General features: G+C 34.8%; 4 protein-coding genes across 4 annotated transcripts; 1 reads left to right on the top strand and 3 right to left on the bottom strand.

The window, feature by feature from the left end:
• Window positions 1–6,188: 6,188 nt before the first annotated feature.
• LOC132067258 (uncharacterized protein At3g61260) lies at window positions 6,189–9,253 on the bottom strand. Its single transcript, XM_059460418.1, has 4 exons — window positions 9,121–9,253; window positions 7,182–8,548; window positions 6,894–6,975; window positions 6,189–6,533 (listed from the first exon to the last, which is right to left on the bottom strand). The coding sequence occupies exons 2-4, from the start codon at window positions 7,961–7,963 to the stop codon at window positions 6,321–6,323; spliced, it is 1,077 nt and encodes a 358-aa protein (XP_059316401.1). The 5' UTR covers window positions 7,964–8,548; window positions 9,121–9,253; the 3' UTR covers window positions 6,189–6,320.
• Window positions 9,254–29,850: 20,597 nt separating this feature from the next.
• LOC132066034 (uncharacterized) lies at window positions 29,851–31,259 on the bottom strand. The gene is made up of 3 exons (XM_059459437.1): window positions 31,094–31,259; window positions 30,443–30,934; window positions 29,851–30,392 (listed from the first exon to the last, which is right to left on the bottom strand). The coding sequence occupies exons 1-3, from the start codon at window positions 31,257–31,259 to the stop codon at window positions 29,851–29,853; spliced, it is 1,200 nt and encodes a 399-aa protein (XP_059315420.1).
• A 13,779-nt stretch (window positions 31,260–45,038) lies between these two features.
• On the top strand, window positions 45,039–46,939 carry LOC132066033 (uncharacterized). The gene is made up of 4 exons (XM_059459436.1): window positions 45,039–45,332; window positions 45,395–45,577; window positions 45,737–45,908; window positions 46,023–46,939. The coding sequence occupies exons 1-4, from the start codon at window positions 45,039–45,041 to the stop codon at window positions 46,937–46,939; spliced, it is 1,566 nt and encodes a 521-aa protein (XP_059315419.1).
• A 6,140-nt stretch (window positions 46,940–53,079) lies between these two features.
• LOC132066031 (uncharacterized) lies at window positions 53,080–54,468 on the bottom strand. Its single transcript, XM_059459435.1, has 3 exons — window positions 54,265–54,468; window positions 53,948–54,188; window positions 53,080–53,666 (listed from the first exon to the last, which is right to left on the bottom strand). The coding sequence occupies exons 1-3, from the start codon at window positions 54,466–54,468 to the stop codon at window positions 53,080–53,082; spliced, it is 1,032 nt and encodes a 343-aa protein (XP_059315418.1).
• Window positions 54,469–72,089: the final 17,621 nt, after the last annotated feature.

Raw genomic sequence — 72,089 nt, 5'->3', positions numbered from 1 at the left:
AGTTATCAGCCACATCTCTTCTGTTGAACTTCTTATCAGGGACCTGGTACCTCTTCACTCCCTTGTCAGCATTCTTGTAGTAATCTTGCTTGTGAAGAGGGCATTCCTTAATGTAGTGACCAGGCTTCCCACATTTGTGACATAAGTCATTCTGTTTGAAGTTCTTCTTTGAAGTTTCCTATCTTGGAGAACCCACCATTTTTGCGAATCATCTTATGAAACCTTTTTGTAATGTAGGCCATATCAGATTCATCACCACTTGAGTCACTTTTACCACTTGAGTCACTTTTAGACACTTTAAGGACCAGGTTCTTCTCTTTCTTTGGCTCCCGTCTTTCAAGCTCCTTCTTTTTCTTCACCTCATAGGTTTTGAGATTTCCAATCAAATCATCAATGGTCATTTTCTCCAGATCTTTGGCTTAAGTTATGGCATTAACTTTACTTTCCCAAGACCCAGGAAGAACACCAACTATTTTTCGAACTCGCTTGTTGATTGGAATGACTTCACCAAAGAAGATAGCTCATTGATAATGGAGGTGAAATGAATGTGTATATCCGAATTGACTCATCTTCCTTCATTCTAAATAGTTCATACTCCACGGCGTGAGCATGTCTTTGTAATCGGGTTGACTTGAGAGGTTCCTTCCATGAGCCGTCAAGAGGGGCTTCCCATATTTCTTTGGCAGTTCCACAAGATGAAACACGTTTGTATTCATCTGGTCCAACACCACACATTAAAATCTTCTTTGCCTTGAACCCCTTTTTAGTGGCTTTTCTATCGCCCTTCGGTATATTCTTTTCTAGGTTTTACCTCTAGCTTTCCAGACTCAGTATCAGTCTTTGTAGTGACAAAAGGACCATCAAGAATGATGTCCCAGAGCTCAGAATCTTCAGCCATCAAATAGTCATGCATTCTTGTTTTCCACTATCCATAATACTTTCCATTAAATCTTGGAGGCCTCATGGTTGACTGTCCTTCCTTAAAGTTTGGTGGAGCAGCCATAATGAGAGATCCTTTCTAGGTGTTACCTTTTTAGAAAGAACTCGCTCTGATACCAATTGATAGAAACTAAGCGTCCACCAAAACAGATAAGGGACCAGGTACCTTATTTGTTCCTTACAAAAAAACGGAAAGTAAACAAGACACGATGTTTACGTGGAAAACTCCTTGCTTAAGGGATTAAAAACCACGACCTACATTGGTAGGATTTCCAACTTCAATAACTGAGCAACGTCTTTCAGATTACAAGCCTTTTGCAACCAAGGAATTAGACCACTAATTCCTTTCCTTACAATAACTTTATTGCAAGCACTCACTTGACTAACTCTAGCCAAGAACCAAACTAATTCAACTACCTCTAGCTGAACTTCAACTCACCATAACTAACTATAGTTAGGCGTCTACACAAAAAGCTTAATAAACCAAACACCTACAAAAGCCCTTCTTAAAAGAAGTGTAGGTTTACAATATTTAGACCAAAAGATAAAGACTAAAATAACCTAGGACTTAAGACATCTTCAGTATTGGGATCTGGTCCTTGGAGTTATTTAGTTTTAATCTTGAAAGCTCTGAGAAAACAGTGGCGGCTACTCTTTTCAACAATGAGAATAATATATTTTGAGTGCTAGGTCAAACAAATGCCAACATGTTGTTTATATGGGGGCCAATGAGAGCATGTGATATAGATAGAGACGTTGCAATGAACCATCTGTCTCGCTATGGCTCTGTAAGTCGGAATAGTGCCACAGCTTTACAATTGTCACGTTCGTACAGTGCCCAGGAGAACTGATAAAGGACCTGGTCCCTGATTCATGTGTCGATCATCAAAAATCATAACTCATCACTTACGATAAAAGATGAATCGAATCTTAAAGTCATCTAATTTGTTTCTATAATTGCAACTCACAAAAGGACACCTAATCGTCCTTTATTTTAAATTGGAGAAAGTAACATTGGATTATTAATAAATCCATGCCATCAACTCCTTGTACACATTTTTCTCCCTCAACCCTTGGCAATTAAGATAATTCCTATTATACATCCATATATGATGTTCCATCTATGCAACACAAAAAAAAAGATCGAAATATTTCTATAAGTATTACTTTTTCTGTCCCAATTTATTTGAAGGTGTTTGACTGAGTAAGAAGTTTAAGAATGAAAATAAGACGTTTAGGGGTCATTTGTTCACGGACTAAGTTATCCCGAGATTATAGTCATGAGATATAATTCTTTGACTGATTTATTCCACCTCTCAGGTGGGATAAAATAACAACAAGTTTGATGGGATAGGCGGGATATCCCAAGATTAAGGTTTGGTTGAAGGTATAAATTTATCCTGGGATTAGTTATATCTTCAACGAAAAAGTACAAATTTAATGTCATACTTAATCATGGGATATCCCACCTTATCCCATGAACCAACCATCCCCTTAAAACTTGTAGTCTAAAATAAGTATATAAGAATATTTGCGTGGTTATAAATCATCTCATTAAGGGCAAAATGAGAAGTTTAAATTAAATTGTTACTAAATATAGAAAAATGTCATTCTTTTTTGGATTGACTAAAAAGGAAAAAATGTCACATAAATTGGGGCATAGGCAATAGCATGTTACTTTATTTTGTGTAATTTATGAGTTAACTTGTTAAGTATGTTACATATAAACTAAATTAATTTAATCGAGGAGTTGAAAATAAATTACAATTGAATTTGATTACAATTAATGTCCAAGTTCATCCCAAAAGAACAAAAATTTTGTGGTATAAATTGCCAATTTATTTTGCATATTATACTAAGTATTAGTATATGTAATAATTCATTTGTGTAATTTATCGTTAATTGATAAGTGGTGATTTTACCACTTAATCAGTTTCAATTACTTATATTCTTGTAGTCTTTTAATAAATATTTGTGCTCAATTTTATGTTATTTGACGTGTTTCAGGTTAGATGAGCAACGGAAGGGCTCAACACTTTGCTCAGGTGGCCAACACAATGTCAGAGAATGCGAAATTGTTGAACAAAAGTGCGCTCAACACTACAAACTGCGAAGTGGCACTTTAGGCCTTCAGGGACAAATTTGTCAAAAATCCGAATTTTGTGATATGAGAATAAATGTTAACACTTGGTCATTTTTTATTTTGAATAATCTTTTGTATGGAAAAAACGCTAGAGCAACACGAAGAGAATATTGTGAGAATAGCAACGCAAGTCTGGAGAAATCCAATCTTATGTTCGCCTTCCAAACTCTTGCTTCTATTTTCGTATCAATATGATGAATATTTTTTGTGATTGCATCATGAGCAACTAAACACCTCCCTAGGATTTACACCAATCTGAAGTCATTTATTTAATTTCTTAATTCCTTCGTGGGATAAAGTGTTCTTGTTTTATATATTCTAAGTGAATCGTACTTTATTTTTATAATTGAGAGAGTGCACGCTCTTGGTTATGCCCTATCAATCCACCTTGAGAAAGAGGATTGTATATGAGATTTGATTCAATCAGCGGGTTGGCTAGACTGCCTAAAGAATTCGAACGTCGAACTAATATAGATCATTAGGAATAGTTTATCTTGTTCAGAAAATTTGCCAGAATAATTACCACTTCATGGTTAACGAATAGGAACATGAGTCAAGTAAAATACGTCTATGTCGGAAGATGTACCGTATGATAAACAGTAGCTTGATAAATAAATAAATGTTAATAACTAGTCCACTCGTATCAACGAAGTTGAATGAATGCATGGAGACGGTGAACCTTAGGTTTCTCTTCTATTGATTACAATCTATCTTTATTACGCATTTCTTATTTGTTAATTTATGATCCTTAGTCTTTAACAAGTAAAATCACCTTTAAAATATAATTGGCACCAATGAACAAAGTCTTAACTACCCACAATTGCTCTACGTGAAAATCTATTCGGAATATTCTGATGATTACTGTGACAATCGCTTTACTCTTTTATAAAAGTACGATTGAGCGTTATCGTTAATTGGTGTAATTATGTTGATATGCCCATCGGGCTAATTAACTTGATCTGTAATGAATGTCAATGCATTTCAACCTTCACCCCTAAATTTAAAAATTCAACTATAGCCCTACATTTCAAGATTCAACACTTAACTATAGCTTTAAATTTTGAATTCAACAAATATGCTTAAAATTAAAGATTCAATTATAACACTAACGAGCAATATAATCAAAATATAGTTAACAGCATAATCAAAACTAAGTCACAATTTCTTGGGCAATATGATCAATTCTAGTTAAATATAACATAAGCCCTGACAAATTCAAGAGGCCTAAACAAAATCGATGAGATTAAACTTAAACCCAACAAACTCAGGAAGTATAAGAAAATAAGTCAAGAGAAGAGAGAATTCAGATCCTGATCTGCATTAAACAAAAGTTGATGGACACTAATGGTAAGTCTGTCGGTTATGTTTTTATTAATTATTAATTGACAAACCTTTGATCAGAATAGCTGACAGATATCATCGGTTTAAAAGTTCTTTTATTTTTCCAAAATACCGAGAGACTTTGTCGATTTGTTTAAGATAATTTTAGGCTTAAGACTTTGCCTACCCGAAAAAAAATATATTGCATGCTGTTTTGCCGAAATAACTGACATTAATTGGTCCGATTTGTTTAAGATAATTTTAGGCTTAATTGGTCCGACTTATATACCGACGCGTCTACCCGAAAATATATATTGCACGCTGTTTTGCCGAAATAACTGACATTAGTCCATCGGGTTTTTAACGAAAAAAATTGAAAAATTAAGGAGAGCTTCTTTGTTATTTTATTCTAGTGTTATTCAAGATTTTAGCTATTTATCCCGGTCAACATGGATTTTCCTCCATGAAGTTTCAACCTTTCCCTAGATCATTATTTTGAGAAGGTTAGAAAAGGCAAAAACAAAACAAAAATGAAACTGAAAGTGTAAAAACTAAGAAGTCACATGGCAAGGATTAATTGCCTTTTAAACTTTTAATTACCTTTAACATTAATCTATCGAAAATTCTTCGTGAAAAAGCCCAAAATAGTCCCTTATCTTTGGATTGAGACTCGAAGTCATCGTTGCTTTTTTACATGGAACACTACAGTCCCCCATATTTGTAGTATTAGTGCACTTTTGGTCCTCCCCCAAACTTTCACAGTTCTGTTTCGATGTTGATTTAATCCACAATTTGGTGCATGGAATGTTCAGTTACATTGTCTTCCTCTGGTTTAGTAGAAACAATTTACTCATGTGAGAGAAAGTGAGAAGAAGAGTGTTCTTTGTCAGTCCAAACATCATTGTAGCTAAATCAACACTAAGAACCGACCTTTCCTTTTTGGACTATTCTCTACATTTCCCGGACATTAAACTGCTTCAAAAAGTAATAGCATGAAGTTCTCACAAGTATGATAGAAAGTTCCAAATCTCAATACGTGAAAAATGAATAAATTTAAAGGTGATGTAACAAGATAAGATCAAGCCTAATACTTCTTTTCATGTTTGATTCTTATCGGATTAAAAAAGAAAATAAAAATATAACGTTGTCAGACTTATTCAAGTTGATTACATGTATTCCTTAATTTTGTTTTTCTTGTGAAGAAAAGAAATATATGATATGTATCTTACCTTTAATTTCTCGATCTACGACAGACAAATGATATTGCAAGGAAAGAAAAGTTTGTACTGTTGCACTTGAAATTTGATATGATGAACCTCTCAACGTCAAGAAAAGAGAGGATCAAAATATGGAGGACTATTAGTACTCCACGTAAAAGAACAAGAATGACTTTGAATCTAAACCCAAATGATATTTGACAGGTTTTTTCTGTCGAAAAATGTTTTTGACGGATTGAATTCCCACAGATTCTTCGTTGGTGAAATGACATCAGAATTTTATGATTTCAAACAGTATTGCGGTGATTTCTTCCATGGAAATTATCGAACATTTTAATAGGGGACTGCGAATATCTGTAGCTTTTCAAAATGTACTACTCCATGTGTTTTACTTTGTTTGATACTATTTTCTTGTTAATTTGTTAAGAAAAGTACAACACATTTTTAAATTTCCTTAATGAAAAGCGTTTATCACCACACAAATGTTACGATATGTTTAAAATCAAAAATCTTCTTTTCTTTATTAAACTCTATGTCAAGTCAAACTATAAAGACGGTAGCACAAAAGATTTTTCAACATTAGCACATGATTGAACCCTGAAGAAATGAAAGGAACAAAGTTGTTACTGCTACTACTACTACTTCGTAAATATAAATATAGTAGTGATAGGTACACAAGGGAGCAGATCTAGGGGCTAGTACTACCAGCAGAAAGAAGAAGGTAACTTGAAAGAGAAAGAAGAGGGAAGATGACCAGTCCTCCTTATGTAATCTGCCTTTTCAGATGTCTTTACAGCTTTTTCATTCAGCTTTGATTCAGCATTGGCTCTTTTTTCTTCTGCTATTCTCCTTGCTGCTGCCAATTTGTTTGTGTACTTCTCTTGTGCCCTTGCTTTTATTCTTTCTGCCTTCACCTGCAAATCCATTTCACAATAATCTAATGTATTCCCTTTTCACAAACCTATAATAGTAAAGTTACAAAATGTACCCATTGGGAATTTAATGTGAAATAACAATCATTTTGTAACTTTACTGTTATAGTTGGTAAAGCTCAGTGACCAAGTATAGGACAGCGGTAAGTTAATTATTCTAAAAGGTATACTGATATTAACTTCGCACTTGGTGTAACAAAGGACAGTGATAATCTGCACCTATAAATTTAAAATCTTAAATTCGCCTCTAACAAGAACTCAAATACTTACCATCACAAGCAAGAAGATATAGAGAATGTAACGGAAGAAAGTGCAATATTTGAAAGGATTAAGATTGATTACCTCCATTCTTTTCGTTTCCATTTCAGCTTTCCTCTTTTCATGGTTTTCCCAAGCTTGTATTTTCACCTCTTCGCGCTTATACCTGCAGACACAATATATTTGTTATTATTCATATGATCAATGCTAAGAAAGAGTGGTACAACAGTCCCATGTAGATTAGCTGATTAAAAGTTGATAATGAGCATCAAGTGTTGAACAACACTTTTAAGTGCTGCAACTAGGCATTTACGTATTTTGACAGAAGTGTAGAAACTGATAATCAGCAAAACAGCCTATCTATCACATTACCTTGCCATGTACTTAGCACGTTCAGCCTCATCCCAAGCCATTGCGCGAGTCTCCAGTGGATTAAGCTTGTTGGCATGGTCTGTTTCCTTCTTAGCTGCTAATTCATTGTCAGTAGTTTCCTCTACATCGCGAACGATTTGTGTGGTCCCTACATTTCCCCTGTTCTCACCAATGGTGGCAACAATTTGACCATTTTCTAGCCCATTTCGGCCCCTAATAGGAGTAGAAGATCCTGAAGATATTGGACTTCTTGCTGCTGGAGTTGTGGCTCTAATTGGTGTGGCTGTTCTTGATGGTTCTTGACTTGCAATTGGGGTCATTTCTGTTCCCATATCCCTAACACATATCGATCGAACAACGGATGATGCAGAGTTGTTGTTATTAGAAGCCTTATTGATTCTCCATATTGATTCATCACAATCAACTTTCTTCGTTTCCACTTCAAATTGAATCATACTAGTGTCTCCCTCATCGCCACTCGAATAGTCCTCTTTCTTTGGCACTGGTGCAATCAACCTTAAGTCATCAGCATTTGAGTTTCGAGGGGCGGTTTTAGATTGATGGTGTTTTTCTCCTCCTCCACCTCTTGAAAGATTCACTAACCATTTTTGTGCATCATCCCATTTTGATGGGGTTGGTTTACCTGAGGCTGCTGTTCTATGATGAGTCGATGCACGATTCATTCCGGTCCCTTTAGGAAACTCAAAATTCATACTGCTTCCTCCTACACCCTCTTGTTTTTGTCCATAATTCAAGCATCCTTTATCCTCTATGGATCTCATTTTTTCACTCTTCTATATCAGTGACAGTTTACTATAACTTCTTGTGGTTGCTTGTATTAGAGTCCCAAACTCAATAAAATCCACCCTTTCTTGATTTCTTTTGCCTAGTGGATTTAAAAGGCAGATCTGGCTAAGATTTGTGCTAAAGTTCAGCTTTTAGATATACCAGGACAAGAGAATAAAGGAGAAACATCAGCTTGAGACTCAATTAAAACAACAAAATAAAGTTCTAGGAACAATGAGAAATCTGATGTTTAGTCTGAAAATGGCTCTATTCACTCTTTTCTTGAGAAGAAAACACAAGAAGCAGCACTTAAATCTTATTCTAAGTTAAACAGTGTACTAAATGCATAACTTAAAGTTTAGACAAACAAGTGACTTCATTCAAGATTTGGCAAAATGAGTTTTAAGTACTAAAAGAGAAGAAGGGAAACAAGAGTAGTGCACGATAACTAACTTGAAGAGAAGCTGGCCATTTACAGGCTGAAGAGCAAAGCAGAGAATGCAGGGAATATTAAAGCCTTGGAACCATGAATTTTTGAGACTGGCAGAGCTAAACGAGGTGAAGTTCAGATCCACTGTATTCTGCTGAAAACTTTTCTAGTAAAATAGTCTTCATTTGCATGGTATAAAGCAAAAACTACTCTGACTATTATTAGTAATATTTTAACATGTAGTAACAAGTAATCGCCTTGCTTTCTAGATTACTAACTTCACTTTCTATAATTATCTTTCAAATGACTTGATAAAATAAAAATTCTTTTACTCCGCGTGTATATATAATATACATAAAAGTTACTCCCTCCTTCCCGTTTTAATTTGCTTAAAAAAGTTGTCCCAAAATATTAGTCACTTAAGAACTCAAGATTAAAGTTGACAATTGTTTTCAATTATAGCTTTAGCATTAAAGAAGTAGTTCTTTTAAATTAATGCTCAATTCTCAAAAAACATCTAACATATATGAATAATTTAGTAAATTAAATCTTTTATTATTATTTTTCCTAATGATCAAGTTAAAACAATGGTTGAAATAGAAAGGGCGGAGTAAACTAATAAACTAATGCAATACAAAGGTAAAGGAAACAACAAGTACTAGCTCTTTTACCTATAAAGTTGTGCATTTTATTCCTAAATACACAGTGGTTTTTGTAACTTACCTCCCACTACTCACTCTCCATGGAATCTTGGGAATAGTTTTCGTGACACCCTCTCCCAAAAAACCATAGATAAATAATGATTCTTGGGATTTTTTTGAGGCACTGCTCCACCATATATAGAAAAAGTTCATTCAGTAGTTGATTAATAGAAAATTCTAAATTGTAACGGTTAGTAGCTAGGCAACAAAGGCAGCTGTAGACATCATATGGAGAGTGACACTTGGAGGGGTACAATATTAAATGCAGATGTCAGTATGTGAGTTTTGGCAGTGTTGGATTAAGATAGATTGCTAATAAACAAAAACAAATTCTGAAATATTTCACATGGCCAAGATGGGCATGGCATTTTTGTGTTACAATCTATGGGACAACATTAAATTGTGATGGTTGATGAGTCTGGTAATGCCCCAATCTTTTGACAAATATATAGAGGTACTCTATTGAGGACCACACTAGTTTCAGAGAGCGGATTTAGGACGGGTTAATTGGGTCAACAGTACAGTAGCTTTAGTCTGAAAGGTGATTGAATATCATTCAACAAAAAATTATACTCTTTTTGTCCGAATTAATGTGGCACTCTTTCATTTTTAATTTGCCCCCAAAAACATGTCACATTTTTATAATTAGAAACAACTTCACTTTAAAACTACTCGTTTACCCTTAATGAAATAATTTCTAGTTACACAAATATCTAAGATTTATTTTAGATCACAAATTTCAAAAATCTTCCTTTCTTGTTAAAATTTTGTGTCAAGTCAAATGGTTCACATAAATTGGGAAGGAGGAAGTACACGCCTAAATCAGTTATAAGTCATAAGTTCGTCACCAAAACCAAAGGCGGATCCAGAATTTAAACTCTAAGGGATCGTTTGGTACGCGAGATGAGGTGAGATATCTCAGGATTAAGTTTGGGATTAAATTTATATTGTGTTTGGTTGACCTTATAAATTTACTCTGATATAAATTTATACAGTCAACTAATATAAATTTAATCTTAGACATAATTCTAGATATCCCATCTTATCCCATCAAACTTGATATTACTTTATCCCGCCTTCCGTAAAAGGATAAATTTGACCAAAAATTGTAATCCCAGAATTATAATCCCCAGATAATTTAGTCCACGAACCTGCCGATCCCTAAGCGTTATGCCTTTAATGATTTTTCATAAATCCATCATATTTTAAAGTTGTGGGTTCATATTTACTATATTTGTTATTATTCTAGTAAATTGTTACACATAAATTTACATTACGAGTCGAAAGAACCAGGTTCAAATGAAACCGGTACCGTAATGGTGTATTCTTGTAATCTTCGAAATACTCTTGCGAAAGCATAACTTCAATTATTCCTATTTCTTTATATTATTTTCGTCATCTGTCCCTTTTGTATAAAAAATACTTTCAAATTATATATCCTGAAAATAGGTTTGAGGACAATTATGGTATTTTAATAGAAAAAAAAAGTGTTTACTGGTACTTTTTTTTACCAAACACACTAATTGCTTATTACAGTATAAGTTTCAGCACTTTTATTGAAACATATAACTCTTACTTCTAAAAATCCATTTTTGAATGAGAAGGCTAAATCGTCACCTTATTTGAGGAAGTAGCCATGGAAGATTGGGTCTGTATGGCTTCCTGGGGTTGAAAGATCTTCCTTCAGCCTTGAACACCAGCACCTAAAAATGTTCAACACCAACACCTAAAAATGTTTTCAGCTCTGAATACTTATCAACTATTTTAATCAACTAATTCAAACGGGTTCTTCGACACTGAATTGCAGTTATACAAATTAAAATATGCAAATAAAATAAAATATTTATAATGAGATCACGCTTATTTTGAATTGCTAACTCTGAATTCTAAATTTGCCTCTGCTCCAAAAATTCATTAGCATTAAAAAGGAAACTATCTTGAGATGGCCCTCATCCTTATCTGCCATGTTATTAATCCATTTTTGGATGGAGAAGTCGTGGTTTGCTATTTTCTGTGATTTGTGAGTGGAACCATGTGCGCTTCTATAATGCAGGCAGGGAGTTTCTTGGGAATGGAAACTTTGACCTCAACATGTAAAACGAAATGAGATAAACAAATAAAGTAAAAGTAAAAAATCACATTTACCTACATGTATGACTCATGCTATCAGATCTTCTTTCATAGATGAAAGTTCTATTCATTGAAAATTTATATATAGAATCAGATCTATATGAATTACTAACTTAAAAAAATATAGTATTCCCTTCTTCCTAATTTATGTGGTACTATCATTTAACTAGGAACAAAGATTAAGAAGAAAAAAAAAACTTTTGAAATTTATGATCCAAAATAAACTTTAGATATTTATGTATTTATAAATTATCTCATAAACGCTAAATTATTTCTAAGTATAAAAATATGATATTATTTTTGGGACGGACTAAAAAGGACAACGTGCTACATAAATTGTGACAAAGAGAGTAGTAACTAACCTATTTAACCGACATAAATAAAGCTACAAGTCTAATCAAGAAACTAGGTAAGATTAACCAAAACATAAGAGAAAGTAGACTAATCAAGGGGATCTCATCTCAATGATCATGTATAAAGTTTGTGATCTCAAACTCAATACTGTAATTTTCACATAAATAATCAGAGACAATGTGTAATAAAAAAGAAGAGGGACACTAGGTAAGATTACTTTTTACTAGAGTTACTCTCGAAGTCTAAACCATGTAAAGGGGAAGGGGGCAAAAGGAATTATGACCTTGCACAATTTCCCATAGCAGTTGTTGTAGACTATCTAATCTAGAGTAAAAAATAATCAAGTCATGCAAATTGAGACAGAATAATGGGTAGAAATTTAGCCATTTACACTAAATCAAGAAATGTAAGATATGTGTCTTACTTAAATATATTTATCACTTAACTACTATAATTAAGTGTGTATACGGGTAAAACCGAGGACAAGGATATCCTCGGTTTCCGGACATGAGAACTGAGTTCGGTTCGGGGTCGAAAACCGAGGTACGATGAGAAGGCAGTTGATCACCATCATGGGAAGATCGAAATATCCACCACCAGCTGGATATTCCGGCACCGATCTCGCCTATCAACTAACGGAAGATTGCATGCCTTATTTAGACTTGTACTAGGGTTAGGACTCCTCTACTATATAAAGAGGAGGCCCCCTTTTAGTTTTGATAGTTCTTTCCTCCATACGCGCACAAGTACAAAAGCAATATAATTGTTAGCAAAGTATTCATTCATCTTTCTAAGTGCTTCACTATTGTTCACTATCCATTACCCTGCCATTGTGGTTCAACCTCGATTCCCGGGACCCGAGGCCGCTCGTTGTCCGCTCGATCCTCTCGGTCACCAGAGGGTACAAATAACTAGCTACCCCGATCGGACCAGATAACATGTTCATATCAGCTGGCACCGTAAACAAGACCTTCCTTCTTCGGTTCGGGTCTACGCTTGAGGCCGGAAAAGATTTTTTCATTCGGGGACCAGAATTAACCCCAAAACGATCGGCTACGGGGATGGGTAAATGTTCGAACCCTGAATAGCTCATCTTTCTCGGGCAAATGACCAGATACATCTTTCGATGTTGTGGACCCCTCGGTCATCTTGCCTTTGGCCTTAGAGTTCTCGGACTGAACGGCCATTGGTCGAGGCGGCGAGTCCTGTGTACAAATAATGGTCTCAGATAAAGCCACAACTTGTATCGGAAGGACGAAACCTATACCATATAAGGGTGGAATATAAGGTACCTTCAAACCTGAGAAAGTAGGTGCCGTCCTTGATCTAGCCACTGCGGCTGTCTCTTTCTCTGATCCTCGGATTGGTAAAGAGTCAGTGGTAGCATCTTTATTCTTTGAGCTTGTCGTCTCTTGACTTGAACCTTCCACCAATGATGGAATGGTTTCTGTAGAGCTTCTCAGATTTTGGTTGGTTTTTTCCTCAGAGGGCCGGTGCCTGACTAACACAGTGCCCTCGTCATTAGAGTGGTTCTTGAGTGGGTCGATGGCCTCAGAACCCAGAACCTGGGCCCTGGCATCTTCTTTAGAGGCCTCCTTAGAGGAAGGCCTCGATCTCTTCCTGATCTCGGAAGGAACACCAAAAGATTCGGAGGAATGTCTTTTCCTCTTATCGATCTTATCTTCCTCGGCGGCCTGACCCCAGCTCGCAGATGGGTAGGGGACTTAGGAGGTTAGGGGGCTTCGATGTCGGCTTCATCATCGAGGCCTCTACTCCATCATGCTCCCGAATCTTTGTGGCCTTTAAAAGACCTGCAAAGGAGGGAGAGCAAGATGAGTAAATAAACTATGGTGTAATACAAGGGAAGGTAGAACAAAATCTCGGTCAGAGACTCACCGTGGTTCTCGGCCTCCTATCTACCCTTGGATAACGAATGCCAGTTGCGATCGGCGAAAGTAAGTTGAGAACAAATTCTCTCGATCCATTCCTCCATGTTAGCAACTACGTTGAGGGTTCGGGAAATTGCTACAAACACATGAACACAGTTAAAAATTATCGCAAATAAAGCATTAGAAATACCACCGGGCTGTTTGAAAATATAAGCGGCTTACGAGTCGGGTTCCACTTCTCGGGGAATGGCATCTTGTCGGCAGGGATCAGATCCTCGGTCCTGATCCGGACAAATCTTCCCTGCCAGCCTCAATCCCTGTCCTCATCAAGGCTAGAGAAGGGAGCCTTCCTTGCTCGTTTCATGAGCTTGATCATACCCCCTTAAAATACGTGGGGACTATACAACCGAAGGAGATGGTTGACCGTGAAAGGCTCGTTCACGTTATTAGTAAAATAACGAAGAAGCACAACGATCCTGCAAAACGAGGGGTGGATCTGACCGAGGCATATTTCGTACCTCTTGCAAAAATCCACGATCACCGGGTCGAGCGAACTAAATGTGAAGGGGCATGTATAAACACTCAGATACCCCTTCACGTGGGTCGTTATGGCTTCAGCGTGCTCGGGAATAATGACTTCCATATCTTTCCAACCGCAGTCCTCCTTGACCTGCTCGAGTTTATTCCGGGGAATCGTGCATATGTAGTCTGATATATCAGCACCCTGGTCCCCTTGCTGAGAAGGCCTCTTGACCTTGAAATCCCTGGTCATTACGTAGTCAGACGGGACAAAATCTGACAACTTCGGTTCTGGTTTGGGAGCTACAGAAGTCTCACCAGTTTTGGCTTTCGAAGATTTGGTCATTGTTCTGGAAAATAACAAGGTTCAAAGGTTTGGTATGAAGGCGTGGGAAGATCTGTTGAAGATATGAAGTTGGGAATATGAAGTTATGAGCTTATGAGTATGCGAAGGCAGACGTATGCAAAGACACGATGGTAAAGTTTAGAGAGTGAAACTTCTGAAAGTAAAAAGTTAAAGGAAAAGTTTGGCCGTTAGAGAGAGGCCGAGACGGTTGACATTCCGTAATTGACTTCCCGCCCAATCGGCTCGTGTCGCGTGGCTGGTGTCAGAGCAACGTGATGAATGGGACTCGGATCTTATCCGTTTATATAAAACTTACAGGGGAAGGAATCAGACATGCTTCCGCTTCCCTTCGCCTCATGCTATCTAGCCACGACGGTATTGATTTAACCGTGGCCGAGGGTTATCAAGTATCGATCATAGCTAGTTATGGCATGAACGAACTAGGAAAACCGAGACGGAACGAGAAGCAGCTGAACATGGGTGTCGTTAACGAGACGTTTTGATTTTTCCCGTGTTGCTTCAAACCTTACAAGTCAAAATAATTATGGATCTAACATTGCAAAAACATAAACAAGGCTAAAAGTTCAAACGGAAGATAGAAGTCGTACTAATTCAATAAAGCCCGGTATAAGTCCGATCAACAAAGTTCTATTAATTTGCCTCATATAACAATTTACCGATCTTCTCGGATACATCAGTCCAACAAAAGAAAAAAGTCCTAGTCTATGGCCCTGAACTAGGAACAAAAAAGAAAAAAGTCCTAGTCATATAACAAGTTCCCAAGCCGGTATAGGGGCCAAAGGTTGAGAACTTCGGCCTATACCTTAGGGCGCTAAAACAGTATGAAATATCAACTATACGATCCCAGGATTGTCCTTAGGAGTGGCCGGACCGGGGATATTTGGGTCCGGCAAGTCTTCCTCATCAACAACTATCGTCGATGGTGGTCCACCACCGGGTAATTCCCGTCAAGTCTCCATGATATGACGCGTTCTGACCCGAGAGCCAATCCCTGAAGGAATGGTCGACATGCTTGTAGTAACTCGTTGACTGGCGTCCTCACCGACGCAGACGATGCCTCTCTTCTCGGAACGGAATCTTCGATGCCCTCTTCGATAATAGTTTTTCCTTTTGGAAGATCTTTTTGTTGGGAGTCCTGAAAATCGAAAAATCGAGCTTAGAATACGATACGGAAAGATATAAAATCCCACAAACAGATTGAAAATTACCATGGTTTTTGCCCTTTTACCCTTCGGGTGCCATTCTCCTCCAAGAACGGCCTGAGTTACGAAAGGCTCTTAGAAGTGCGACTACCCATTCAAAGATAGTGGTGACAAGATCAGGTTCGATTGTATTCGAGGTAGGGTTCCACATCTCCTAAAAATCTGCGGGTGAAGGACGGTGAAGTTGGGTCGTGCGTATCATCACGAACCGATGTAGCCATCCCCGATCACAATCATCTTCTTAGTCTATGAGGCTTCGAGCTCCTTGAGGAAGCAAATGAATTATCCCCCTCGGATTACCCGGGGTACGTATATGTGTAACAAATGATCGAGGGTGAAGGGAACCCCAGCTAGGTTAGCTAATATTCCGAAGCAGTACACAAGCCTTCAAATTTGTGGAGCGATTTGGCCAATGCAAACTCGATATCGGCAACAAAAATCCTCGATCACTTGAGGAATGGGAAGAGAAAACCCGATGGCGAAAGGATAGGTATAGGTCATCGAATAGCCGGCCACGTGATGATTGATCCTCATCCCTCTCTCAGCAGGGCAAACATCGACATCCGCACCAAGGTTGCAATCCTCCCTAATCACAGGGATAGTAGCCTCGTCGATGAAGGATTCGAATTTGTCCACAAGGTCGAGATGGAAAGATATTTTGTAGTCATTCTCGTATTTGAAGCCGACTGGAAGGATATCCGCAGCAAGTGATTTTAGTTCCTCTACAGAACCGGTGGCCCCGGTCTCGGACAAAGGCGGTGAATGTGGTGGAGACACGTAAATGATCCTCGCCTTGAGTTAATAGTGGTAGAGAAGCCATGGGTAAGATTAACGCGTGGTGTCAAACGGAGGAAGATAATGTTTTAAGGAAAGGGATTCAAAACTGAAAAGATACGGAACTTGGTGTCACGACCCAAACCCATGGGCCATGACTAGTGCCCGAGCTGGACACTCGTAAACATACCTGTTAGATATAATAGACTGAAACTAAGGACAATATGGAAACTTGCAAAAACAAGACATTATCTCAGAATGCTATATATCATAATAAGCCCATCTCCTGAGGAGTCACAGCGAACCAAAAGATAACACAATACGCAAGCCGACAAGGCTGCCACTACGTACAGGAACATCCCAAAATAAGTCATATTGACACAGCTGAACAACACCTATATACAACCCACACATATGTCTACAGACCTCTAAGAGTATCAATAGTGAAATATGACGGGACAGGGCCCCGCCATACCCTTGGATAAACATAAATCTACATCAAAGGATCTGTACGAAAATAGTCTAGCTCCGGAACAATGGATCTCTCCAAGACAACTGAGTAGAAGTCCTAAGCTGAAGGATCACCAAATCGAGTATCTGTACCTGTAGGCATGAAACGCAGCCCCCCGAAGAAAGGGGGTCGGACGAGATACGTACCGAGTATATAAAGCATGAAATACAATAAAGAAGATCATGACCGAAATAGAGATTACGTGAGACAAGTATGACAATCACGATACCACTGTACTTGAGCCTTATGAAATGAAAATCATGCATAGCTATATCATATACCATATCCGGCCCATTATGGACTCGGTGAATAAAGTCGTATACATGTATACCATGCCCGGCCCATCCTGGGACCCGGTGCCATCATCACATCATCATATCATCATATATATATATATATATATATATATATATATATATATATATATATATATATATATATATATATACGTACCCGCCCTCTAGCCGAGGGACTTGGTGAACAATGCGGAAACCGTGCACGAAAACATACCTACCGGGACTCGGTGAAAGATATAATAATAGCATGCACGAGAAAGAGTAGTGAGCAACCATATGCAAACTAAATCATCATACGAGACTCAATAGAATAAGTAGAATGAACTAACACTTGAGTATCAAAGACGACAAATCGATGTCAAGTACCCCTCGAATGTCATTATGGATTATATCAAATAGAACTTCAGGAATCATAGACACGTATCAAGACAATATGAAATAGCTTATGGAAATCAAAGACATTAGCCATCCTAATGTCTATAAGAATAGGAGCTTCTTTGGAGTTTATACATTCGTCGTCTGTTTGTTTCATATAGATCATGCCAAATAGAAAGAAAGAGTAGCTTTACATACCTTTAACGCTTATCCGCGATACAATACGTATACGCTGCCCGGAGTATCTCAACCTATATTAAGACGTTAAGAACTATGGTTAAGCTATGAAAAGATTTAAAACGTATTTCAACGTTAGTAGCTTATTTCTAGAAAATTAGGTGGCATTTCCCCTGTATTGTTCATTTCCCTCACATTCAAGCCAACTATGAAACGACCAAATCAACATCAACAACCACACGTTCAAGTACTATATCAAGACTAGCCAAAATAAGATTCGAGAATATCCCGAGACAGCCCGCACAACATTCCAAATCAGCCCACATATTACAACATTCAATAATCGTTAACATAACGACTACGACATATTCAAGTTACCCTTAATAACCTATAGCCATAACACTTCATCAAAACGACCTTTTAATAGTCCAACAATTACAACAACACAATGCATAATCTTAACTGCACTTAGTCCTCCAATTCAACAAGAACAACAACACGCCCCAAATGTATTTTAATTACAACATAACGATGCCCGATAATCTCACGAACATCTAAGAATATACCAAGCAGACCACATACGCTTCATATACGATATTTTATACGCTTCTTTCTTCCAAGTTTGGTGATTCATATCAGCAACAACACAACAACGACATCAACTACTATATGCAAGGAAATTATCCTAATATCACAACAAGTTCTAAAACAGCCCATAAAATCAATACAAGTTTCTAACATGATTTAAGCTTTCCTTTCACTTTTAACACATAATCCATAACATTAATAACAACAACAACAATCAAACCCAACCTAATTTGAACAACTCCAATTCTGCCCACTTTAACGCCAACATTAATCATGCAATTTCCTTACTTCCAATTCCACTTAATACAAATTAATCTCTCCATTAGAACATCATTAACTCCAATTTCATGACAAAAGAAGAAATCTTACCTCAAATTTAATTAGGACAGATCCTACAATAACTTGCACCATTTGCCCACTTCATCTTCTTCAACTTTAACTTCTAATCTTGCTGCTCCCTTAAATACTTAGAACACCTTGGAGATTAAATTTGCTATCAAGATCATGAACCAAATCGCCATGGCCGTGAGTCGCCATGTCCATGCTCCTCTCTAGTTCAATTTTGGTTGAAGTGGAAATGAAATATATGACTAATGAATTAGTCATCAAATGTAGTCTTATATGCTGCCCATAAGGTCAACACGTGCCCCACTATGGCATGGACCAATCAGATTTGGCCATGTTGTAGTGGGGTCCATTTAGTGCACTAATGACTTAATTAATATTAATTAATCACTAATCCCCACTTAATAATCTAATCATGGTTAATTAATCCCTAATCTCCACTAATATTTCTATACTAATTGAAATTTATAAACAAATCGTGCACTAATTAAAATTGGGGATTAAAAGTCCTTGTTTCATATCCCAAAAATAATCTTGTCCTTGAACTTATATCGATTAGCTTACAAATAATTCAATGTACAAAAATACGGGATATAACACTTGGCAGAAGCAAACAAAAGATTTTCAAGAAAAACTAAGGTTTAGGGTTTAGAGTCAAAGTGCATGGCAAGAAGGAGGCTTATGGGCTTTATATAAGAGGAGGATGTAAAAGTTTTTTGAGGGATTTGAGGATTCTGACGATGGGTGGATTCCCAAGAATGATAAGTCGGCTGAAATAATGATGGAATGGATTCCCAAGAACGATTAGGCGGTTGAAATAATGATGAAGCTGACATCGGGCAGAATGCAAGGATTTGATGGGAACGACTTTTCCTGAGCAGATAAGCATAGCCTACTCGGTTCTATCCGAGTCCATTTCCCGCAGTTAATACTTCCCCTCGGAAAATGGGAGGACTATCTGTATACGGGTAAAACCGAGGACAAGGATATCCTCGGTTTCCCGACATGGGAACTGAGTTCGGTTCGGGGTCGGACACCGAGGTACGATGAGAAGGCAGTTGATCACCATCATGGGAAGACCGAAATATCCGCCACCAACCGGATATTCCGGCATCGATCTTGCCTATCAGATAACGGAAGATTGCATGCCTTATTTAGACTTGTATTAGGGTTAGGACTCCTCTACTATATAAAGAGGAGGCCCCCCTTTAATTTTGACAGTTCTTTCCTCCATACGCGCACAAGTACAAAAGCAATATAATTGTTAGCAAAGTATTCATTCATCTTTCTAAGTGTTTCACTACTGTTCATTGTCCATTACCCTGCAATTGTGGTTCGACCTCGGTTCCCGGGACCCGAGGCCGCTCGTTGTCCACTGTTGTTAGATCTTTTGCATTTGTGTTTACTTCATTTTTTATCACATAATAACTCAATCGTATTAAATCAAACCGCATATCCTTAGCACCGCGTACAAATTTAATTGTTATCCATTTTTAGGGTAAACAAAGTGATATGTATTTTTACTTTAATGTTTTGATGGAAACTTAAATTATTTAATCTGATGTAAACATCAAATCTCGATAAGTATTTAACTATGATAATATTCTAAATTGAACTGAAAAAGAGCTTGTGGAGAATTTACTTCTGAAATTTTAAGACGCTTGACATTATACATCAACGCTCAAATTTACCATTTGATTTTGGAAGTTTTAGCTTTTAAATAGCTAGCTTGCTACCTGTTATTAACAAGATAATAAAGGTATCATTAAGGCTCCCAGTTTGGATCATGTCTTATCATTGACAATTAAGGTTTATGGATCAACATTTTGAACGTTGCAGTTTAAAGTGTTTTTTCACCAAATATGTTTGCTTAAAAACGAAACAAAGAAGAGGATTTACAAGCTGCTTTTAGACCAAAAGCAATTCATGTTTTTAAGTCAAATGAGTGCAGAATTAATTAATTAAGGCACCGGCAACATAGTGTGACAATAGGTTCAGAAGAAGGGACAAAGTGCAGGTATTTTTTTTATTACTTTTTGGTACAACTCAAACAGAAGTAGTGTAACTATGGTTTAACTTTCCTGGTCCATGGAGTAGTAAACATCTACCCCACTGAATTCCCAGCTTGATTAATGAAAAAGACTCCCAAATTTCGCAAAAATTGCACGGAGTGACCTCGTGTGTGGCTGGTCTTTAAAAAGGTATAACACATAGATAGACACTTGAAAATGCACACTAGACACTTCAACTTAGTTTAAGTTGGCCCCGTAAACATAACAAACAAATATGGTGGCCTAATACAAAACTGCAATGAGAGGCCTTAAGGTTCTTCTAAAAAAATAGTTTCCAATATATGTAATCCTTTTAATGCCCCTTGAAACATATTTTCTAATTTATAATTTTTCCTGCTTGTTGAAAATTTATCAAGGCTCATTTTTAGGATTATATTAGATTCTCAATCCTTCTCTCTTTTTTTTGTTTTTTGTGTTTTTTGTTTTTTTTTTTTTTTTTTTTTGTTTTAGATAATCCTCGGGTCATCAACATCATATGCTCTACAAATAAAGTTCGTAAAAAAATTAGGTATATCTGATTTTGATTTAAATTTATATTTTTCTAGTTGACATATTTAAATTCTAATAAATAGCTAAAAAGACACTATATGCCTATGAAGTAAATGTATCAAAAATAACAATTTTAAATTCAAAATAATTGAGTCTCGTTCATCAAGTTGATAACTTGAATCACTTTTAGTTACTTCAGTATGTTTGATGCAGTGCTTGAAATTTTGATTAAAAAATAAAAAAAGAGTTGAAAAATTACTTGGTTTGTGTTGTTTTTATAGAATAGTTAATGTGATTTGGTGAAAGGCCAAGGAAATATGAAAGAAAGATTGAAGAGAAATACTTGTTATTCGAAGAAAAAGGGTAAAATAAAATAGATAATGTTGTTCCATTGATGATGCTTGTATCAGTACTAGCAATATATGCCCGTGCGATGCACGGGCTGAAACATGTCTATTTACTTTAATTATCCGGTCTTTAAGGTTTGTATTTTGAAAATAACTTGTAAAAACATTCTAATTCTTGTTATAGATACAAAATGTATTTTAGGTACCATCACTTTAGTTGTAATTAAAAGTCTTTGAGATCGAAAGAGTCAGATTTTTTTTTATCATTATCATGACAATGAAAGTTGTTCATTGATGTAAAAAAAAAAATTAGTAAGAATATGAGGGAAAATTAATATTTTGATTCTAAATTTTTTCTTTTAAATTCTTTAATATTTTATATGTATACCGACAAAGTTAATATCCATTTCAATTAAGAATCGTTCGAGATCCAAACATAAGAACCATTTTGTTGTATATATTGGATTAAAATATTTTTATTAAATTAATTAAAAAATATATTATAATTTTTTATATTAATTGTTACAAAGAAATCAAAATTAGAAAGATATATGTTATATGGTTAATCAAGAAATTTTAATTTTGAAATGAAAATATAAAGTAATACATTTTATAAATGTAAAAAAACAATAATCAAATATTGCAACGGAGAGTAAATAAGTAAAGTATTGACAATGAAGGAAAACGGGTATAAATGTCACTCCCTCCCTTTATTTTTACTTGTCGACGTTAACGTATCAAGGAAAAAAATTCTTCTTTTTATTTTTACCCTTCACATTAATTATTCGTTTTCAAATCATTTTCTGAGGCTATTGAGACTATATACTAATAAGTATGGATATTATGATATAATATATACTTTATTTATTAATTTTCAAAGAACGTGAAAAGTCAAAAGTGAACAAGTTATGTGTAGGAGCATTAAAATAATTTTTGTTGCAATTTTGCATTGCTATTGTTCGTCCCCTCTTCATGTTTAAAGTATTGACAAAGAAGGAAACGGGGATAATAGAAATAGAAAAGAAGATAAATATAGAATAGAAAATTAGACATATATTTGTAGTAATGTGGCCAAGTAATATGGACGAAGGGAGTACTTTATTTTTATTAATTCTTAAAGAACGTGAAAAGTCAAGTATAGCAATGTGACCAAGTAATATGGGACGGAAGGAGCACTTCATTTATTTATTCTTAAATAACATGAAAAGTCAAAAGTGAGCAAGTAAAAGTGCACGGGGGAAATAAATGTGTCGGAGAATTAAAATAGAAGTGCACACATATATACATGAGAAAAGAATATATATTCAGTACCATGACATATATTCACGTCGGATTCATTAATTCTCAAAGAATGTGAAAAGTAAAAAATGAACAAATTAAACTGCACGGAGGAAATATATTTGTGTAGGAGAATTAAAATTGAACTGCATATGTCTATACATGAGAAGAGAATAAATATTTAACTAGATCATGAAAAATCAAAAGTGAACAAGTAAAAGTGCACGGAGGAAATAAATGTGTCGGAGAATTAAATTTGAAGTACATACGTCTAAAAATGAGAAGGGAATTAAATATTAAGTACTATGACACATGTCTACGTTAATATGGACGAAGGGAGTACTTTATTTTTATTAATTCTTAAAGAACGTGAAAAGTCAAGTATAATAATGTGGCCAAGTAATATGGGACGGAAGGAGCACTTCATTTATTAATTCTTAAATAACGTGAAAAGTCAAAATGAACAAGTAAAAGTGCACAGAGGAAATAAATATGTGTCAGAGAATTAAAATAGAGTGCACATGTATATACATGAGAAGAGAATAAATATTCAGTATTATGGCATATATCCACGTGGGATTTATTAATTCTCAAAGAATATGAAAAGTCAAAAGTGAACAAATTAAAGTGTATGGAGGAAATAAATTTGTGTAGGAGAATTAAAATTGAACTGCATATGTCTATACATGAGAAGAGAACAAAAATTCAGCTAGAACACGAAAAGTCAAAAGTGAACAAGTAAAAGTGCACGGAGGAAATAAATGTGTCGAAGAATTAAATTTAAAGTGCATACGTCTATATATGAGAAGGAATAAATATTAAGTACTATGACACATGTCTACATGAGATATAAAAATAGTTGGATAAAGTGTACAAATTTTATAGCTCATGGTAAAAGAATTTAATGCAGGTACAATTTTTAAAGCCCATGGTACAACCATGGGCAGCTGTGTTCGTCCCTTTAGGGGGCTACGTCTATACATGAAAAGGGAATAAATATTAAGTACTATGACACATGTCTACATGGAATATAAAAATAGTTGGATAAAATGTATAAATTTTATAGCTCATGGTATAAGAATTTAATACGGGTACAATTTTTAAAGCCCATGGGCAGCTGTGTTCGTCCCTTTACGGGGCTTATATATAATAGGATTTCCAAAAAGATTATTCTGTTTCACAATTTTTTTTTTAAAACTAACTTTTTGTATTAATCACCAAAGAAATATTTACAAAACCATAGCTAACCGTCACAATATAGCTATCAAAAGGAAAAAACCCAGGTGCTAACAAAAGCACTTATACATTTACTAGAACAAATAGTTGCAGCTTGTTTCTAATGCCCATGGGTGCTCTCACATTACTAATATATGCTATCCCCCTAGCTATCATCAACCACTGTTTGAATTTATCTTCGAATGTTCTCTGATTTCTTTCAATCCACACTGCATAGACAAATTCTACATACACCAATTTGAGGATCTGTGCATCTTGTGTCTTGCCCTTAGTAGTTGCAATGATCCAGTGTAGGTGTTGATCCCAAGTGCCAGGTTTGTAAGAGGGTATGTGTATCCAACTCAAAAGCCTCTACCATAATTTCTGAGTGAATTGGCATTGCACATACAAATGATCTCTGGATTCCATATGCCATTGACACAACTTACAACTGTGATCAATATCTATACCCTAAGAAGATATTCTATTAGTAGTAATCATCTTATTTTGCAGTTGGAGTCACATTGTGAACTTAGCTTTAGGACTTGCTCCAGTATCAAACATTAGGCCTTTCTATATGACTCTATCTCTATCCCCAGTAAGAGTCAGGTAAATGGATCTTATAGTGACTGGTTTCTGATTCCCAACTAGCAAATTCTGTTCCAAGATACTCCTACAAATAATGATTTTTCTGACCATCCATACAGCTTGTTGTGGGCTAGGCATATTGAAAAGAGACTGGTTCTTGATGTAGGAGCTATGAATCCATCTGATCCAAAGCTTATCAGCTATCACGATCCAAGTAGCCGTGAGTGGCACCCACACCAATTCCTTAATGGGTGAACCATCTACTTAATCAACCATCCCAACGATTACCAATTACTTAGCCACTTTTAGACATATCCAGAATATAACAAAAGTAACAATCATCCAAAATGTCTAGTCATGCCATAAATAAATAACGAATGCGGAAGTTTAACTATTAGAACCCCAAAATCCGAAAGTCATCGTACAAGGACTCTAAAACAATAATTGTCTAAACAGTGAACTGCTGTCTGAAATAAACATAAATGTCTGAAATGAAATAGACATCCAAAATGAGAAAGATCTTCAGACGGCCTGGCATGGATAGGAGCTCACCATCAAATCTATTGGAAACTGGCCTCACGCTATATATGAGGTCTGGTAGACGTCTCTGGATCACAATCTGCACTCAAAAGAATGCAGCAAGGTAGTATCAGTGTAAACACTATGTACCGGTAGATATCATAGGCCGACTAAGATCAGTATCATGCATAAAATCACGAAATCAATAGAATAGACAGATAGGCACAACACGACATAACCATATGAAACTATCAATAGGAATGATCCTACATCGAAATACGATAAGCCCACAAAAACAGTAATCAATACTAGTAACTCAACCTGTGTCATTACCAACACAATCATAACTCACGAAATATCTCAACTCTGTCACATATCCGTACACACATGCTAAATGGTATTGTTTACCCAGATAGTCATGACCAGCAGGGGACCCATGGTGTCCATGTACCACTCGCTCCGGAACTTATCTCGGATCCCGAGCTCATAACTAGGCCACATCCTCACCCTTTGTCCAAAGTGCCTTTTCATATTTATATTATCTTTCTCATCACAATGTATTTCTGTTCCACAATCACTAAGGAATGTGAACAATCAACAAATCAATATCAAGGAACACAAGTCACCATGTCACAAGTCATATCAAGACTCAAGAATCAATTCATCAATAGCATGAATAAGGGATTACTCCAAGTCAACAAGAAGAGTATTCATTAACTCATTCTTTATCATATCACAGTAGTTAATCACATAATCAATCAACCAATATCAAATAAAGGAAATTCCAACCACACTTTATGCCCAAAGCCCTAATCATACTTCTCCAATCAATTTCATAACATATTCAATTAACTAATCAAAGTCTAAGTCAAGTAGATCGTAACCTACTTCAAAGCAGAACTGGAGCAATGCAATCACTTCGCAATAACTTTCCTCTTTCGTAACGCTTCAGAACGTTCAAAGTCTAGCAATCATAACGTTAAGTGAGTAATGGGCCATCTACTCAACAAACAACAATTGGGGAAGAGAACCCAACTACTTCTACACTTTTTCAATGGGTGAACTATCACTATTCGTGAATTCATACTAATATTAATCTTGATAATCATATTCTATCCTTTCATGGGTTTTCTAATCAATTCAACCCTTTCACAAGCAGTTTTTATGCTAAAGTTACCATCTTTATGAAATCCTAGGTCTCAATACATCATTCTCATCATTTAATAATCCAATTATCATGATAGGAAGCTATAATCTATACTCCTGGATGATTAACAACAATAAAATCGATAACCCATCAATTATTCAAGGGTTTGCAGTTTCTAGGGTTCTAACCTTTCATTCACCATTAGAGAACCTTTAACTAATCATGGAACCTAACAATATGGTGGAATGAACAAAGTGAAGGGTTGAGACTTACCTTTCAAGAGTACTTTAGCCCTAGCCTTAGAATGTTGTGTGGGGAATGGGTCCAGAATAAAGAATATAAAACACGGATTCTGCCTCCGGTCGACCGCGGCAGCGATCAATGTCTCGCTGTAGCGGTTTCGCTATGGCGGACCTCATTATTCCTTGACTCCCTACAGCGGCGAGCCTCGTCCCGCTACAACGGACCCGCTACAGCGGTTCCTCACCCGTTGCAGTCCACTTTAACCAGTAGCTCGGGGTTTTTCACCAATTTTCACCCAAAAATCTCAACACCAATCCGAGGCCCTACAGACGCAAACAAAACATGCACACATACACAAAAACTCACTACGGACTCAACCACAACCTCAGAATTCCGAATAGAAATCTAGTTTTCTAAGTCATCCCCCATAACGACCTAGCAGGTCATTACATCAGCTTTATGAGACAAGTCGCAACATATTTTTGCAATTACAACCTTGTTCTAGATTTGACTATTAATAAGGTTAAGTCCACTAGCATGTTTCACAAATTATGCTCAATGGTTTCATCTTTTTTTTTTTTTTAATTATGAAAACTTGTATTTCTATCTTTAAAACACAAAATATTTTTAAAAATAAATTAATATATATGATATTAAGTTATATAACTATCATTGTAAATAATTTTTACACCATTAGATTATATTTATATATTGTAGCTAGTAACATACACTACAAAAAAATGGGTAATTTGCGGAGGTTGAAAGTTGCAATTCGCGGGAGTTTTAGCCTCCTCAAGCAATTAGCGAAGGCTAAAACCCCCGCGAATTGCAACTTTCAACATCCACAAATTATTCATTTTTTTGTAGTGATATATGTTAAAATCGAGATAGGGACGAAAATTTAGAGAGACAAGAAATTAGGAGAATTCTTTCTGCTTTGTGTCACACCGCTTTTTCGCACCCCAAAGGACATGCGTTGTACTATTAGAAGGGTTTTCCCAATTGAAGTGACGTTTTGAGAAGAGATTATTTATTTATTCAGAGTCGCCATTTGGAATTGAGTTTTGGTGTTCCAAGTCACCTTATGAATCCCAAATCAAAAGGAAATGACTCAATTTATTATTGGTCCGCGAAAAGAAAAGACCGGGTAAGGAATTATGTTGACCGGAGAGAAGGTATTAAGCATTCCCTGAGTCCCGTGGTTCTAGTGCGGTCGCTTTTATCAACTTATACTTGGCTAAACTTAATTCTTGGATAGAACATGCTTATTTTTACTCGCTTAATTACCTAAAATTAGTTTAGAAACGTGGCTTATATTTTTGGCTTAGGAGCGTAACCACCCACGTACAAAGCCTCTTATTTATAAGAATCGACCAAGGAGTGTATCCAAACACATGGTCAAACTCGAATTGTTTATAAAGTCAAGGAGCGTAACTACCCGCATGACTCTTTTGAGTTGTTAATTAATGTTTAACAAGGTCTGTAACTGAACACATGGTCAACATTCAAGCGCAACTAAGAGAATCTATCGTTAAAAAAAATCCTAAAATTTGTCTATTGTATATGTTAATAAGCATATGCATACTCTTTCGGTTCCAATTAATCTAAACTTGAGAAAAATTATTGTCTTAACCCCAAAAACTAACGAATCCCGCAAGTCGATTAATTGCTAACGTGAACTCAAACACATATTCCTTCAATTTTATCCCAAGAAAACATTATGCAAGTTGTAAGGTCCGTATTATCACATTTCAAATCAACATAAAATAGAGATTAACAATATACAATTCCAAACCCCAGTGGATCGTTTAACTTAAAGAAAACTAATCCCAAACATGTTAAGCAAACCATGTTAGGACCTCATCACTTAATTCCATTCTCATCCTCAAAAACCAAGCAACATTTCGTATTTCAAACTAAAACAGGGCTAATAAGCATTATACTAACAACTTTACGTAAACCTCACTAGAATTAATAATCATTATTTGTCCTAGTTTAATTGAAACAAATGGCAGTTAAATAAAGTGGCGGAGCCAGGATTTTCACCAAGGGTGTTCATACTTTTAGAATAGGGTGGGTGAGAAAAGAAAGAAAAGCAGTGCATGTAATTGTACTATGTTAATATAAAGGTGCAAGACTGACCTCAGTGTCCAAATCTGAAGAATTTGTGGAGGAAGTGAGAGTAGAAAAATCACAACTCCTACCCAAACCTATTCCCATATTCAGTGGTTGCAATCCCATAGTTGGCCAACCTTGTTCCTGCTCAAATCATATAAACCAACTATTCAAAAGAAAAAAATAATCCTAAAACAGAAACTAGCAAAATAGTGCTGAATATGTCTACTAATTTTTTTTAATCCTAATTTAACTTAGCTCAATTGTTGGTATTCTGCACATGAAATTGAAGATATGCATTAACTTCATTTCTCAAAAAACCATATCAACAAGTATATTAGGTCCTATGTTCAACATCAACAAATGATTTAGTTTTGCATACCAAACTCAAGGTGGCACTTTAGCTCTATTCAAAGTCATTCTCAGTACACATATTCAACAATCAATAGAAAAGGCTCGTATCATTCAAACGAAAGTACATTATTCGAAAAAAAGATCCCATGAGATCAGAAAACCTCGCGTGATTTTTATGTCATACCACATTAATAAGTGCAAGGATAAAGAAAGTACTGAAACAACTTATAGTTAAATAGAGTTTCACAAAACTAAAGGACTCTTCTCTGAGAAGCAAGAAAGCTTAATTAAAGGACCTATAGAACTCATCTCCATTTTGAGGAATCACACTCAAAACTTCCAACAAAAAACAGTTCTATTAATGAAAGCTTAATTAAAATATTACAATTGCACTCGACGGGCTTCATCTCTTGAAATGTTTTTATAATACACTCATTAGAAACATCTTTAAATACTTTCTTTTCTACAAAAGGCACCATTCAACCATCTAAGAATTCATCGTCCATTCGATTCCGCAAGTCATTCTTGATAAACTTCATTGCTGAGAAAGCTCTTTCAACTGCCGTGCAACAGTAGAAGCAAACAAACTTCACTAAAAGGAATACAAGAGAATAGGTTAAATGCTTCTTTGTCCCAACCAACTTTGAAAGTTTCCAAGTCCACCTAAATTGGAGAACCTTTTATCAATATCGCGAACATCAATAATGTAATTAGCAAGTCGATTCTCAATGGCCCTAATGCTAAGTCCATCAAAGTCATCAGGATATAATTCAGCCATTCTCACTATCTTTTTTATGTCAAAACTAGAAAATGAATCAATTGGATTCAAGCAAGCTACTCTATTAAGCAAATCACTTGTCACCTCGTTGAAACAGTCATTAAGTTCTTGTGCCAATCAATAATTTTATAAAACATATTCACACGGTAATGATGCAAAGTTGAAAGATCAACCACTTTATGTCGTGATCTCCCAGAGTTAGCATATGGATCATCATAATTGGGTAATGGAATTTTATGCTTGATACAGAAGGTTTCAACCTTTTCTTTAAGTAAATCCCATCCAATATTCTTTTTTAGGAGAGGATCCCATTCTTTATCTCTTAAAGCTTGCAACCTTCTCTTTGCTACCTTAACAAGAATCATGGCATTTGCAATATCCTGCTCCTTTTTCTGTAATGACACATTAAGATCGTATGTGATTCCTAAAATATCAGTCATCAAATGCAATAAGAAAACAGTCTCAAACGTTTGACAACTTCTGAGAAATCCCGATGCGCTTGCTCCTTCATCCGGAGTACTTGCATTTTCAACAAGAGTATCAAGTACATCAACAATAGAGGCAAAGTTACTAATAAAGTTTCCAAATGACTTGTAGTGAGATCCCCAACGAGTATCACCGGCTTTAATAAGACCAAGTTCATGATTGTGCCTCTACCCGTTTCTAGCTCACCCATATCTAATTCCTCTCGGAGTTTTTCTTTTTGAGACTCTCGAAATGCATCCACACGTTTAAAAGAAGCTCCCAACACAGTCAAAATATTTGGAACCAATAGTACAAGTTCTCCCACCTGAATACACTTTTTAGAAACCGCGACAAAAGTCAATTGGAGTTGATAAGCAAAATAATGAATAGAATGAGCCGATCTACTTTCTTGTTTAATCAATGTTTTAAGACCACCTAGCTCACCTTGCATATTACTTGCCCCATCATAACATTGCCCACGTACATAAGATAAAGTTAAAGAATGTTGAGCAAACACATCCACAATTGCTTTCTTCAGAGATAAAGCACTAGTATCTTTAACATTAACAAGTCCAATAAATGCCTCCATCACAAATCCCTTTTTATCAACATATCGCAAGCAAATAACCATTTGCTCTTTGCGTGACACATCTCTAGATTCATCAACCAATAAAGCAAAGTAGTCACCATTTAGATTCTCTATTATAGCCTTAATTGTTTCAATCTTACACGTAGTCACAATATTTTTTTTGGATATCATGAGAAGTCATTTTATTATTTTTTGGAGCATTTCCCAACACATAAGGTTTAATTCATCACATCTATCCGCGTACCATGAAAGAACTTCAAGAAAATTACCCTTGTTCAATGACGATTCACTCTCATCATGACCGCGGAGTGTCAAATCTTGATTCAGGAGAAGTCTTACCACATCAATTGAAGCATTTAAGCGAACCAAATAGTCGTGCTTACCTTTATCATCCAACTTGTGAAATGCAGCCTGAATGGATTGTTTTCCTCGCATTAGATCTTCACACTTTCTTTTTTATTGATTATGAACGCTATTCGGTGGACCAATATGTGTTGGAAGGCTATCCTTTCTTACTAATTTCTAAACCCTGTAGTCGAAAACACTTCATCGCCACCTTGATTAATGTTTTCGCCTTTGAATAAGTAGCAAGGCACACAATAAGCTGCATTTGCACTTGTACTATATTCGAACCAATCAGGATATTCATCAAACCATCCAGAAACAAAACGACGTGGTATTCCAAAAATGTCAGTTTTAGGGAACACATGACTCCGAGGTTGGCAAGGACGTTTTTGAATGTATGCCCTCCTTATCTCATCACGAATGTTTGGATGATAATCCAAAATTGGAGTTCTTTCAGCCGGGTCAGCCTTTAGATCATTTACATCAAATTTTTGTCTCAGAGAAGAGTGAGATGGTATTTCTATTTGGTCCGCATTTTCATCTCGATGTAGTTGATTTTGATTTTGAGACGCCGAACTTGTTTTTGGTACTTTACGGAAATATTTCTCCAAGCTCATTGAAACTTAAAACTGAAATAACGCTTTAAATGCATCACACTTGTTAAAAATTAGTCATACAAATTACTCCCAGGATAGATAAATCTACTCTAACATATTGATAGGTTTTAACAGAATTCAACCCATACAAAATAAGTTTTTACTAGCACAACATAAAGACAATATTACCGTATTAGAATTCAAGAATTCTTGAAACTTTGTTCAATTCCCCCAAATAGTACTAACTACTAAGTTATTAATTTTTTGATTATATGACCATTAGTTATCTACTAAGAGAAACTAAAATGTGAAACTAACTCTGTTCAAAGAAGAAAAAATGCACAAAAGCAATTTCAAGAAATACACATCAATTTCAGAGAGAAAAAAGTTTAATGCTATCAAAAAAATATAATATCTAACTAAAGGATAAGAAGAACTAAAGAATACCTTTTCACTGCAATGTCTTTGATGAAAAAATATAGCAATGGTTGTGGAGGGAAAAGGGTTGACACTTGAAAGAAAAGGGGAGAAGGGTTTTTTGTTTCTTTCAATGCAACAATGGCCAGTTATGTTTCTTTTTCCAAAGAGTGTAGGAGAAGACAAATATTGACTAGCTTTTATTTAATGAGTAACTATTTTTTTAATTTAAAAAAACAAAGTCAAACATTATAATCTAAATGATGTCATCCTGGCTGAATTTTAATTAATGAAAGAGAATTTTCGTCATTTGTAAAAAAAGGAAAAAAAAAGGTGGCCCAGCAGAGGCTCGAACCCGCGCTCAGAAGGAGAATTTACACACCCTTGGCCACTGGACCGTCACTCTCTACTTTGTCAAGGTTGTTCATCAATTAATATATATCCAAAAAAAAATATATATATATATATATATTAACCTATATACCCGGAAACTTTTTCCGACGAGCCATTGTTCATTTGACCACCCTTGGGTGGGGTGGCTCCGCCCCTGTCTTTGGCCTTATCAGACTCTTCTTCTGATTTGTTTTCACTGGGCTTTGAACTATATATGCCAAACAAACTCAATATGGCAGAAAATAATTGAGAGGAATCAACCAAGAAAAGAAAAACAAGTCAACAACATCAACATGTGTATTTGAAAATTAAATTGTCCTCAGGCCAAGATTGTTAATTAAATGTGGAGGATATAGGCTATGAACAAGAGATAATTGTTGGTTCTTTAAGTCTTTTTTTTATGATATAATAAAACATAAAGACACTGCTTTGAAATAAAACATAAGATCAAAAACTCTAAATTATTGAACAAAAACATATCCTGGATTATTGAACAAAAACACGTCCTATAGGCTATAAGTTATATTTAAAACTTGAAGACGGTTAACAATTAAATGTTCTGGGGGGTATAGTTGGAATAATCCTAAGTTGTAAAGTGTGCATCTGCAGCCATACCGAACAAATGGTCAAAAGTACAAAGGGTTGGTTGAATTCCCTCCGATCTGTATATGCATCAAATTAACTCAAGTCATAATATTAATCGGATGTGAAACGTCAACTAATTGTTTAATAAAATGCATGTATAGGTCAAATTTACTTTCTTTGAAAAAAGAAGATATAACATGAATTGATCATTGGTTCGACGGTTGCCAATGCCTGCTTCTAAGACGAATATTCAATTTCATGAACCCAACTGCCTTACCTTCTCCCAATCGCCAGAATAGTCATTGCTTATATGCAAAAGAGAAAAGGCCAATAGCAATAACACATAAAAAAAAATTGTAGTACTAGTTATTCTAGGATTGAGTTTGCTAGCTTAGAGAACAAACTTATACATCTTATTTACCTTCCCTACACAATAGGGATCGTTTAATTGCTAGTTAGAGTTATGCAGATCTAGGATTTGATGCTTGTGGGTTCCAACTCATTTCAAATTTAAAAAATAAAGAGGCAACACAAAGACCTACAGGTGACTAAGGGATTCGAACCCTTGACCAAAAGAAGCAATGCTTTAAGAGTTCTTTTTTGCCAACAACACACTTTGTTACTGGGTTCCAAGTCGTAATTTTTATATATTTGTTGGATTTTTCAATACAAATACAGAATACATGGGGGTTCCCGTGAACCCCCATATAATTAGCTAAATCCGCCCCTGTATGCAGGTACTAAAAATGTAAGAATTAGTTATAGTGAAATTTCTTTATTATTTTATGTAGGGTTTAGTTATTTCATCTTCTATCCAGCATAAAATAATACATCAATTCCCTCATAACTTTTATATGTATCAGTTTTGTGTGTTTCTAAATTGCAAATCAAACACCGTATTAGATACGTATTGAATTTTATACATAACAAAATATGATACTATTACTTGTCCGCAATTTAATACATGAATAACTTTAACTTGTAATCAACTATCAAACGTCCCTTGAATAACCTACTCCTCTTTGTAGTAGAAAAGTTAGAAAATATCTTTCACAGTGGACCCTTTCACTGTTATGGCTGATTTTTGAGAAGCCAGAGATTTTCTTTTTCATTTTTGCCTGCTATTGGTAAGGGAAGTGCATACTTTGTGATAATTTGACAAGGCTTAATGCATATACGCAGCCCCCTAAATCTGTCCCTTTTTTTTTATTTTGACACCTCAACTAAGTGTTGTTCCAATTGAACTTGGCCTTAAGTGTGTCTATCAAACACAATCCGACTTACATAGTATATACGGTGAGTTTCATTTTTTTTTTTAGCCTTGCGTGTGAATGTCAATCGCATCATACGTGAAAGTTCAACCAATTAAAACACCCCATCCATTTTAATTATACACATCAGATAGGAAGAAGTGTGTTACTATTTTATACAAGTGAAGAACCACCACTTCAAATAACAAAATTGGAAAATAAGAAATCAATATTGGAAAATAAAACTAAAACTAAAAATAAAAATTAAAAACTAAAACTGAAAAACAAGAAACCAAAACTGAAAAAGAAAAACTGGAAAAGAAAAACCCAAAACTGAAAAATAAACACTGGAAACTAAAATTTGAAAATCAAAAACTTGAAAATAAGAAACCAAAACCTAATATCTGATGTGTATAATTAAATGGATAGGGTGTTTTAATTGGTTGAATTTTCCACACAGGATGCGATTGACATTCACGCGGAAGGTTAAAATAATTAAAATTCACCATATATGTTATGTAAGTCGGATTGTGTTTGATAAATAGACTTGAGGCTAAATTCATTAAATAATACTTAATTAAAATGTTAAAATGAAAAAAAAAAAAAAAAAAAAAAGAAGGCAAATTTAGAGGATCGCACAAGCATTAAGGCATTTGACAATTATAAGTGCGGGCAAGTGTCCATTACGTCACATACCAATAAATATGGGGCTTTATGTAGTTGGCCTTTCACTGAGTATTGTACAGAAATTTGCCAATGGTTGATAGGTTTTAAACCACTTTAAATGCTCGATCCACCAAAAACATAGAAATGTTGGATTTAAAAAATCCTAGAGTTCTCTGCGTGTCCTTGGACAAATGCCGCTAGATCTTTTGTCTTTTTTTTTTTCTTTTTTTTTTTAAAGTATTTTTTTTCAAATCTTTTTATTAAAAACAATGACAAGAAAAGAGAAAGAAAAAGTGGACCAATATGTAAAGTGCAGTTCACCCTGTCATGGCCCAACACCAACTTAGGAGGTACTAATATTTGGCTAGTACTCTACCTCTTTTTCTCTTATTCTATTTTTTTTTTTTATCATAATCCAAGAATTCCCAAAAATGCATAAGGTTCAAAATTTAAAATATAATAACTTCATGAGCCTATACTTTAGCCTATCATTCTCCACTTAAATATGTTGGAATTTTGTAGGGTTCGAACTCGTAACGTGCACCTATCCACACGTGTTGGTTCTTTCCTCTAAATTGAAACCTTGTCGGTACATCAATTGGTGGAATTCCACCAGGCACCCAGTTACATTGTTACAAATATCTTCATAGGTGTTGGAGTTTATTGCATTTTAATATTAAAATAAAAATATTAAAGTGTATTATATCTTGTCATGTTAGTGGCCATAAATTGACAAGAAGGTGTTGGTGTAATTCATCCTACTAATTACCCCACTAAGACTTAAATTTGTCACCTCATCTCCTGTTCTTCCTCACTTAATTACCCACTACTCTTTAATTACTCTATGGATGAATTCTTACAACTATATCTAGAGGTATTATACCATGAGTTGTGTAATGAAAAATATTGAGAAGAGTGGGGAAATATTATAGTGTGCAATGAGGTTTGGAGTAATGAAAGAAAGAGTTGAGGGAAAAAAAAAATATTCTAAGTCTCCAACTTATTCACTACAAAAGAGCGTAATTTTTTATGTTGAAGGTAGGTGTTCTTATGGCGTAGCTTTGGACTCTTCAACTAGTCCGGAGTTGTTTGAGTCACACGACGTTGACAGACTGTTGTATCCTAAAGGGGACAAGTCAGAGTATTACTGCTGGACCGGTGAAGATTATACCGCAGTGGGCTTGAATCTCCTTAAAGAAAGCGAGATATCTGCACCTCAGCCCGAAGAATATTTATCTATTTTTCTTCATTTTGTTCATTTTATTTTCAACTTTAATAATTTGTGGTATATTCACCAAAATTTTTAAGGAGATTCATCTTTGTTACAGTTTGAAATGTCAACATCATTCCGCTTCGACGTCGCTAGATCTCTTTAAGAGATGGAAGGGTAAAGTATTTTTTTCTTCTACTTGATCAACTCAAGCGGAGAAAATGATACAACCCGGCTTGTGGAAGACACGGATTCAAACAACAAAAAAGCGGAAACTAGAAATGAGAAGAAATCAAAGATGAGATGTGAAGAAATTGAGATGAGAAGAAGAGGGATAGAAGCAAGACTCAATTAGTAAAGGAATTATAGGCAAATTTGGATATATGAAATCCAAACTCTCTTAATCGATTCCTATTAACGAACCTATACTATTTGAATTCAATTAAGAGTCAATCAAATGAATTCACAAATGAACAACTCTAATATGATATCAATGGAAAAGGTTTCAATAGCCAACAATGGAATCCACCATAATCAACTATCACTAATCACTAGACTAGCACTACACTAATTCTACCAAACAAACTATCACTCAATTTAGAGCATTCATCTCAACATCATTCTAAACTTCCTAATGAAATAACTAAGTGCAGTATTTATACTACTAGGCTAAAGAAGACTAACTAGCTTATTACAAAAATACTCTTAATGAAGTAAGGGCCTTGTTTGTTTGTCTTCTCAAAGGATGATGGCTCGTGTTTAAGGAATAGCCTCTTTGCATAAATAGCAACCTTCCGGCCTTTAACTTCCCAAGCTCGCAATTGTAGTCACACATCGGGCCTCTTTAAGAGGCAAGTTTTGGGCCTTGGGCTCTATAACTCCTCCTCCATGCTATCTCCCATAGCTTGAAGGCCCTCCAATCATTGTCTTCAAGTGCTTCCATAGCTTCATTCTCTATGAACATGGCTTCTAAAGCTTGAAACTCCTTGGCTCTGCTTCTAGTATAGGTCCTTGAAGAAGTTTAAGAAATTGAGCCCCTCGGATATCATATCACTACTTTCAGAATATATAATGTCACACCCCGAACCATGGCCTGGGTGTAGCACGGCACTCGGTGCCTTGCTGCATATGACCGAGCGAATCACATGGCTTGCTGAATCAACATGGGGCGTGAGCTGATGCAAAATATAATATAAACTTGCATGTTGGGAGCAAAACATGGGATTAAGGGCCTGTTTGGAAAGCCACCTGGTAATTGGAATGGTGTAATTACTAGTAATTACACAGCCTAGTAATTAAATGGTAATGTAATTACAATGACCTGTTTGTTTGTCATAATGTAATTACAGTGTAATTACAAGCGAGCTATTTGGTTGCACAAGTGTAATTACACAGTTAGTTTAATTTAAAAATAAAATTTAATTATAAAAAAATTAAAATTAATATTAAAAAATATTTTCCATTATAAATAATATTAAATTAGTTATTTAATAACACATTGTTTTTTGAAAATATATTAACTAATAATCCTATATTTGTACTAATATTGTAAAATATAATTGATATATATTTTTCAAATTAATAAGTAATATTTAATTTTAATTAATTATAAAACTTAAAAGAAGACTTTTTTGTGAGAACATCATGGATTGAATGTTTAACAAAAAAAAAATATTTATAAATATAATGCCATAACATTATTCAAATGTTTGACACAAAAAAATTCATCAAATGTAAGTGAAAAATAAATAACATGCAATGTGAAAGCAAATAACTTAAAATTGAAAATATAACCTAAATTCAAAATCCAAAAGAAAAAGTTTAACGTAATACTCTTATGTCGAATTCCAACATTACATTAGTAAGTTCCAACACAACTTAAGTAAATAATTCAAAAGAAAGGGAAAATATAAGTCTATAGCCTCATTCACAACGACATTCTATTTTAATAACGTCACTCGTTATATGCCAAGTTTGTTAATGACTCATACTTTCCAATATTAAGAAGTGTAGTTTCAAAAATTAGAATAATAACACGATAAGCTAAATGAATAAAATTAAAAAAAAAAAAAAAAAGAGCAATTACATCGAACCACAAGAAGTAAACGTTGGGAATAAGAAGGAAGGAAATGAAAAATAAATAATATAAAAAGAAAAGTACATTTTAAAAATTAAAATAACTAAAAAGTAAAAATAAAAAAGAAGTTAAAATAATAGAAATAAAAAATAAATTAAAAATAAAAAGAAATTAAAATAAACAAAAAAGAAACAAACTAAAAAGTAACCCTGTAATTATACCCAATTCTCAACCACTCCTTGAGAATTGGAGAGTGTAATTACACCCTCTCAATTACACTCAATTCCTACCTAGCTGTGTAATTACTTGGTCAAACAAACAGGCCAAACTGTGTAATTACACCCAATTACTCCTAATTCCAATTACCTGGGTGGCTTTCCAAACAGGCCCTAAAAAATCATAAGTTTGAAAATATATAATAAATGTTGAGCCATTACTGGCTATATGACTCTAAACATCTGACATGACATAACTGAACTAGTCTAGTCTATGAAACCTCTGACATGAGTCTGACTGCTAAACTGTTTACCGGGACAAGGCCCCTGACATACCTTAACTGCCCGACTGAAATAAACATAAATAAAGATAACACCTCGAATAGAATGGGGCTCACCAATAGCTGATACGAGCAAGTCCTAACGAGTCTCTCCGTTGTCCTGTAAAACTGCATCGTGAAATGTAGGTTCCTCGGTAAATAAAAGGGGACGTCAGTACACTTGAATTGTACTGGTATGTAAAGCAACTGAATGAACTAAGCATGTTACATGAAATAATATAACTGAAACTCAAACTGTATCTGTAAGCTGAACATGAACATGAGTATATCTGACATGAATATGTATATATATCATGAGTAAAACACTTTAAGTGAGAGAGCCTTAGTATAACCGACATGTAACTACCACGTAAGTACGTGACATCTGATTTCTGCCAGACCAGCTAAGCCATCATGTACCTTGCTAGGGTACAAGACCTGAACATGAACATGAATGGATTCAATAACCCGCAATGGGTAAACATGAAGGAATCGTCCTAACTAGGCGGAGCGATCCTTATCTTGCGTTGGCATACGTAGTTTCAGGCTGTCTGAGCCTCCTCGATAATCTGTGCAACTCCCAAAACATGAACATGGATATAATTGACTTAGTAGGCCATGAGTTATATAAACATGATTAGTGATTTTATTATAACATGAAAATAATATATAATATAACTTGTTTGGAAACATGTAGAAGTTCATGAAAATAAACATAAAAGTTCTTGCATTTAAGAACCCATGTAATGCAAAGTATGGGTTTTTCATGGATTACAGACAGATTCTCAGTAACCAGATTGGAATATTAAGAACACAGTAATGAAGTAATCATACAAACATGGTATATCATGGTACATGTGCTTAGGGTTATCATGAACATGTCTAGAACCCTAGTTTTGGTAAACTTTCGTATAATAATGGACGAATGATGGGTATACATTATTCATGTAATTTCAATATAAAAATATAATATTTTAAAAATAAAACATGAATAATTTATATCATATTCTCGCACTTTTCTAACAAATCTTGCAGGAAAAAGAATATATGGAAAAAGAGAAGAAGCAAGAACTAAAAGCCAAGAAAGGAGGATGCATCCGTGACAACTTCACCAAAGACTACCTAAAGTCAAGAGAAACAAAGTTATGACAAATTCTCACCAAGATTTCATGATAAATTATCATGCCAAATTCTCAAGATTGCATGATAATTTGCCATGCCAAATTCTCATCAAGGAAATATTATTATATTGAATTTCTCTTGCAATGTCTCACCAAGGCCTCTAGGAATTTTTCTATAAATAGGCATATGTCTGTGGAAGAAAGGGGCATCCCACTTTGTGTCTAATTTCCTATCTAGTTTTCTATGCTTCCGAGAAAGACAAGAATTACTCTTGGTCTCTTTCTCTAGTCTTTTTCTTATAGTAAAAATATCTTTAGTCTTTTGGAAGTTCTCTTTAGCTTTTCTTACTTCACAATGGAGTAATTTCTTTTTATTGGGATAGTTGATGAAGCTTGATATAATTATAATTCTGTCTCAGTTTCAATACATTCTTAGCTTGAAACCTTCAATTTATATTTCATAGTGTGCTGGAATATTGATCTTCAAATCATTATTATCACATCTATATATTTTATATCTAAGTTATCTCATATTAATTTTGTAATTCTCACGGAGAAAAATTAATATGTAATAACTGATGAATAGACTATTAGAGTGAGATTAATTTTTAGTAAGATTATTATTTCAAGTCTGTAATTTTACTTGCCTCAGTTTTAATTCTCACGGAGGAACTGTTGTGGGCAAGATTATTGGTTTTTAGTAAAAATATTCTCACGAAGTTTTTACTACCCTTGAGCACAATTCAGGCAAGATATTTCAATTTAATCATCGCTAAGCTTAAGTTAATTAATTGACATAACCTCGGGGAGTATTAATTAATTATTTATTTCTTATTGTGAAAATATAATTGTATTAGGAATAAGCAATTATTCTTTAGAAAATATGGGTAGAAACTGAGATTTTATTATAATGATATATCAAGTGAATTCAACGATTCCCAACTCTTTTAAAATATAAATCTTCCGGAAGTTATTCGCTTTAATTTAAGTAATTTATAATTCCAAACTCACCTTTCATCAATCTGATTCTCTCAAATAGTTGTCAAAATATTACAAGTCTGTAGCCTAGTTTTACAATTCCATGCACTTTGGGGGGAGTATATTTTAAAAAGGCACTTTCTGATTCTGGAGCATCAATAAATTTGATGTCATTTTCTATCTTTAGAAAATTAAATCTTTGTGAAACAAAAGACACAAATGTGTCGCTTCAATCTACAGATCAAAGTACTAAGAAACCTAAGGGAATAATTGAAAATGTGCTTGTAAGAGTAGATAAGTTTGTCTTCCCTGTAGATTTCATGGTACTTGAAATGGAGGAATGTCATGATGAACCAATATTACTGGGTAGACCATTTCTTACCACTGGTAGGGCAATCATAGATGTCCATCAAGGATAATTAATTTTAAGAGTTGATGAAGAAAGAGTCATTTTTTATATGCAAAAGATATTAAGATATTCAAAAGATGAAACATCATCTTCGTGTTTTTCGATTGACATGATTAGTGATCTTGCAGATGAATTAAAAAATGATCAATTAATTTCTGACTCAATGGAAAGATGCTTGGTCACATCAGGCACCACATAGGATGATGATCTCACCATAAAAAAAGAAGCTGAATTATTGAAAAAAGATTCTGAAGATGACAAGGAAGAAGTTCAATCTTTGATTGAACTTAAAACTCTCCCGTCTCATTTAAAATATGTTTATCTTGAGCAAGAATTATTTTTAGTAATTATTTCATCTTCTTTGACTGTAGTACAAGAAAACAGTTTGATTGCAGTACTACGAGCACATAAAGGAACCTTAGGGTGGACTGTAGCAAATATCAAGGGGATCAATCCAGTTATTTGCATGCACAAAATTCTCATGGAGGATAGCTACAAACCAATAATCCAACCTCAAAGGAGATTGAACCCTGCAATGCAAGAAGTGGTGAAAAATGAGATAATAAAACTTCTAGCGGCAGATATCATTTATCCCATTCTGACAGTCCTTGGGTAAGTCTTGTTCAGGTAGTATCGAAAAAGGGATGATGACAGTATTAAAAAATGAAAAGAATGAACTCATACCTGCAAGAATAGTTACAGGATGGAGAGTATGTATTGATTACAGGCGTCTCAATGATGCCACCAGAAAAGATCATTTTCCTTTAACTTTTATTAATCAAATGTTGGAAAGAGTGGCAGGATATGCATTTTATTGTTTTCTTGATGGATATTCAAGTTATAACCAGATATCAATTGCACCAGAAGATCAGGATAAGACTACTTTCACATGTCCCCATGGAACATATGCCTACCGGAGAATGTCATTTGGTTTGTGCAATGCACCTGCCACATTTCAACGCTGCATGTCTGCAATTTTTTCAGACATGAATGAAAAGTTTTTTGAGATTTTTATGGATGATTTCACACTTTTTGTCACGACCTAATTTACCTAAGCCGTGCGGGCACTTACCTTTTCTACCTCGGTAAGCGAACCCTTAACCCAATGATAAGTCATACATGAATAATTAGATCAAGAAACAGAAATTGAATAAACACGTAAGTCTCACGATATTATATAATAGAAATATTGCGGAATAACAAGAATACCCCCAGGGTCTAGTCTAAGTCATACAAGAGCATCTAAAGGAATAAATACAAGTCTGGAGCAATAATATATAAAATGTCTATGTCTCTGAATGGGAATAATAAGACATAAAATGATAGAGAAGTCTTCAAGGCAGCAAACGACCGTGCTCACCCTGGAGACTCGAAACAGTGCTGAAGAAGACGATCAGCCACGAGAGATGGAAGCAGAACTAACCTGATACTCTGCATTCATAAAGGAATGCAGCAAGTGCAGGTCAGTACAATACAATGGTACTGGTAGGCATCATCGGCCGACTAAGCATAGCTAACACAATTCAGATAATAAAGCAGATAAGCAAATAAACCAACAAGTATAAGTCAAACATAATAGAAGCCAAGTATACGTCGTCACCTAAGTAGAACATCTAATCCCAATTATGCCAAGTCTCAATATATCAATCCGAATCCAACATCACAAGTACAACATCTAATCATCTCCAAATCAAGCCATAATGCAATGCAATGCAATAATGTATGAATGCAATGCAATGCCATGCAAATGCTGTGTATACATGTACTCTGGATGGAAATATCGACATCTCGGTAGCACAACCCAAGGTGACTCGCGAAGTCTAAGTGCCACCCATCCCGGATCTTTATCCAATAGACAGACGGAACTCGGGATCTTTGCCCACGGGAGGTTCTCACCGGTACCACCCTGGGGGACCGGCGGAGTCCATGCACTCACTCAATCCAGGATTTGGGGACTAATATCGGATATCGTACTCTCACGTCACTCAAGTAAAATCGAGCCCAGCTCATCAAAGTGTTTCATCAAGTATCATCAGTATCTCAACAGTATATCATGAAGAATGAGAGTTCGTGTAATGCATGGATCATCATCAATAATCATGCTCAATATCACAAGTACCAACAATGGGTCGGCCAATAATATATCTGATTCATAAGTACCAACAGTGGGTATGCCCGGGGCGGAGCCACCCCCACCCAAGGGTGGTTAGATGAACATCCTTCGTCGAAAAAAGTTTCCGGGTATATAGGTTAATTTTTTTTTTTTTTTTTTGGATATATACTAATTGATGAACAACCTGGACAAAGAAGAGAGTGATGGTCCAGCGGCCAAGAGTGTGCAGATTCTCCTTCTGCGCGCGGGTTCGAGCGTCTGCTGGGACACCTTTTTTTTCCTTTTTTACAATTGACGAAAATTCTCTTTCATTAAGTAAAATTCAGCCAGGATGATGTCGTTTAGACTCTAATGTTTGACTTTGTATTTTTAAATTAAAAAAATAGTGACTCATTAAATAAAAGCTAGTCAATATTTGTCTTCTCTTACACTCTACGGAAAAAGAAACATAACTGGCCATTGTTGCATTGAGAGAAACAAAAAATCCTTCTCTCCTTTTCTTTCAAGTTTCAACCCTTTTCCCTCCACAACCATTGCTATATTTTTTCATCAAAGACATTGCAGTGAAAAGGTATTCTTTAGTTCTTCTTACCCTTTAGTTAGATATTATATTTTTTTGATAGCATTAATTCTTTTTCTCTCTGAAATTGATGTGTATTTCTTGAAATTGCTTTTGTGCATTTTTTCTTCTTTGAACAGAGTTAGTTTCACATTTTAGTTTCTCTTAGTAGATAACTAATGGTCATATAATCAGAAAATTAATAATTTAGTAGTTAGTACTATTTGGGGGGAATTGAACAAAGTTTCAACAATTCTTGAATTCTAATACGATAATATTGTCTTTATGTTGTGCTAGTAAAAACTTATTTTGTATGGGTTGAATTCTGTTAAAAACTATCAATATGTTAGAGTAGATTTATCTATCCTGGGAGTAATTTGTATGACTAATTTTTAACAAGTGTGATGCATTTAACTGTTATTTCAGTTTGAAGTTTCAATGAGCTTGGAGAAATATTTCCGTAAAGTACCAAAAACAAGTTCGGCGTCTCAAAATCAACTACATCGAGTTGAAAATGCGGACCAAATAGAAATACCATCTCACTCTTCTCTGAGACAAAAATTTGATGTAAATGATCTAAAGGCTGACCCGACTGAAAGAAGTCCAATTTTGGATTATCATCCAAACATTCGTGATGAGATAAGGAGGGCATACATTCAAAAACGTCCTTGCCAACCTCGGGGTCATGTGTTCCCTAAAACTGACATTTTTGGAATACCACGTCGTTTTGTTTCTGGATGGTTTGATGAATATCCTGATTGGTTGGAATATAGTACAAGTGTAAATGCAGCTTATTGTGTGCCTTGCTACTTATTCAAAGGCGAAAACATTAATCAAGGTGGCGGTGAAGTGTTTTCGACTACAGGGTTTAGAAATTGGTATAGAAAGGATAGCTTTCCAACACATATTGGTTCACCGAATAGCGTTCATAATCAATGAAAAAGAAAGTATGAAGATCTAATGCGAGGAAAACAATCGATTCAGGTTGCATTTCACAAGTTGGATGATAAAGGTAATCATGACTATTTGGTTCGCTTAAATGCTTCAATTGATGTGGTAAGAATTCTCTTGAATCAAGGTTTGGCACTCCGCGGTCATGATGAGAGTGAATCGTCATTGAACAAGGGTAATTTTCTTGAAGTTCTTTCATGGTACGCGGATAGATATGATGAAATTAAACCTTATGTGTTGGGAAATGCTCCAAAAAATAATAAAATGACTTCTCATGATATCCAAAAAGATATTGTGACTCATGTAAGATTGAAACAATTAAGGCTATAATAGAGGATCTAAATGGTGACTACTTTGCTTTATAGGTTGATGAATCTAGAGATGTGTCACGCAAAGAGCAAATGGCTATTTGCTTGCGATATGTTGATAAAAAGGGATTTGTGATGGAGGCATTTATTGGACTTGTTAATGTTAAGGATACTAGTGCTTTATCTCTGAAGAAAGCAATTGTGGATGTGCTTGTTCACCACTCTTTAACTTTATCTTATGTACGTGGGCAATGTTATGATGGGGCAAGCAATTTGCAAGGTGAGCTAGGTGTTCTTAAAACATTGATTAAATAAGAAAGTAGATCGGCTTATTCTATTCATTGTTTTGCTCATCAACTCCAATTGACTCTTGTCGCGGTTTCTAAAAAGTGTATTCAGGTGGGAGAACTTGTACTATTGGTTTCAAATATTTTGACTGTGTTGGGATCTTCTTTTAAATGTGTGGATGCATTTCGAGAGTCTCAAAAAGAAAAACTCCGAGACGTATTAGATATGGGTGAGCTAGAAACGGGTAGAGGCCTGAATCAGGAACTTGGTCTTATTAAGGCCGGTAATACTCGTTGGGGATCTCACTAAAATTCATTTGGAAACTTTATTAGTAACTTTGCCTCTATTGTTGATGTACTTGATACTCTTATTGAAAATGCAAGTACCCTGGATGAAGGAGCAAGCGCATCAGGATTTCTCAGAAGTTGTCAAACGTTTGAGACTGTTTTCTTATTGCATTTGATAACTGATATTTTAGGAATCACATACGATCTTAATGTGTCATTACAGAAAAAGGAGCAAGATATTGCAAATGCCATGATTCTTGTTAAGGTAGCAAAGAGAAGGTTGCAAGCTTTAAGAGATAATGAATGGGATCCACTCTTAAAAAAGAATATTGGATGGGATTCACTTAAAGAAAAGGTTGAAACCTTCTGTATCAAGCATAAAATTCCATTACCCAATTATGATGATCCATATGCTAACTCTGGGAGATCACGACGTAAAGTGGTTGATCATTCAACTTTGCATTATTACCGTGTGAATATGTTTTATAAAATTATTGATTGGTATTTACAAGAACTTAATGATCGTTCCAACGAGGTGACAAGTGATTTGCTTAATGGAGTAGCTTGCTTGAATCCAATTAATTCATTTTCTAGTTTTGACATAAAAAAGATAATGAGAATGGCTGAATTATATCCTGATGACTTTGATGGATTTAGCATTAGGGCCCTTGAGAATCAACTTGCTAATTACATTATTGATGTTCGCGATATTGATAAAAGGTTCTCCAATTTAGGTGGACATGGGGAACTTTCAAGAAAGTTGGTTAGGACAAAGAAGCATTTAACCTATTCTCTTGTATTCCTTTTGGTGAATTTTGCTTTGCTTCTACCAGTTGCCACTGCGACAGTTGAAAGAGCTTTCTCAGCAATGAAGTTTATCAAGAATGACTTGCGGAATCGAATGGAAGATGAATTCCTAGATGGTTGCATGGTGCCTTTTGTAGAAAAGAAAGTATTTAAAGATGTTTCTAATGAGTGTATTAGAAAAACATTTCAAGAGATGAAGCCCCGTCAAGTGCAATTGTAATATTTTAATTAAGATTTCATTAATAGAACTATTTTTTGTTGACTGTTTAGTGTGTGATTCCTCAAAATAGAGATGAGTTCTATAGGTCCTTTAATTAAGCTTTCTTGTTTCTCAGAGAAGAGTCCTTTAGTTTTGTGAAACTCTATTTAACTAAAAGTTTTTTCAGTACTTTCTTTATCCTTGCACTTATTAATGTGGTATGACATAAAAATCACGCAGGTTTTCCCGGTCTCATGGGATCTTTTTCTGAATAATGTACTTTCATTTGAATGATACGAGCCTTTTCTATTAATTGTTGAATATGTGTACTGAGAATGACTTTGAATAGAGCTAAAGTGCCACCTTGAGTTTGGTATGCAAGACTAAATCATGTGTTGATGTTGAACATAGGACCTAATATACTGTTGATATGGTTTTCTGGAGAAATGAAGTTAATGCATATCTTCAATTTCATGTGCAGAATACCAACAATTGGGCTAAGTTAAATTAGGATTAAAAAAATTAGTAGACATATTCAGCACTATTTTGCTAGTTTCTGTTTTAGGATTCTTTTTTTTCTTCTTTTGAATAGTTGGTTTATATGATTTGTGGAATAAGGTTGGCCAACTATGGGATTGCAACCACTGAATATAGGAATAGGTTTGGGTAGGAGTTGTGATTTTTCTACTCTCACTTCCTCCACAAATTCTTCAGATTTGGACACTGAGGTCAGTCTTGCACCTTTCTATTAACACAACACAATTACATGCGCTGCTTTTCTTTCTTTTCTCACCCACCCTATTCTAAAAGTATGAACACCCTTGGCGAAAATACTGGCTCCGCCACTGGCCGGGCAACCATGCGATCCTACTTATGTAGAGTCTTTTGAGAGTTCTGCCTCTTATAGATCTCAAAACCAAAAATATCCTACAATTAGATTGTTTGAGAGTCTTACAAAACTTTCGAGAACTAATGACGACGGAGACACTTTCCTGCTTGCAAGCAAAGTTCCCAATGATAATATACTTAGTGTAAACTAGCACTAAGATCATATTTTTGGAATTAAATCATGACACTTCTAAAACATCGCAAAGGACTCAGAAATTTCAAGTATTTCCATATTCTTTATATTCTTGTCTATTTTTCAATTGTTCTTTTTGTTTAAAATTATTGAAATAGAATATTTTATGGGACTTGCATATGTTACATGTTTGAAGTTGATGCTTCATTTCATGATAGGTAAAACGTTTTTTAAAGTTTCCTATTCTAAACGTTAACTTGCCTATCTACTCCTTGTTTTCCTAGAAAAAAAAAGAAGAATTTAATTAGAAGATAGAATCCCTATTTTACTAGAGAATAGAAATAGTCATATACTGGCTTCTCCTTATGTGGTGAGTGAGTAACTACAGTGACAAATAAGAGGGAATAAATAAGTGATATTAGTTGTCACAAAGCATCTGGAAAGCCAGTTCAGGAAGTTAAAGGATTAAAAGGAATAAAAATAGGTTTAGTGAAAATCCCATATGACCTTGATAGAGAGCATAATTAACTAGGTTTTTGAGAAATCTTTTAACTTTTGATTAAGTTAATAAAAAAGGAAGTGTCCACTAATGGAATAGTCTCATGGAGTTCCTATTCCTCCTTCCCCATTTTGTTAATGACCAATCATTCCCACTTTCCTCTTTAAAACTAAAGAATTATCTTTAACATAAAAACTCTTTTTGTTAGTGGGCATTTTCCTTTTTGTGCCATCCATATTTCCTTTCTAACCCCACTCCCCCACCTCTAAAAAAAAAAGCCTTTCCCACTCTGAAAAGTTCTTTATATACTCCCTACATGTGAACCTTAGATCCCTGTATAGTTACAGAATTTTTTAAATGAAATTATCATCTATTTGTTAAGGAAAAGGTACATTCAGGTGCTCATACAATTTAATGAAACTAAAAATCATAAAGTTATTCATATATGAAGATAAAGATACAATGTACAAAATATATAAAAAACAGTGATCAAGATCTAAAAAGCTTTTGAGTTTTTCTCTCTTTCTTGTAGACTAGACTAATTTAAAATCTTACAATAAGTGGGAATTCAACTTTAGGTCCTTGGTGATTGAGTTGAAAATATATATAATATATTCATAATTTGGTATTTTAGCATTTGAAGTTTCTCAACTTAAGAGTGTTGAACTGTTGATAGTTTCGCTTACGGGTGTGTTGTGGAGGCAAATATCTTTTAGAAAATGTTTTCTACTAATTTTTTTATGTTCCGTTGGTTAAAATATTTATTAGGAAGCATTTTTTCTTGAAAAACAAGCTCCTTAAAAATGAGAAAAAAGATTTTTCTAGTGGAAGTAGAGAAAACAAGTTCCAATTAATTGTATCCTCTCCACCATCAAGCACACCTCTTATCTTCACCCACATCCCCGTAGCCCCCATCCCCATTAACGAAAATGCCAAAAATTGCTTTAAACTATCAATTTGTTTGTTTGTTTGTCTTTTTTAAAAAAAAAAAAAATCCACTAGGCATTGTGGTGCCTAGGCCTATTTTTATATTTTTTCTCTAAACAAATCCAAAACTGTTTTTACAGATGTAGCCATATGTAACCATAGGCTAATAAAAATTGCATAATTAAACAACTGACCAACTTAAGACTTATAAGATGTCTTAAATTGATACTACGAAATGATAGTGTAATTAAAACTAAAAACCTGAGAATTATATGTAAAAGTTGATAAGCCCATTTTTGGCCAGTATTTGACCAAAAAACTGCCTCTGTAGACTTGTGAATTATCCAGTATCCTTTGTATGTGTTGATTGCAGCATCCTTTGTGTACCAACTAAGATCAAAACAATTACTCTTAAGCTGCAATTCCCTAGTAGGATGAGTACTATACAGTACTAATACCACCACCAACGAAACCACATCAAAAAGGAAACTGCATGATCCAGTGTCAATGTAACCATCTAACATAGTATTGTTTTTCTTGTATCTCCTGCTGCTAGCTTCAATGTCTTGTATGGTGCTATGTGTTATTTGAAATATGCAAAAAACACCAGCAAACCAAAACCATGTAGACTAAGAAATTCTGCAGCTTTCCCTGAAACCATGTAGGTTGCACATGAGTCCTTCTTGAACCTGCATCTGTAGTCTAGTTGTTCCTTCCATAGCATTATGATATGCATGAAGAACCAGACATCTTCCCAGTTTGTTGTTCCAAGCTGTGCACCAGTAGCCCTCTTTGTTTTCAAGTTTCTGCTGAAACCAGCTGCTGCATTCCATGTATCTCCATGTCAAGGTACCATAAATCATCTCATGTACTTCCATCTTGCTTGCATTATTTCTTCCCATCCTTGCACATAAAGGTCCTGCTGTCATCATGATCTTCCTGTTTGAACCATCAGCATTGCTAATCCTTTGGGAATGAAAAAACTGTCCAAAAACCATGTCATTTCCTATGTGATTAGGATCCATGGTACAAGGTATTTGAATAACCTTATAGAAATTGTCTGTAACCTTGTATTCATCTTTCCATCCAAGTTCTGAATCTCCCATATCATTTCCTATATGAATAGGATCAATAGGCCAAAGTATGTGATCAACTTTTGTTATACTTTGAAATAGATCATTTCCAACCACAGTAGGATTCCAATTCCAAAGTATATTAAAAAAACTGAATATTTGGTGTTTGAGATCTGAAAGACCATGTCATTTCCTATGTGACTAGGATCCATGGTGCAAGGCATTTGAATAGCCTTGCAGATAATGGCTTCAATCGAGGCTTGGACCATCTCATTTCCAAACTGAGAAGGATCAGTATTCCAGTCCCTAATAAAGATCCTGTTTTTCTGAGATTTTGACTATTCCATGCATGAAAGGAACCTGCAAAACGGTAAATGATGTTAGTGTAAAAATAGATCATCATGTTCTCCTTCCATAGGATTTGAACATGATGACAAAGATCCTTCACACCAGCACCAACATCATACTCCTCAACCCATGCCACTCTTTTCCTTAAGCACCAAATCCCAAAAAAAAGGTCCAGAGCTACCCTCCTTCTACATATTGTCACATTATCAAGAGGATGGACAACTAGTGCCAATACCACACCCTGATAACATGTCAATAAGTAGGTCTTTATCCAACCACCATCAACCCTTCTTACTTTATTTTCACCAATGACCTCAGGCCACCCTAGCTGACCTGAGATTCCAACATCTTGGTGGAGCACTGAATAAAACCATCCCACTTCACTTCCTGTGATCAATGAATCAATAGGATGATAGAAATCAATACACTTAATGATAATTTGCACCACTTCATTTCCATATGCTTTAGGATCGCCCCACACAAATTCCTGCAGATTTATATGAACTTCTGGTGCCCTTGATCTCTTTAATGAAACCAGCTTCCAATATAACCAAATAGTTATCATAGAAATCAACCATTATACTCAACTCCAGGACTTGAGTACAATGATTAGTATTCTTCCATTTCAATCCACCAGACTTCATCAATATCTCCTTTGGGTTCTTCTTCTCAGACAAGGACATTGTAACTTGTCACTTTCTACCCTTTGAGTCAAGTTCATCAAAAGACTGCACATTAACCTCTCTATGGTCCAAGGCAACATTAGCTAAGTGATCAACTAATTGATTACCTTCCCTCATAATGTGTAGAACTTAAACATCAGCATTGTCTATAATATCCAGCAACTCCTCTACTGCAAATGCTATATTTCATGGTGGCTTCCAAACTCTATCCAAAATGTTCTTCAAGAGTAAAGAATCAGTCTCTAATATGAAGAAATAAACATGATTTTCCAAGCAGTATCTAGTAGCCTCCAACAATGCTTGTGCTTCAGACTCAGTGTTGGTATTGTTCTCCATTTCCTTAGCCTTTGCATACACCAGATCACCAGAAGAATCTCTTACACAAAAGGCAAAGGAGCTTCTACCAGGATTTCACTTAGTAGCATCATCAGTGTTACATTGCAACCATTTAGCTAGAGGAAACTCCGATAAAATCTTAGTGACCTGCAACTTTGGAACAAAATTCTCCAAGACTTTCAATATTTTAGACCATTTATGTGGCACAAACTTGATCCCAGGTTTCCTTACCCTTACCAACTATTGAATATTTGTTGAAGATTGATATATGACTCTGCTGGTAGTAACCTTATTTTTATGCCTATCTCTATTTTTTTCTTCCACAATTACCACACAACAATAGAAGGGATTGTATAAAAAATAGGCTTCATTCTAGGCAATACATCAGCAGTCCACCATGCCATAATGACTTGGTGAAGATGCATACTTGTAATATTGATTCCTGCAGTTGCACAAAAGTGACTCCAAGTTCTCTGAGCTGTTTCACACCTTAAGAATATAAGAGGAACTGTCTCTTCTCTAGGATTAGCACAACAAAAACATTTTGATGGCATATGGTATCCCCAGCTTTTAAACACATCATCCAATGGCACTTTAAAGTGTCATACCCTCCACCTGATTAATGCAATCTTAAAAGGCAGTCCCTTCACCCATATCTTCTTGTACACCTCTTTTTTTCCCCTTTGCTTCTAACAGACTCCCATGCAGACTTGACTGAAAATTCACCCCTAGTTTCAAGCATCCACTAAGGTTTGTCAGGCTCATCTAGCTTACTAGGTAGTTGAACCTTATTGAGAATAAATTCAGCAAGGTCATCAAGTAAGTTGTTTCTAATTGCGTACTTCATGCCACCTTCCTTCAGTTACCATATCTGACACATTTTCAATAGCTTCATTGCAATCAAATTCAGGTGGGGTAATGAAGTATAAAGGCCACAGGCCTTTCCAGTTATCAAACCAAAAAAGGCAGGATGCCATTTTAAGTTTCCACCATATTTGATGATCAATCAAGTCCCTGGCCCTCAATATCTTTTTCCACACATGAGAACCTCTCTTCCATGGCACCAATACTGAATTGTTATTCTTCAAGTATTTCATTCTCATAAATGAGCTTTATAAGGAAGGCTTAGTCCTGAAGTTCCACCACAACTTTGCAAACAGGGCCATGGACATATCCTTTGAAGATCTAAAAACAAGTCCCCACCCCCGATCCATAGGCAAGTAAGTTTTGTGCCATTTAGCCTAATGCCTATTACTTTCTCCAATAGTGTTGCTCTAGAAAAATTGAGCCAAAATCTTATGTAATTTTTCAATCACAAAAGAAGGAGGATCAACTGCTGAGAGTAGATGCATTGGCGTTGCTTGTAGGACATGCTTCAGCAAAACAGCCCTTCCTCCAAAGGAAAGTAACTTTCCTTTCCATCCCTGCAATTTGTTCCTCACCTTAGAAAGAAGGTCTGAATAAAAGGACACCTGTGTTTTGCTATAATAGATAGGACAACCAAAATACTTCAGAGGAAAGGCTTGTCTAGTTATACCAGTAACTCTTTCAACCTTTTGTACCTCCTGTAAATCCACCTTATCATGCAGATACACAGAACTTTTGGTTTTGTTGATTAGCTGGCCTGATGCTTGTTCATACTCAGTCAAGATATTCATAATCAATCCCAATGAAATTTCACATGAAGATGAAAATATGATGGTGTCATCAGCATATGCTAAGTGGTTTATTTTGGGACTCCACTTAGGCAAACCAAATCCACAAAACCATAAATTCTCATGCAAAAAGTTCAGACTTCTTGACAGCACCCCAGTAGCTAAAATGAACAATGTAGGTGACAATGGATCTCCTTGTTTGACACCTATAGTTGAGTGGAAAAAATCATAAGGTTGACCATTCAAAAGCACAGAATGCCAATAATTTCAAAGATGAAACTAATGAACATTTCACAGAATCCCATCTTCCTCAAAACATTAGTAAGAAAAATCCATGATAGTCTATTATACTCCTTTTTCATGTCTAACTTCATTACCGCGTTAGGAACTTCCTGCTTATTCCTTCTTTTAGTTCTAATTCTAATATCAGTTATAATCTCTTGAGTTAGTAGAATGTTTTCTACTATGCTTCTCCCTTTTACAAAACCTGCTTGATTCTGAGAAATCAAATTAGGTAGTAAATGCTTCAGCCTCTCATGCACACCTCTAGAAAACACCTTATTACCAAAATTACTCAGACTTATAGGCTTCATATATGAGTAGGTTACAACCTCTTTCTTCTTTGGCAATAAAACAAGATTAGTGTGAGTGATGTATCTTGGCAATTCCATTCCTCTGACGAAATCCCAAACCATATTGAATACATCATCCATAATATCCCAACATACCTAAAAAAATAATGCTGAAAAACTATCAAGTCCTGCTGCACTAGCACTGTTTAAACCAAAGACTACATTTTTTCACTTCCTCTTTAGTTGGAATAGCTGTTAAATCATCTTTTTGCTGCCTAGTGATCAATGCTGGGACATGTTTCAATATATCAAACTGAGTAGGCACTACAGTTTCATGGAATTGAGCTTCGAAAAATCTCACAACTTCCTCAGCCATATCTTGTTCTTCCTCCAACCATTGCCCTTGACTGTTTTGAATTCTCTTGAGCTGTAGCATTTTCCTTCTTCTATTTACATGTGCATGAAAGAACTTAGAATTCTTGTCCCTGTCACACCCCGAACCATGGCCTGGGCAAAACATGGCACTCGGTGCCTTACTGCATGTGACCGAGCGAACCACATGGCTTACTGAATCATCATGAGGCATAACATGAACAGAATATAACCTGAAATGTGATGAGCTTTTATAAAACATGAGATGTCATAATAATTTAATGAAATACTTGTTTAAATCATGAATGATGAAAAATCATAAATTGAGCCAAAGATGGCTACACGACTCTGAGTATCTGACATAACTGACTGACTAGTCTATGAAACCTCTAACATGAACATGAGTCTACTAAACAAAACTGCTGGGACAAGGCCCCCAGCATACCTTTAATGCATAACTAATAGGTAATAGATAACTGACTAAACCCCGAAAGAGATGAGGCTCACCAATAAGCTGATACGTGTAGAGTCCTACTAAGCAGATGCGTCCTCCTATAAATCTGTACCTGCATCGTGAAATGCAGGCCTCCGGGCAATAAAAAAGGACGTGCACATTGAATGTACTGGTATGTAAAGCAATTGAAAGAAGTAACATGGGACATGGAATATATATATATATAACATGAGTAAAAATATATGTGGGAGAGCATTAGTAAACCGACATGTAACCACCACGTTAGCACGTGGCGTCTGATCTCTGCCCGATCGCCCTAAGCCATCTTATACCTTGCCGGGGTACAAGACATGAATATGACATGAATGGATCCAAATCCCTCAATGGGGAAAACATGAAAGAATCATCCTAACCGGGCAGAGCGATCCTTATCCTACGGTGGTAAACGTAGTTTCAGGCTGTCTGAGCCTTCTCGGTAATCTGTGCAACTCCCAAAACATGAACATGGAAAATAGGTGGCACTTGCTGCCCATGGCTTTCATAATTTATAACTTGCGTGTACATAGATATCATTTCATAGTATGCTTGCATGAAAACGTGTAAAACATGTATAGTATTTTCTTGAAAATACACATAATAAATTATAACTTGCATGTAAGAACCCTTGGAATGCAAGGTATGGGTTTTCATGGATTACAGACTAATTCTCAATAATCATAATGATGTATCAAGAACACAATGAAGAATTTATAATAATTTAATGCATAATACAACATGGGGCATGGACCTAGGGTTAGCATGAACATGGTTAAAAATTCTAGTTTTCGTAAAGCTTCATACTTTATGAAAGAAGGAGCGTGGGGAAGAACAATGATGTTCCCACACATAGATAGAAACTCTACATACCTGGTAATGCTCCAAACTTGTAATGAAAATATGAACTTTGAATAAGAATCCCAAAGCCTAGTCTTGAATCCCTTTAATTGGGTCTTCTTAAAAACCCTATGTTAAGAACATGAAGTTCCTACTTAGAATTCATGGGAAATTGATGGAATTCACTTAGGATGGTCTTAAGGAGCTTACCTTGATGCTTGGAGAAGTTGAGAGGAGAGAATTTTCATATTAGGGCTTGAGAGGAATGAGACTTATGAAATAAAATTGAATTCCCGTCTTTTTATTTTCTCAGTCGTGAAACTGTTACGGACTGTGTTACGGTCTGTAACGCATGTTATGGTCCGTAACACTAGATCGTATCAAATTTCTAGTGAAGATTCAGCTCTGCCATCCTTCAAGAAATGGTCATAACTCTTTGTATAGATGTCCGTTTGACCTCCATAATATACCGTTGGAAAGGTATTTCAAATATCTACAACTTTTAAGAGGAAGTTTTCTTAAATTACTAACTAAAATGCTCGAAAACTGGCCATGAACGAAGATTACCTCAGATTTAGATGGATTTAGAAGGCCTTAAGAACTTCACTTTTTGGTTTTACTTCAAAACGACTATCTATCACCCGAAATCATCCTGAAGGGATTCATATAACTAACATGTCATTATAATACCAAGATTACCCATTAGGACCTAACTCAAACTTACGGGATGTTACTAATATGGTTTAGTATGAGAGTACGAGGTGTTATAGTCCCCATCTTGAAACCAAGTCATGCCAGCCTTTTGTTTCCAATATTTTTCCTCCAAAGTTGCACCTTCTGTGGTTTCTCTAGTCAACTCAGCTTGCATCTTCTGTAGCTTCTCTCTATTTAGCAAAGTTGGATTTGCCTCAAACTGAGCCTCATGAGCCTTAATGACCTCTTCAAGGTTAGTGATTTGCTGGAAAATATCACCATAGGTTGCTTTGCTCAATTGAGACAACACTTTCTTCATCTTTTTCAACTTCACATTAAAAATCATAAAAGAATTAGCTTCCACATCTGTCTCCCAATTTGCACTTACCACATCCAAGAATGATTCATGCTTAACCCAAAAGTTAAGAAACTTGAAGGACTTCTTAACTTGTATAGCCTGTTCTTTACACTCCAAGAGAAAAGGGGAATAATCTGAACCTAATTTTATCAGATGAGTGATCTCTAAGCCTGGGAAAAGCTGTTGGAATTAAAAATTACCAAGACACCTATCCAATCTCTTAAATGTGCAGTCATCAACCCCTCTTCCATTCCACCATGTAAATACACTCCCTTTGTATCCCAGATCAACCAAATTACAAGTATTGATGCAGTGTCTAAAATCCTCTACTTCATTTAGAGAAACAGGTTGACCCACATACTTCTCATGTTCATCCGTAATCACATTGAAGTCCCCTCCAACAAGCCAAGGAATAGTCATATCGGATGCTAAGTTGTATAATGAATCCCACAGTTCTATTCTCTCTATCCTGCCACACTTAGCATAAACTAAAGTGACAACCATTTTCTTACTAATCTCCTAGTTAGATAGTTTCAAAGAAAGCTGTTGACCACTATCAATTATAATATTGATTTCAAACTCCTCAGTAATAAATGCCCATATTTTGCCTGATACATTACTAATTTCAGTCTATAATCCCAGCCTCCTTCTATAGCTTTCCAGCTTATATGCTTGATGGAAAAGTTCCATCAAGCCTATAAGAAAAAACCTGTAGTTATTGTTCATTGTTAGAAGTCATCTAAAAGCCTTCTTAGTTTCAACAGATCTAATATTCCAAACTAGTGCATTCATGATCACTAGTTATTGGATTTAGATGTTGTTCTCCTTGTGTGCACCCCAGTGGTTTGAGATGCATGTTTATCCTTGAATAGTTTCCTCTTTCCCTTCCCAATGGCTTTTTCTACCTATTTAGGAGAAAAATCTCCTTTTCTTGCAGCATTCAGGAAGTTCTGAGCAGTTGATTCCTCATCCATGTCTATTTTTGCCTCCTACCCACTAATTACTCCTACTTGGAAGTTTCCATTATCTACTTTGCTAGTTTGATTCTGCTTCTGAACCTTGGAAGTTGATTCTTGTTGCACTTGAACCTTAAGAGCACCACCTGGTGATGGCAAATTTGCAGAATTAGCCTGATTAACTTGGTTTTGTTGTTTACAACCTGTATTACCATTGCTCTTTTGTTCCTGTGAATTATGAACCTCAGTATTCTCTTTTCCTCTGCCTGTATGGCTCTTTGCACTGCTTCTGTCTTCATGCACTACATCGGCATATTGGCATTGCTGCTGCTTGTTTTGAAATGCTTTTGGAGTTTCATTAGCTTGATTCACCTTATCAGCTGTTACTTCATCTTAGCTACACTCCTGCATACTATCAGCCTGGCTCTGAGTCTTTTTTGCTGAAGAATGAACAACATGTTGTTGCCCATTAGTCTCATTCTTAGTTTGATCCTTCTGCTTTTGAATGCCATTATTTACTTCCACATCATCAATAGCTCTTTCAAACATATTGTTGACATCTTGTGAAGATGAAATAGAGTCAATAGACTGCTTACTATAAGTTTTTTTATCTCTTACAATTTCACCCTCTTCACCATCTTCCTCAACTTCTTCACTCCACATTTTCCTGTTACTACTAGTACCTTTACTCTCAGTAAAAGTAGTTGGGAGAATGTTATGACAAGCCTGATTAGTGGTAACCATGTCCACCATTGGTTTAAAAGTTACTTCCATCCACTCCATAGTCTTAGTAGGTGAAGACTTCTTCTTTTTAGGAGTAAACACAACTGCATTGATATTCAGAGCTTTCTCAACATTATGAACACCATTTGCACCCTCTTGACCACTAGGTGCCACTATCAGCTGCTTCTGAGAATTGTTCGCACTCCCAACTTCTGCATTAACTGATTGTGCTTGAACCTGATCATCCAATACCATCAATCCACCTTCTTTCACACCATCATCATTTTCTAGTGCTGCAAACTGATTAATTGTTTGAACAGCACCTGAATTCACTTCACCATGGTTACTTGTACCACCATTCTCTTTTCCTATTGGCAAAGAAACCTACTTTTGTGCATTGTTTTGAGCCTCCATCTGCTTCTTACCTTTTTGAGTCTTCCACTTATATAAATCTTGCACATCACCAACCACCTTACCACTCTCTAACACCTTGATCACCTGGCTAGGATTTCTATTCCTTGCATGCTTTGCCTACTTATTGTTTATCTGTTTAGCCTTGTTTATGACTTTGTCTGTATCCTTCTGGTTGTTAGGAACTGCAACATGTTTCCCTTTCTCTCCATTTTATCCATCAACCTCTTCCTCATTCTCGTTGTCTGGCAATAAATCAGGATAAAGTTTCTAACACCCTTCCTGATCATGTCTTTGCAAGCAGCATTCCTTACAGTATTTTGGCATCAAATCATAGTGTATTTTCACCTATCTAGTCTTGATATCTCCAGATTTATTATCAACATCCTAGATTTGAACCCTTTTAGGATGCTCAGCCAATAAATCTACTTCTACTTTCACACGTGCACAACGTGGCCTTGTTTTGTTTATGGTTGCCACATCCAATGTCAAGGGTTTTCCAACTGCTGCAACCATGGAAAACAGCTGCGACTGACCAAAGTAGTTTGGTGCTAGGGCAGGAAAGGAAATCCAAGCAATAGCAATGGATGTTTCTTCCTCAGGATTAAACCAGGGATCCCACTTAAGTGTCCTCATAGGGTAATACCATCCACTCTTTTTAATCCAGAAAGGTGTTTGGATAAAAGAGCTACATAATCTTCAAACAAGTTGCATCTAATCAAGACATGCCTGTTGCATAGTAGTCCAATGGTAGCAGTGCTTTTCAATTCACATTGTTTAGGGATCAAGGTATGTAGTGATACGCTCAAATTACACCTATTAATAGTATAACGCGGACGTTGTCAAATATAGTAACCCAACAAGGTTGGGGTCGAATCCCACAGAGAACAATATGTAGGCAATTTAAGCAGATTAGGAGTAATCACTAACACTAGCTAGACCGAACGCATCAATGGTGGTTTTTGATAATGTTTTGATAAAATACGGAAATATAAATTCTAATCTAGAAAGCAAGTAAATTGATCAATGGCCACAAGAATGGAATGAAGGAACTTACTTCTCAAGTAACGATCCAATATATTTTACGAATTATAAATAATAGCAAGTTTATGTTATTTAGCCTCAGATAATGACTCTAAATTAACTTCTCCCGAAGATTAACTAGACTACCCAATTGAAGATCCCTCAAGCAATTAGGAGCATTAAGAACACCCGAATATGGCTACAAGTGGTATCGCCTATTCCTAGGTCAATTTCCATTAGATGAGGGTTAACGCCCCAAATTCATGTTAATTATTCTATCCCAACCCCGTTCTTCCTCTTCCGAGTTTCAAACAAAGTAAATGGGCAAGTCCTAGGGTTAGCAAATCCCTTGAGAAACGTTGAAAAATAAAAATAATTAAAATAACAAGAACTTACTTGATTAAAAATAATGTCGATGAATAAATAAGCACAACAAGAGTATCAATCTCAATTGTCACAAAGAAATTCCCATAAACAATGTTCAAATAAAAGAAAGAATATTTACGTAGGAACCCTAGCCTCCAAACTTGTGTTTTATGCCAAAGATGTCTAAAAATTGTGGCTTATGAAATATTTATAGGTATAGGAAAAAAGCCCAAATAAAATAACTGAGTCCAAAATGAAATAGGAAGAAGTGAGATCCGGAAATTGCACTGTGCGTCGCCGAACTGTTGCACACATCACTGAAGCCGCATCTTTTCATTCTCAAATTTGTTTCAATTCTACCGTATCTCTTTGCTTTCCATATATTACTTTTAATTTTTTTTCAACATTAGGCAATCATTATGTCTCCCACTTGTCTCCTTTTCTTTTTTCCTTTCTTTTTCTTCCACGTTTTATTCAATTTTGCTCCAAATCTTTTCATCTTCACACCGCTTTATTCCTACATTATAAAAATATAATATTAGTACAAATCACTATAATTAATACTCAAAAGATAATTAAAAGTACTAAAATGTGAGACAATAATGGCTAAATATAAGCAATTTTGGCCGAACATCAACACCCCACACTTAAACTCTTGCTCGTCCTCGAGTAAGCACTAAATCCACTCTCAATAGATCAAGCCTAGGAACACCACCATTTTGGTTGATACCAACAATTAGGGCCTATTGTAACCAACTCATCAAATATACACTTCTTGATCATCATGCAAGATATACAAGTCAACAAATAAATAACAAACTTCTAACCTCCTAATCTCAAAGATGGACTCTAACTTATCAAATTTAAGCTCGCTCCCCTATTCTGTCAAAGAAGCTAATAACATCACCTATCTGTCATGAAACAAGTGCCCTCACAAGAAGAAATATCCCACACACTCAAATCAAAGAATTGAATGTACATTAAGGACTTAGCATCAAAGCACACTCTCACACTCACAAAGAAATTCATGTGTATGCACAAAGAACCATAGGCTTGCCCATTATGTACATCTCCACTAATTAAGTGTGCTCGAATAGAATCAAATAGGACTTTAACGGGTTGTAATGTTGGCTAGGGGACGGGTAGGAAAACTATATAATAGTGACTTACACTTCCCTAAGCACATTGCAATTTTAGACTTCATCACCCACTATTTTCTCCACCTTCTTTTATTTTTCAGCCCTCTCTTCATCAATTATTTTCACTAGTAATTCTTATCATATCAAGAACGCTTCAATTTTTTTTATTTTTTTTCAAGCACTTTTTCTCCTATTTTTTTTTTCTTCTTTCTAAGAGGGCCTTTCCATCACTTTGCAGCTATCATTGGTCACCATTTTTTCACTTGACAATCCCTTTTCTTGCATTTATCAATTAATATCATAGTCTATGCTACGGTGCTTTCAAGGAAGCGGTGCAAAAACCGGGGATTAAACAAAAAGGATCAAGGCAAAAATACGGCTAACAAATGAAAGGCTACGAGCTCAAAGGGCTAACTAGTGGTACAATTTCTGAAAAGGCTAAAATTTACAAGACATATCAAAGAAAGCCTATAATCATCTTCTAAACAGAGTAACACTTTTTATTTCGCTTCAATAACATGCAGGGCAAGTTCTAGACTATGATGCAAAACATGGAATATATGCAATAAATCCTCACCACACATGGCACAAGTCTCAATCAAGATGGATCAATTTTACTCTAGGACAGATAGGATCATGACGAACTACAAAATAAGAATAAGTTATACACAGAGTCACAATCATGAGCTAGGTGTCAGAAAGTCTGATATCTTTTTGATTACTCAAGCACTCACAGGAAAGTACTACTCAAGTTCAGGCCCAAATATGCTAGTATCAACCAAGTCAAAAAGGGTCTTTCTTTTCTCTTCTTTACTACTAAAAAAAAATTATCCTAAAAATAAAAAAATTACCCGGTTCAAAGGCCCCCTCGGGGAAAGAACCGAGGCCATAACAAAACCAAAGGGCGGATGATGTGTACTGCTAAAGAAAAAAGAATCTATAAAAGAAAAATAAAAGAACAAACAAAGAAAGAAAAAAAATCTTTTTGCATTTTTATTAGTTTTTTTTATTTTTTATTTATATATATAAGGCTAAGAAATTAAAAAAAAAAATCCTATGGCATAATCATCCTTGACCTCAAAAATCGGAAGTACCCACCCCACACTTAAAAATATGCATGGTCCTCGATGCATTTATAAGAGAGAAAAATTAAAACAAGGGTGAGAAATACTCACCGAGACCCTGCAAGGCCCTAGCTAAAGATAATCCTCAACATTAAGGTCGGGATGACCCCACACTTAAGCCCAAACATGCTCTGACTTTCAACTTCGTGGCCACTCAGACTTCCCTAATCTGCAAAACAAAACAATATGTGACACTAAAAAAAATAAAAAAAATCTAAAACTATTACACATTGGGTTGCCTCCCAACAAGCGCCTTAGTTAATGTCGCGGCACGACGTGAATCAACTTTATCGCTTTTCTCGCCATTTGGAGCTTATGACCCGGGCACCCAACATTGATTCAAGTTTGTGACCCGAGCAGCGGGGGTGGAAAATAGATGACCACGCCAAATAAAATATTTTTCATCTTACACTTCTTGGCTTTCAAGTGAGGAATGTCATTTTGCGTTCTTGAATTTTCAAATTGCAAAATATAAGGCTCTTGAACTTCTTGAATTACGACATCCACTTTTTCTCCCGGATTGGAGTCAACACCAACCATATTTTCAGAACAATTGTTGACTCCAATTTATTTTTTTTTTGGCATTTCAAAAATCATCTTCATGATTTACCCTTTCATCTTGAGCATTGGGGAGTTCATAATGATTTGCCCATGGAGGATTTTCTTCGTCGTCATCAAACCAAGTTGGAGACTAGTTTCCAAGTATTCTTCAAGGCTTTTTGATTTTCGTTACCCTACCTAGCAGGCACTCCATCATGAGTTTGAACTCACCAATTTGGCCATGCTCACAATAAAAATCACTACTAAACAAGTTTTCATGGAAAGATGCCATTTTTTTTTCTAAAAATAAAATAAAACACAGAAAACAACTATACAAAATATTCACAAGGTTCGGTTCAAAGCAAGTTAGCTTATTTCCTAAATTAGCCAAAATACGCCAATTGTTCCCCGGCAACGGCGCCAAAATTTGATACGCTCAAATTACACCTATTAATAGTATAACGCGGACGTTGTCAAATATAGTAACCCAACAAGGTTGGGGTCGAATCCCTCAGAGAACAATATGTAGGCAATTTAATATTAGGAGTAATCACTAACACTAGCTAGACCGAACGCATCAATGGTGGTTTTTGATAATGTTTTGATAAAATACGGAAATATAAATTCTAATCTAGAAAGCAAGTAAATTGATCAATGGCCACAAGAATGGAATGAAGGAACTTACTTCTCAAGTAACGATCCAATATATTTTACGAATTATAAATAATAGCAAGTTTATGTTATTTAGCCTCGTATAATGACTCTAAATTAACTTCTCGAAGATTAACTAGACTACCCAATTGAAGATCCCTCAAGCAATTAGGAGCATTAAGAACACCCGAATATGGCTACAAGTGGTATCGCCTATTCCTAGGTCAATTTCCATTAGATGAGGGTTAACGCCCCAAATTCATGTTAATTATTCTATCCCAACCCCGTTCTTCCTCTTCCGAGTTTCAAACAAAGTAAATGGGCAAGTCTAGGGTTAGCTAATCCCTTGAGAAACGTTGAAAAATAAAAATAATTAAAATAACAAGAACTTACTTGATTAAAAAATAATGTCGATGAATAAATAAGCACAACAAGAGTATCAATCTCAATTGTCACAAAGAAATTCCCATAAACAATGTTCAAATAAAAGAAAGAATATTTACGTAGGAACCCTAGCCTCCAAACTTGTGTTTTTATGCCAAAGATGTCTAAAAATTGTGGCTTATGAAATATTTATAGGTATAGGAAAAAAGCCAAATAAAATAAACGAGTCCAAAATGAAATAGGAAGAAGTGAGATCCGGAAATTACCGTGCGTCGCCGAACTGTTGCACACATCACTGAAGCCGCATCTTTTCATTCTCAAATTTGTTTCAATTCTACCGTATCTCTTTGCTTTCCATATATTACTTTTAATTTTTTTTCAACATTAGGCAATCATTATGTCTCCCACTTGTCTCCTTTTCTTTTTTTCCTTTCTTTTTCTTCCACGTTTTATTCAATTTTCTTTTCCAAATCTTTTAAATCTTCACACCGCTTTATTCCTACATTATAAAAATATAATATTAGTACAAATCACTATAATTAATACTCAAAAGATAATTAAAAGTACTAAAATGTGAGACAATAATGGCTAAATATAAGCAATTTTGGCCGAACATCACGTAGTGCATGCAAATATGGCAGTCCATAACTAAACTTACCTACAACTGCATATTGTAGGTTCTCTTGCACTATCATTGTTTCTATCTCCTCCATGCTATCTTGTATTGTTGGTTCACCATGATGGTACATAATGGGTTTCATTGGAAGAGGTAAAGTAGTTGTGGTAGTCAACTATTGAGGGTCAATGGAATTCAAAGTTGTAGAACTAGGAGTAGTCTAGGGTTTGCATAGTTGTATTTGTGGTTGTGGTGGCGACGGAGCCTCAAGAGGAGGTTGCATAGTGGCTTGAGAGGGCATGAATGGATTGGAAAAAACTCAGTGTGAGCCTAGATCAGCCGCATGAGAGAAAAGAGAGCTCTCTAGGGTTTCCTCAACCCTTGTAACAATCAATTTGGTTAAAAAATGCTCTTAACATTATTTTTTAGCTTAAAAATGCCCTTAAAACTAACTGTTAACCAGTTGACTAGGTGAGCTTTATAAAAATCCATGTATTAGTGTTTGATTGGTTTAGGTGTTAATCCAATGTGATTTAAATTACACAACCCATATATATTGGTTCCATCCACCCATATAATTAAACTCGAACTCCTGATTATTAAACCCCACCCCTCAATTCCTTTCTTTTTCCTCATATACTCCTCAAATATTGTTTTCTTAACACCTGTATTTTTTATCATTGACTTTATACACTATAACAATAAAATCATAAAAATTTTCATATTGAAGTAACTGATCTTTACTGATCATCATAACAAAAAAATCACTAAATCTATATATCATAATAATAAAATCACATAACTATTTTTTATCATATAAAATAACTGAACTTTACACACCATTATAGGAATAAAGTCACAAAAGCTTTACCCACCATATAATATAAGTTATAACGACAGATTTTACCCATCATGGGTAGAAAAATTTCATTGGACAAAGCTTAGTTACTTTAGCGGAGAAAAAGTAATTATTTAACATTACCGTCTTAATAGGTAAAATTTAATTACTTTTATTCTGACAAAAGTTAGTGTGATTTTACTTGTTATTGTGGAAGAAATTCAATGATAATGCGTGAGATTAACGGAGAGATAGAGTACCTACCATAATTCCTATTGTTTAAGAATAAAATTTTCAAATAAGCGAATCTACAAAAACAAAGAACTTCAAATACGGGAAAAAGGGTTATAAGAAAGACCAACAAATTTTTATTTTTGTTGTTATTACAAAACGAGGATATATTGGCGAATAAAATAATTCACTTTTTAAAACTACACATTTTTTTCGCAACTTGAAATTTCCACCAATGAAAAATGGTGCAAGAATGTATTCTTTCGTGTGATTTCAATCAATCAAAAAATGGAAAAAGGATTAATTATAAGGCTAACTATTAAATTAATTCTCGAACGATTATGCTCTTGTTAAAAAACTTGCAAGATTAAATCTTATCACTAGCTAGCTATTTCAATCACTGGAATGATGTAAAGTTGACGAGTAAACTTTATTCATGCTCATCACCACGTGAAATTCATAATCCATACCTTTCACTCTTTCATTTCTTTTATTCTTTGTTTTATGGTTGCGTGAGGAAAACAGATGAAAGACTAAGGTTGAAGAAACTTGTCTGGATTCTTGATTAGCAAATAGCAAGTTCGAGATTGATTACAAATTTATAAGATTCTCGAGTTAGTTAAATTATCACCTTATTTGTACGGATTCACATGGTGTTTTTTCTTTTTTCAGAAAAGTAATTGAATAAGTAAAGCTGTTTTCCCTTCCAAACTAAGAAATAAATATTGGTATTTTCCTATATTCTTGAGCAAATGTAATATAAAACAGCATCTTTAAATAAACAACGTAGCATTAAAATGATTTTGAGCCCACAGATGATATTGTGTATCCTTAAAGAATTTAATTCCCTCACTATTGTTTAAAGGTTAGGATTAATTCCTCCCAGGATAGAACAGAATAAGCAATGCTACAATAGCGGCAATTCAAACTATAGGACTTCAGGCAAACTCAAAGAACGGAGAAAATAATATATACTTGATACTTACTTTTGTTTTTGAAAACAATGCACAAGAAGAGGGGAAGAGCAATATGAGGCAAGGCCTTTAAATTTATAGCCAAAGATAGTTGTCTATTAGGATAAAGGTGTGTCTATCAAATCATTTGACCAAAGGCAACCGAAGCCAAGCACTCAAGCTTTTACTTTCATCGCAATTATAGTATTAAGTTCACAGTTGTATCTCAAGCACTCAAACTATTACTTTTCCGATGACGCTGCATGACAGTTCCGCCGGAAATAATTCAATAAGATCCACTCTTTTATTTATTGCTTTACAATCCGTTGCTCTTATACATTGTTTTAATTACTTCCATTAGCAAGCCACTAATCATCACGAATATAAAATTTGGTCATTATAATTTGTGAGCCCACGGCCCTTGAAGACAAATTCAATTAGAGCCTGTTTGGAAAGCCACCTGGTAATTGGAATTGGTGTAATTACTACCCTAGTAATTACATAGCCTAGTAATTACACAGTATTGTAATTACGACGATCTGTTTGTTTGTCATAATGTAATTACAGTGTAATTACAAACGTACTGTTTGGTTGCACATGTGTAATTACACAGTTAGTTTAATTTAAAAATAAAATTTAATTATAAAAAATTTAAAATTAATATTTAAAAAATATGTGCATATATAAATGATATTAAATTAGTTATTTAATAATACATTGTTTCTTGAAAATATGTTAATTAATAATCATATATTTGCAACTAATATTGTAAAAAATTATTGATATATAATTTCAAATTAATAATATTTTAATTTTAACTGATTGCAAAAATTAAAAAGTATACCTTTTTTGTGAGAACATCATGGGATTGGATGTTTGACAAAAAAATAATATTTATAAATATAATGCCATAACATTATTCAAATGTTTGACAATAATTCTATCAATTGTAAGTGAAAAATAAATGAATAAAATAAAAAAAACTAAAAAAAATACGAGCAATTACATGGAACCACAAGAAGTAAAGGTTGAGAATGAGAAAAAAGGAAATGAAATATAAATACTATAAAAAGAACAATATATTTTAAAAATAAAAATAATTAAAAACTAAAAATAAAAAAGAAATTAAATAATAGAAATAAAAAATAAATTAGAAAATAATATAAATTAAAATAAAATTAAATAATAGAAATAAAAAATAAATTAAAAAAGAAAATAAATTAAAATAAAATTAAAAAGAAATAAACTAAAAAGTAACCTTGTAATTACAGGGTGTAATTACAATCAATTCTCAGCCCTCTCTTGAGAATTGGAGAGTGTAATTACACCTAATTTTCACCTAACTGTGTAATTACCTGATCAAACAAACAGTCCAAACTGTGTAATTACATTCAATTCCAATTACCTGGGTGGCTTTCCAAACAGGCCCTTATTATTTTGAATCACTGATCTAGGGTAAACAAAGCTCATTAATTAGAGCAATAAATGGAGAGGATTTTACTTTTAAAGCATCAATTTTTTTTTAAAATAACATTAATTTATTAAATAATTACATTTGAGACCACATATAACATTATTTTTGTCTCAAAAAAGAATGTTAAACAACTAAGTAAATATTGTTGTAAAGTAAAAAAAAAAAAAAATATATATATATATATATATATATATATATAGAGAGAGAGAGAGAGAGAGAGAGAGAGTAGAGACTAGAGAGGAATCTAGTGGTGAGCTTCATTCAAGAAAGAAAATAAAAACAAAAGTTAATGTGAGGTGAAAAAAGAAGCGTTAAAATCAAGCTCCGTTACAGTGTAGACAGCAGCAGATACAGTAGACAGAATTAAGACTTATATTGTATAATTCAGTTCGAATTCTATCATAACTCAGTTGATTTATTAACTTTTAAAATACCAATTTTCTCTTAATATCTTTATATAATATATAAGTGATTGGTGAAGATAATGAAGGTGATGCGTTGTCTCTCATTGATTTTACGGAAAAGGTTCAAATATGCCATTCAACTATCGGAAATGACTCATTTATGCAATCACCATTACCAAAATGGCTCATCTATGCCATCGCCGTTACCCAAATGGCTCATTCATGCCATTTTTCATTAATAGCAGTTTTACAATACCAGATATGACATGTGACCTCCAATTAGAGGTTCATGTTGCTTAATTAAACCAGCTCAACTTTAAATCCCAAATTAATGAAAAATGGCATGAATGAGCCATTTTGGTAACGTCGATGGCATAAATGAGCCTAAACTATTAACGAAAGTGGCGTAGATAAATGTACCAATAGTTCGATAGCATATTTGAAATTTTTTCGTTGATTTTACCAAAACTCAAAAAGCTACTGTTGTTTGTCTTTGTGTTTAGGGAAATATAGTAAACTAGGGTCTTATAATAATAATAATAATTATTATTATTATTATTATTATTATTATTATTATTATTATTATTATTATGATATAATATTGCTGCTGTTTGCCTGTTTCCCAAATACCAAATGCACCCCACATATAGACAACGTAACCCCATTAGGCCATTAGAATTAATTACTGTGTTTAATAAATGATTAGTGACTTAATGGGCATGCATATTCTAGCAAATCAATAATAATTGTCATATAATTATTCATTGTCAAATAAGAATTGAGTACTTGACCATATGCTTAGCCTCTAAGTAGTGATTATATCACTAATTTGTATCTATATGTATACGGTTGTTGTCAGCAAGTGTTTGAGAAATGGTAGTGATTGGACATGAGGGAAAGTGAGTATTTGCACGTGTTGAAGAATGATTGGTTGAAGGAAAGTTGGAAATCATGGTGGGAGGAAAGTTAGATGATGAGAAAGGTCTGGTTGTATTACACCAATCACACGTTTGTTTATTGGCAAAAGGTCTAATTGGGTAAAATAGCGTCACAATCCTCCATATTCGGGGAACAACAAAAAGAATTTGGGAAGATTTCTAAGAGCCCGTTTGGATTGGCTTATAAGTTATCTATAAGCTGTTTTCGCCTTTTTTCAAGGATTATTTTGTCTTTAAGCCAAAAAATTTTAGTTTAAAGCCCATTTTGTCGCTTTAAAATAAGCTCAAAAAATTATTTCTTCATTAATTAAACATTTGTTTTGTATGATTATAACTTATCTTAAATATAGCGATACTAATTGTTATTTTTTTTTTTTTCACAAATGTTCGTTTTTTTAATTTCTTCATCCAAACTGCTCTAAGTTATATAAACCTCCCGCCGCATCACTTTATGTGAATCTATTTAATTAGACTTAATATTAAAAGAGAGGTAATTTGAAACTTCAGACACTAAACATTACATAATATTTGTATGATTATAAAATTTTGAAATAAAGTTTTAAATATAACTGATACTAATTGTGTGAGATTTTTTTTTTTATTTCACAAATCAAAATATCAAAGTTTTGTGAACCCAAAAATGTAAGATTTTGGACTTCTAGTCCATCAACTTGGGAGATTAAAAAAAGACTCATACAACTAGTATCAGTTGGGATACAAAATAATTTTTTTTGTCAACCACTCTGATAGAACCTTTTTGGTGTTTGCTCCAAGGAACATTAATTTGCCTAAAAGTATTTGAAAGGCCAGATTTTCTTGTTTCTATATAATCGCCTAAGTTTTCAAAGTTTTTGCCAATGAAAACAAAACTGAAAAATTGATCTCAAGCAGTACCTCTTCAAATTAAGTGATCAATTCATAAATCAAAGTATCCCTCTTTAAAACAGGAAATGATTTATCATTGATGCTGGTATCTAATAAAAGTGTCTTGACATTTCTAGTAAATGCACGGGGACATGAATATACCACACTTCTCACAGAAAGTTGCACCAATCTTTCTTTTTGATCTTTTGAAAACCGTGTTTATGCCAAGTATATTGGAGAATGCTTCCCTTCATTTTATTTGACATATAAGTGATAATTGACCAACACAGACTAATCAACCTTTGTAGGTCAAACATACATCAACAATAATAATATACAACAGTTCAACGAATCTCTTTAGTTCATTTGGGTGTGTTTGGCATGAACTTTTTAATTTTTCATATTTGGTTAGTCTATGGAAAGCACTTTCTTAAAAAAAAAAAAAAAAACAGGTTCTTAAAAAATCAGAGAAAATAATTTTTTTTGGTATAAGGAAAACAAGTCCATAGATAATATTCCACATTAAGTCCCTTCTTTCAACCGGACAACACAAACAGTGCCTTCCCCCCCCCCCCCGCTCCCAACCCACACGCTCTGCCCCCGGCCGTACCCTCATAGCATTTGCCTAAATAATATGCAAATTTTTTTGAGCTAATATTTTCTGTTTACTTACCAAACATCAGAAAATAAGTAAAAACACCATTTATTTTCCTCAAACTTTGCACCAAACACACCCTTGGTTGTTGTTTTTTTTTTTTTTTTGTGTGTGGGGGGGGAGGTGGGGGGGGGGGTGTCGTTATCTTGAACTATTTGCTTATAAGTTGAGGTTAATTATGTAAATGGCTAAAGACATGTTAGTTCAACTTAGTTTTCTCTTACCTAAACATTTGCACTATTTTTCAAGACTTGAACTTTTCTCTTTTTAATTGACTTTAGAGCAACAATATTTGCCATTTGATGAAAATGGCGGAGCTATGTAGCCATTATTGTTTCTCTGTTCTTCAGCAAATTCAACTCAACTATTCTAGATTTAGTTAATCAGGTCTCATATTCTACAGCTTCAGTCTGGCCTATGTTTTTTTCCTAAGGCACAGTTGCATACTACCTATTCCATATATAGAGTGTGATGTTTATCCTATTTTTTTTTTAAATGTGTATTTTTCTACCTAGCTTGTAGATGTTGCATACTTTTATCAACTCCTTTAATTAATACGCCCACATATATGATTTTCTAAGTGAAAACATGTTTTTAACCCTAAAAATATATAGCCTCGTCAAAGAGTCATTCGACTGGCACATAATTTCTTCTGTCAAAAAATAATGTCATTATAATGAAGTCCTATTTTTTCTAAAGTCTCGTCTAAGTTGGAAGAAAATTACACATTCAAAGAAGGAAGGCAGAAAAACGTACTGCTCCATCCGTCCCAAGTGGCATCTTTCGGATTTTGAGAGTTATACAAGTTTTTCTTCGATCATGATTTTTTCATATTCCTTATAAATATTTTAAATGTCAATTAGAGTGAATTATAGTACTTTTGACATAGTTTCCAAATATGTATATTTTATTTCAAAAAATTTAAATATTTCATGTTTAGATTCACGATCAAAATTGAAGAGTTTAACTCTCAAAATTTGCCTTATAAATTGGGACAAGGAGATTACTCCATTTCTT

Source organism: Lycium ferocissimum, chromosome 8 (assembly GCF_029784015.1).
Source record: "Lycium ferocissimum isolate CSIRO_LF1 chromosome 8, AGI_CSIRO_Lferr_CH_V1, whole genome shotgun sequence".
Classification (NCBI taxonomy): Eukaryota; Viridiplantae; Streptophyta; class Magnoliopsida; order Solanales; family Solanaceae; genus Lycium; species Lycium ferocissimum.
This window is presented reverse-complemented; position numbering and strand designations above follow the sequence as displayed.

Coding starts and splice junctions, on each gene's coding strand:
- LOC132067258 (XM_059460418.1), bottom strand. CDS start 7,963: ATGAGATCCATAGAGGATAAAGGATGCTTGAATTATGGACAAAAACAA. Junction 6,976..7,181: donor CGTGCTAAGTACATGGCAAG/GTAATGTGATAG, acceptor TTGTGTCTGCAG/GTATAAGCGCGAAGAGGTGA. Junction 6,534..6,893: donor TGGAAACGAAAAGAATGGAG/GTAATCAATCTT, acceptor ATGGATTTGCAG/GTGAAGGCAGAAAGAATAAA.
- LOC132066034 (XM_059459437.1), bottom strand. CDS start 31,259: ATGCGAGGAAAACAATCCATTCAGGCTGCATTTCACAAGTTGGATGAT. Junction 30,935..31,093: donor TGAATCGTCATTGAACAAGG/GTAATTTTCTTG, acceptor AGGCTATAATAG/AGAATCTAAATGGTGACTAC. Junction 30,393..30,442: donor CCGAGAGGAATTAGATATGG/GTGAGCTAGAAA, acceptor GTCTTATTAAAG/CCGGTGATACTCGTTGGGGA.
- LOC132066033 (XM_059459436.1), top strand. CDS start 45,039: ATGCGAGGAAAACAATCGATTCAGGTTGCATTTCACAAGTTGGATGAT. Junction 45,578..45,736: donor ACTCTTTAACTTTATCTTAT/GTACGTGGGCAA, acceptor AAGTGTATTCAG/GTGGGAGAACTTGTACTATT. Junction 45,909..46,022: donor ACTTGGTCTTATTAAGGCCG/GTAATACTCGTT, acceptor CCCTGGATGAAG/GAGCAAGCGCATCAGGATTT.
- LOC132066031 (XM_059459435.1), bottom strand. CDS start 54,468: ATGCTACAGCTCAAGAGAATTCAAAACAGTCAAGGGCAATGGTTGGAG. Junction 54,189..54,264: donor CTATTCCAACTAAAGAGGAA/GTGAAAAAATGT, acceptor TTATTTTTTTAG/GTATGTTGGGATATTATGGA. Junction 53,667..53,947: donor GATTTCTCAGAATCAAGCAG/GTTTTGTAAAAG, acceptor ACTCAACTATAG/GTGTCAAACAAGGAGATCCA.